The following is a 72,089-nucleotide window of genomic DNA, read 5'->3' on the forward strand; positions in this document are numbered from 1 at the left end:
TCCAAAAACCATATCTAACTGGTTTTTAAAACGGTATCATTTTAATTTCCATTTCCCAGCATTATTTTGAACTGTCCCGAAATCGCTTTCCTTTTTTTAAATGAGACTACAGCCCCATTTTATCCTTGTTCTATGGGGATATTCAAAGTGCGTGTCCTCCATGCAGACAAGGAGAAAGACCTCCTCAGTACCTTTATGGACAATACATCAACATAATGCGGTCATTGTTGCAATGTCAGGAATGCTATTATGACCTCTTATGTAATCCTCGCAATTGACAAAAATATTCCGTAAATGAAGGGAGGGTCGGTTTTTTTTCTTCAATTCATTAATTGATGCTGCAGGTGCAAGCTATTGAACACAGAATCGAATAGCCAAGCTTCCCTATTCATTGGTGCCCTGTTACAGAATTCGTAGCATATCCTAAATTGAATAGATCCGTGTTCTGTTCTTTATGCTATGTCAGGGCAGTGGCCTATTGTAATATCACTTGAAGTTTAAGTCAGCAGATTGCAAAATAAATGAAAATAACATAAAACCTCACTATTATATCAGAAATATCAGTAACTGAAAGAAAACATTTACGGGCAATCTTGACAACATCGGACTGCAAAAATATGAATAATTATGCATCCCGAAATCGTTAAATCAGTAAATCAACATATTAAAGTCGTTAAAATGCAGAAAGTGCTATAAGACCAAGAAGTGAACCAGTTAGTAGCAGTGAGGCAAAGTGGTCTTGTGGATAAGACTGATCGCTTCACAACGCAATGTATGTATGTACTCGGGTTCGACTCCCAGCTTCTTCTTTATTTTTTTAATTTTTTTTCTATACCCCATGATATTGACGTGTCCATCTCCTTGTTTTTAAAGGGAACACCCCCCCCCCACCTCCTCAACAAAGGAGAAAATAACATTTGATACTCTTTCTTTAACAAGCGACTCTCTGAATAAGTTAGAATACGTCTTTTGCTACATCTACAACAATAAGTATCAATATGAAAAAATACATGAAGATTACCAGTGGACACATTAGTCTAGTGGATAGGCAAACGCCTGGCAATTGGAAGGTATCGGGTTCGACTCCCAGCTAGTGCTTTTTTTATTTTTTTTATAAATCTTTGAAAAAGAAAAACTGATGTTAGAACCCATTTTCATCTCACTCAAAGTTTGGTGTGATAAAATAATTATTGTTGGTGTTGTTGATGTATGGGAAAGGGTTCCAAATGACAATATGTCAATGGATTCCTCAAAAAAAAACTTGAAAAAGGGCCTATGGTGAGGGGGAGCAGCTGAGTGTAGGAAAAACACTGTAATGTAGCCCCTTTGGGGGGGGTCTTTTTTTTTTTAGGGGGGGGGGGTCTTCTTTTTTTGGGGGGGTCTTCTTTTTTTTGGGGGGGGGTCTTTTTTTTGGGGGGGTCTTTTTGTGGGGGGGTTTATTTTTTTTTTTGGGGGGGGGTCTTTATTAGCTGGCGGTCGTCAGCTAGCTGGCGGTCGTCAGCGTAGCCGGTGGCCGGTAGCGTTAGCCCCAAAGCCATGTCCAATTTTTAAACTACATTCAAGAGTCCCTTATTGCCAGGTTAAACAAGTTTTTTACATTTTCAGTACTACTTACATCCATTTATTCAATCTGTACACTCCCATGCTATCCTTTTCCAGTCTGTAAACATTTTTACAACATGAATTCAATGATGGGCAAGGTTTTACTCCTCAAATGAAAGCGCCCAAACTTCGCGAGGTGAAACAAAGGGTCTTTCAATTCAAGTCTATTCAAGCCCAATATGGGCTAACAACTAGCCTGCATACCCGAGTAGAATCATTTTGTGCTCGACAAAGACACACAGCCTTGGGTAAAGAGGTCCATTATTATTATTTTTTTAGTTATATTTTTTCATTGACAGTATACTATTAAATATCAGGAATATTGGATGCTCTGTTTCAAATGCAGTCCAGATTGCCGAGCAATGAATTATCTCATGCTTCTCGTCCAAAAACCATATCTAACTGGTTTTTAAAACGGTATCATTTTAATTTCCATTTCCCAGCATTATTTTGAACTGTCCCGAAATCGCTTTCCTTTTTTTTAAATGAGACTACAGCCCCATTTATCCTTGTTCTATGGGGATATTCAAAGTGCGTGTCCTCCATGCAGACAAGGAGAAAGACCTCCTCAGTACCTTTATGGACAATACATCAACATAATGCGGTCATTGTTGCAATGTCAGGAATGCTATTATGACCTCTTATGTAATCCTCGCAATTGACAAAAATATTCCGTAAATGAAGGGAGGGTCGGTTTTTTCTTCAATTCATTAATTGATGCTGCAGGTGCAAGCTATTGAACACAGAATCGAATAGCCAAGCTTCCCTATTCATTGGTGCCTGTTACAGAATTCGTAGCATATCCTAAATTGAATAGATCCGTGTTCTGTTCTTTATGCTATGTCAGGGCAGTGGCCTATTGTAATATCACTTGAAGTTTAAGTCAGCAGATTGCAAAATAAATGAAAATAACATAAAACCTCACTATTATATCAGAAATATCAGTAACTGAAAGAAAACATTTACGGGCAATCTTGACAACATCGGACTGCAAAAATATGAATAATTATGCATCCCGAAATCGTTAAATCAGTAAATCAACATATTAAAGTCGTTAAAATGCAGAAAGTGCTATAAGACCAAGAAGTGAACCAGTTAGTAGCAGTGAGGCAAAGTGGTCTTGTGGATAAGACTGATCGCTTCACAACGCAATGTATGTATGTACTCGGGTTCGACTCCCAGCTTCTTCTTTATTTTTTTAATTTTTTTTCTTTATACCCCATGATATTGACGTGTCCATCTCCTTGTTTTTAAAGGGAACACCCCCCCCACCTCCTCAACAAAGGAGAAAATAACATTTGATACTCTTTCTTTAACAAGCGACTCTCTGAATAAGTTAGAATACGTCTTTGCTACATCTACAACAATAAGTATCAATATGAAAAAATACATGAAGATTACCAGTGAGACACATTAGTCTAGTGGATAGGCAAACGCCTGGCAATTGGAAGGTATCGGGTTCGACTCCCAGCTAGTGCTTTTTTTATTTTTTTTATAAATCTTTGAAAAAGAAAAACTGATGTTAGAACCCATTTTCATCTCACTCAAAGTTTGGTGTGATAAAATAATTATTGTTGGTGTTGTTGATGTATGGGAAAGGGTTCCAAATGACAATATGTCAATGGATTCCTCAAAAAAAAACTTGAAAAAGGGCCTATGGTGAGGGGGAGCAGCTGAGTGTAGGAAAAAACACTGTAATGTAGCCCTTTGGGGGGGTCTTTTTTTTTTAGGGGGGGGGGTGGGGGGGGGGGGTCTTTTTCTTGGGGGGGGGGTTTTTTTTTGGGGGGGTCTTCTTTTTTTTGGGGGGGGGGTCTTTTTTTTGGGGGGGGTTTTTTGTGGGGGGGTTTAATTTTTTTTTTGGGGGGGGGTCTTTATTAGCTGGCGGTCGTCAGCTAGCTGGCGGTCGTCAGCGTAGCCGGTGGCCGGTAGCGTTAGCCCCAAAGCCATGTCCAATTTTTAAACTACATTCAAGAGTCCCTTATTGCCAGGTTAAACAAGTTTTTTACATTTTCAGTACTACTTACATCCATTTATTCAATCTGTACACTCCCATGCTATCCTTTTCCAGTCTGTAAACATTTTTACAACATGAATTCAATGATGGGCAAGGTTTTACTCCTCAAATGAAAGCGCCCAAACTTCGCGAGGTGAAACAAAGGGTCTTTCAATTCAAGTCTATTCAAGCCCAATATGGGCTAACAACTAGCCTGCATACCCGAGTAGAATCATTTTGTGCTCGACAAAGACACACAGCCTTGGGTAAAGAGGTCCATTATTATTATTTTTTTTAGTTATATTTTTTCATTGACAGTATACTATTAAATATCAGGAATATTGGATGCTCTGTTTCAAATGCAGTCCAGATTGCCGAGCAATGAATTATCTCATGCTTCTCGTCCAAAAACCATATCTAACTGGTTTTTAAAACGGTATCATTTTAATTTCCATTCCCAGCATTATTTTGAACTGTCCCGAAATCGCTTTCCTTTTTTTAAATGAGACTACAGCCCCATTTTATCCTTGTTCTATGGGATATTCAAAGTGCGTGTCCTCCATGCAGACAAGGAGAAAGACCTCCTCAGTACCTTTATGGACAATACATCAACATAATGCGGTCATTGTTGCAATGTCAGGAATGCTATTATGACCTCTTATGTAATCCTCGCAATTGACAAAAATATTCCGTAATGAAGGGAGGGTCGGTTTTTTTTCTTCAATTCATTAATTGATGCTGCAGGTGCAAGCTATTGAACACAGAATCGAATAGCCAAGCTTCCCTATTCATTGGTGCCCTGTTACAGAATTCGTAGCATATCCTAAATTGAATAGATCCGTGTTCTGTTCTTTATGCTATGTCAGGGCAGTGGCCTATTGTAATATCACTTGAAGTTTAAGTCAGCAGATTGCAAAATAAATGAAAATAACATAAAACCTCACTATTATATCAGAAATATCAGTAACTGAAAGAAAACATTTACGGGCAATCTTGACAACATCGGACTGCAAAAATATGAATAATATGCATCCCGAAATCGTTTAAATCAGTAAATCAACATATTAAAGTCGGGGGGGGCAGAAAGTGCTATCCGAGCCCCACAAAAAACAATTGGGTGACATCTGAGCCCCACCAACATATGGGGGGGGGGCTTAAAGATATCTGAGCCCCACCAAAATATGGGGGGGCGCTCAATGATATCAGAGTCCCGCCAAAATATTTGGGGGTTTCAATGATATCCGAGATCCACCAAATATATTTTTGGGGGTCAATGATATGCGAGATCTGATGTCTGAGCCCCCCCCCCCCCCCCCCTCCTCCCCAAATAAATATTATAATTTTTTTATATTTGAATGGTAAGCCTGTAGATTATAGGTGTACATGAGTTTCATGCTTAGAATATAATGATTGGGGAGGAGGGGGGTTAATGATATCCGAGCCCCGCAATTAGTATCGGGGGCGGCTCAATGATATCTGAGCACCACTTAAATATTGGGGGCTCAATAGTATCTTAGCCCCTAAGGACTCAATGGTATCTAAGCCCCACCAACAAATTGGGGGGGGGGGGGCTTAATGATATCTATAAGCCCCGCAAAAAAAATATTGGGGGGCTCAATGATATCTGAGCCCCCAAGCCCCCCCCCCCCCGGTTCCTAAGCCTTTGTACAGGTCAATGAAGTCTACTTTTTGAAACTTAAAGGGATTGGGTAACTTTGTCTCAGGTTCTGAAACAAAATCCTGAAATGATAGTTGAGGGCTAGTTCTGACCGGAAAACGACCCAAATATCGGATTATGGCTAGCTGCCCCAGGGCTTTGTCCTTTTAGGGATCAGGGAAACAATAATTTTTTGGTCATGGGCGGCTTTTTTTTTTTGGGGGGGGTCTTTTTTTTGACCGGTAATTAAATAGAAAGAAATAGAAAAGAAAGTATGCTCATGGGACCGTTATTAGCTGCCCATCCCCTAGCTGGCGGGCAGGCGCGGAGCCAGGTGGCCGGGGAGGGGGCCCAACTTTTTTTCCAAAATTTTAAAATCGCATTCAAGAGTCCCTTAGTGGGGGGTTAAAGCAATTTTTTTCATTTTTTTTACTTTTTTTTTTTTTTCAATTTGAAAAACGCCCGGCCAAAAATTCGCCAGTGGGGGGGGTAGTGAGCACTTTTTACCTCAAAAAAATTTCAATTTGCACCCCCAAATTTTAGCTCCAGGGGGGGGGGGGCCCAACCCCCAAAAGGTAAAAAACGTGATTTTACATGATTTTTTTCTCAAGGGGGGGGCCCGGGCCCCCCCCCCTGGATCCGCCACTGCTTCATTTTGGCTCTGCCAAACCCCACCTTGGGCCCTAAGGCTGGCCCCTGGATTCATCTACCGTAATTTTAGTGCCTAAAACCCTTCATTGGGGGCTCCGCCCCTTAAACCATACGCCAATTAGTGCCCTGTGTCAAATGCAGGTCCAAATTGCTCACCTGAATTATCAAATGCTTCTCCCCTGAGCACCATATCTAACTCTACCTTTTTAAAATTCTAGCCTTTTCACTCCATTTCAACCACATTATTTGAATGTCCCCAATTCCCTTTAACTCCTTTTAAATGAGAACACCCCTTTATACTTGTTCTTGGGGATATTACTAAGTGAGTTCCTCGATCACAACGACAAAGGTATAATCATTACTTTGTGGCAATATTCATCAATAGTAAATAAAATCATTGTTGCAATTCTGGAATGCTATTAAAAAATTTATGTTATTTCTAATTTCTAGAAAAATATTCTAAATGAACCGAGTTGCTTCCTTTTATCAATTATACACGTAAACCAATATGAGGACAGACTGTGCGGAAAGCAAACCGCACGGATCTTCCCTCGGACGATCGGTGCGAGCAGAAAACCCGCATGCATGTCCGACGGACAAACGAAACTGGTAGGACAAATGGCGCGGTCACACCGGTCTAACATGAGATGCGTTAGATGTGGCGAAAGCCACAGATTGAGGAATGCGCCAAAAAGGACACCCCTAAATATGTAAACTGCGGAGGCGAGCATTCTGCTGCTTATAATGGTTGCACACAAGCAAAAAAAGCTAAACAAGTACAACACATCAAAATCACAGAAAAAATCACATATGCACAAGCATCACAAATATGGACAAATAAAAAAAATCCCTCTCAAACTAACATTGTCACACTAACCTCCCAAATGAGGAAAGAGGAACAAGAAAACACACAAATTAAACCAAGAGATGCGATACCTGGCTCATATGCCAACGCTGCAACCACACAAAACGTACCTCCCGCAACCACCAGCACCCCACAAACTCAAAATGTCTTACCACCTCGAACAACCTCAAAAAATCCTTCGAAAATCCCTCGAAAAATCCCACAAAATCCTTCAACAACATCAACAAACTCCACAACAATCACTTAAAAAAAAAAGACAATGAAAAGAAAGAAAATCCTTCTGTACCCTGAACTTTATAGCTACAGCAAATGATGATCAGATAATTGACTTTATATGTCAATTGATCCTCTCACTCACAGAGGGCAAAACTCTCAAAGAAATAAATAATTTAGTTCTGGTCGCAGCGAAAAGATTGCTGCAGCAATTAAGTAGTGCTAACAATGTTGATAACGATACTTAAAACATTGATGATACTGTTTTCCATACTACAATGGAATGCACAGGGATTACTAGGGAATGGAAAAGAACTTATAAAGTATTTGAATACACAAAAAAATTGCTATGATTTGATATGTATACAAGAAACATGGTTTCAGGAAAATAGAGTTCTTCTAATTCCTGAATACACATGTCTCCCAAGAAATAGGGAAAATCAGGCGAGGGGAGGATGTGCGATATACGTTCATAATAAAATCAAGTATGAAGGTCCAATGAATGATGTAAATTTAGAAATACAGCAAGTAAACATACACGCAGGAAATGTGAACTTTTATAATCCTTGTAAGAAATTAAATGAATATACTATAAATGTGCTATTAAAAAACTTGAATAAAAATGATAAAATTATTATAGAAGGCAATTTTAACGCTCTTGGTACCATGTGGGGAAGTGACAAAACAGACAAGAATGGACAAGTGATAGAAAAATTCGTGAATCATCATAATCTAATTGTTTTGAATGATGGCGAAGGAACCAGACTGGATCCACGAACAGGAAAACTGCCATGCTTAGATTTATGTATAACCACTCCTTCACTGGCATGTAGAAGTACTTGGAGAGTCATGGAAAGCCTTTTTGGAACTGATCACTTCCCAATAAATATCCAAACAACTTTAGACGGGAAAAGCTCTGAATATAAAGATGCTTCAATAAGAAGTGCAGATGATTTTATCTCCTTAAAACATATAAATTTGAAAAAAATTTGCTAAGAAATGTAAAGAGATGATTACAAATGATGTCATACTTTTAAATAATGATATACAGGAAATATATGACAATTTCAGGAAATATTTAAAATTGTGTATAAAAGAAACTGTACCGAAAAGGAGAAAATGTCTCTAAAAATCCGGTGCCTTGGTGGACCAAAGAATGCACAGAGAAAATCAAAGAGAGAAATAGAATGTGTAATAAGATCTGGGCTTGTATAAAACGGCTGAATGGTGTACTAATACAAAAAAAAATATATGTCAACATTGATTGTTAATAGTAAAGATATTGTCTCCGATCAGGAGAAAGCAAATGCCTTTGGAAATTACTTTCAAAAAATAGGAATAAAAGACAGGGATACTAATAAGGAATTACCGAAGGCACCAAACAATGACATTCATATTTTAAATGTAGATCATGTTGTAAATGAACCCTTTTTTTATAACAGAATTTGAAAAGGCAGTGCAATCGTGAAAAATGACTGCCCTAGGTAAAGATAATATACCATACGTTGTGTATGAAAATCTGCCAAAAGCAATCAAGGAAGTCATGCTGAATATCATTAACTTAATATGGAAAACCGGGAAAATTCCAATTCAACTAAAAAGCATTCTGTAATAATCCCCATTCTCAAACATGGAAAAGATCCCAGAAATACATCGTCTTATAGACCAATTTCTTTAACATCATGTTTTGCCAAGATAATTGAACGAATGATAAAAGAAAGACTGCAATGGTATGTTGAAAAGCATGAATTATTACCCAATTTTTTAAGTGGATTTAGGAAAAGTCGTAGTGTGACGGACAATATTGTACAATTAGAAAATGACATCCAAAAGACCATAAACTGTAACGAACATGTAATAGCAATTTTCTTGAATGTCGAGAAAGCGTTCGATACAGTTTGGATAAAGGGTCTGGTTTTTAAATTAGCAAAAAATGGAATAGAAGGGAACATCCTGAGGTATATAGAAAAGCTGGAATGCCGTTTTACCGCCTGATATAGAACTGAATGGAAATGTGCTAATGTACGAAAATTCTCATCGCTTTTTAGGGGTAGTATATTTGATAAAAGGTTAACTTGGCAACCACATATCGAAAATGTAATCACGAGAAGTAAAAGAAAATTAAATATCTTAAGATGTCTAACTGGAACAAACTGGGGAATTAGCTCCTCGAAATCATTTATTATGGTGTACAGAGCACTTATAAGGTCTCTTTTTGATTACGGATGTGAGGCGTATGACAGTGCAGCTGCTACCACCAAAAAAAGCCATTGACTCTGTCCAATACCAAGCACTGAGGATATGCGCGGGTGGGCTGCCCTTAACCTCCTTAGAATCACTACAGGTGGAAATGGGGGAAATGCCTTTGGATACAAAAAGACAAATGCTTTCAAGTAAATATAGACAAAACATCGAAAGATGGGCGAATCATCCGTTGTTGAAAAACATTGAACCGTGTTGGCATTTTGAAAACGTAAACGTAAACAAAAACAAACCTTTTGGATATAGAATATAAAGCAAGCTGGGAAAACGTATAGAAACGATAACATCCTTCCCATTTCCACCATGGTTATATTCTACCCTCCGGCAGTGTCAACGGCATGGGTGTCGATCTGTAATTGATACCTATTGTTCAGGGGGGGGGGGTGATCTATTCATTCATCCCCCTGAACAATAGCTATTACGTAAGGATCGACACCCATGGTCAACGGAATTAAGTACTCGAATAAAGAAAACAGATCATCCTACAGCAAAAACAAAGCAGCCTGGAAATCATACAATAAATGGGCGACTCAATTATACACCGATGGATCAAAAGTACCTGAAAGAGGGACCTCTGCAGCTGCTTTTTACGTCCCTTACTATTCTGTACATCGGAGCAAAAGGTTAGCAAATTTCACCTCTTCGTATACAGGGCTGAATTGGCTGCCATATCATTGAATTAGATTTTTATGTGGGGGTTGTTATTTTTAGTGATTCACTGAGTGCACTTATTTCATTACAACAACAGAAGGACGAATCTTTTATTCTGGAAATTCTCACCATGAATGCTCACTTAAAGAGTAAAGGAATTGATATAATTATACGTATAGAGTGGATACCTGGACATTGTGGAATAAAAGGGAACGAGATGGTGGATTTCCACGCAAAGGCCGCATTAGTAAAGAAAATAGAAGTCAATAATAATCTAAATATGTCAGAAATGAAAAGCTTAATTATTACAAGTTCCAAACTCCTTTGGCAAGAAAGGTGGAACAAAACCAACTCGTATTTGAAAATATTTCAAAAAGATGTTAAATAACAATATATATGTTCATTAGAGAGACAACATTCAACATTATTCATCGACTCCGCTTTGGAGTCCTTGGACAGGTAAAGACCAGTTATGGTCATGCGATTGCATTGTGAAAGAATTAACGTTGTGGAATCGATCAGAAAAGGTTGATCAGCATCTAGCATCTGCAAGGTTCTGGAATCATCAAAATGATAAGAAATTAGGCCCATTCTTCGTAAAGGTACAAGCGCTTGCCGACACAAAAAGATGTATATGGGACTACCCTATATCTCTCACAGACCATGAGAGAAACAAATTTACCAAATATATGAATTAGTAGGCGGTTTCCCGGCAATTTTTTTATCATCATGTTTGAAATTGGGGCGTTTCCAATATTGGTCTTTACCTTTAACCAAGATCTCCTTAGATTGAGAATCATGCTACTGGTTTCTGTAATAGATGCCCCAGTGAAATAGAGACTGTAAAACATTTTTTAGTACATTGCCCTAACTATATTATAGAAAGGGCTATGTTTTTAACAGAAATAAACGAATCCCAACCGGAAAAAATTATGGAAGACTTAAAAAAGAGTGAATCCAGTATACAAAAAGCTGTAGTACGGTTCGTTCACAGAACGAAACGGTTCCCTATCAGGAAGTATTACCTCCCTTGATGAACAGTAAAACACAATACTATAAATATGCTAAATTACACTAGTACATTAAAAATATAATAACATAATGTAATAAGAAAATAAAATAAGAACAGTAAAACATAATACAATATTATAATATGATATATTACACTGAAATAAGAACAGTAAAACAATGTTATGCTAAATTACACTCAGTACATTAAAAATATAATAACATAATGTGATAAGAAAATAAAATAAGAAAAAGTAACAACAATGATAAATGGTATGATAAGATTATTGAATATAGTCTAGAGGCTTATGTAGGTAATATCTTGTATACATATTTATGTATGGTGTGTATGTGATATAACAAATAATCTACACGTACTGTTAAGAAACACTAACAATTAAAGCCCGTGAATGTTTTGCTTACGATATTATTTTTCGATACTATCTTAAAAGATAGATAAATATAAAACGAAATAAATATATTTTTCAAAAATACAAAAATGAGAGATATAAGACGTACCGTAAAGTATTTTGGTGACAATAGTCAAATTACTGATTAATCGCCAATAAACCAAAACACAACAACAACAACATATTCACTGAAAACCCAAAATCCACACAACCTTTCAAAATGAAGTCCAGATTTACGACGATTGACCTCCGGGCAATACTTTACGAGATTGGATCCAAGTAAATATCAAACAGACCCTTCTGATATTATTTTGAAAAGTGGATCTGGCTTTTCGTGTATCTAGTCTAACAATTTAACAGTCGCGGTATTGCGCTTGCCACGCGTGGCTTCGGGTTCAGGTTCGCCCTCGGCCCTCCCCGCCGCCTGCCGGCGAGGACGAGGTGGAGCTGAGCTCCCAAAAATTGTGGTCCCGTATGCTATTATTTGTGTGATATTATTATTTGTTGTTGTTGTTATTGTTATTGTTATTTTTCCAGTCGAAGTTGAAGGTATTATCCACAAGTTTCATTATAATAACATTTTCACAAATAATGTCAATGCAAACAAACAAAAATTGAAAATTCATGCATGCAAACACTGCACTATGAGTATGATGACGCTTGTTCAGAAACGTATAAAAAATTTGACCCGTAACTTTGACCCGTAACTTTGACCCGTAACTTTGACCCGTAACTTTGACCCGTAACTTTGACCCGTAACTCCGGCGTGGAGATACCCTACTAAAAAATACCCAAAATGAAGTAAATATTCATTAAATGTCCAAATAAAGAGATCATGAGTTAAAATCTGAAATGTTTATTACCTGTTTCGCGTCAATTTTCTTGTTATTTTTGGAGTATTTTTCGGAAGAACATTGATGATTAGTATACACTTTTTCACAAGTTTCACTGCAAACCGCTGCACAATACAAGTGCATACCGATGATGGGTTGCGGGCGGGTGCGAGCCTGTGTGAAGTTATCTACTGTAATGAGGATCTGAGACATTACGGTAGATAACTTCAAAATGCGTAAAGTTCTACGTGTCATGACATGAGTCACAATTTTTGACATCAACATTCATGATTCATCATGTTCAGTTTTGAGATGGAGACTCGTTTAAGAGGTTCTACAAAGTGTTCTACGATGCAATGCTACCTTTAAATTTGAACCCTCTCTTGCCCTTGTCAGGTTAGATTCTGCCCCTATTTTATATCTTATCTGTTGCTCTAGGACTAGGACAGTGAGAATTTAGGCTCACATGTATGCAAAATTATTGAATTGGTTGCACTCTTCTATTTCTTTTTCATCATTCAGATTGCTTGGACTTCGTGTACTTAATGTCTATGATGTCAACAACAAAACCTACTTGATTCGACTTGGAGGGTAAGTGCGTCAACTAAATTGTAGATACTATAAAACAATCAAATATATACAATTTTTGGCAGACCAGCCAACACGTTCCAATTTTAAATTCTGTTGAATTGAATATTATTACAATTAGTTTCTTCCTCTTTGTATTAATTTAGTATGTTATGGATTTTTCCAGGACTGACCAGAAAGTTGTCCTGCTCTTCGAGTCTGGAACTCGCATGCACACCACTTCATTTGATTGGCCCAAGAGTCAGATGCCATCAAACTTTTCCATGAAGTTGAGGAAACACTTGAAGTCTAGACGTTTAACGGAGATCAAGCAGCTAGGTGTTGACAGAGTTGTAGACTTGCAGTTTGGCTCTGATGAGGCTGCTTATCATGTTATTGTTGAGCTCTATGACAGGGTATGCTAAAGCTACATTTTGTCTTGAGTTGAGGACATTATAATTTATAAGCCATACATTTTTTGGTCTTATTTATCATACCGGAGATAATATTTCTGTAAGATTTTTTTCTTCTAAACATGTTCCTGTAGGTTTCTTCAATCTGTAATAACAGTATTATAGTCTATAGATTATGTAATGGCTGATGCTTTCCAATTCTTCTAATCAGTGGTAAACCAGACATTCCTGAAAAAGGGTTATGAGTATTTGTAAATGTATTTGATAAAAAAAGTGAAGATTGCAGCTATTGAAAAGCAAGATCCAATGATCCATAAAATGTGCAGTGACAAGAATGAAGGCTTATGAAATGTTACAAGTACATACAACATGGAGAGGAGATTTGAGTAGGGTGAGGTAAAAGTGAAAGCCATGCAAGTCTACATGTACATGCTGACGCTGTGCTATAATGAATAGATAAAAAGATTTTTTTCTGGAGAAGGAGTTGATGTCATTTTACTTCTACTCATACAGGGAAACGTTGCGTTGACAGATCACGAGTACACTATCTTGACTCTTCTGAGGACACGTAAAGACAGTGAGGATGTCAGGTTTGCAGTCAGAGAGAGATATCCCGTAGACACAGCCAGACATCCAGACCCTATTCCATCATTAGAGAGGTAAGAGAACTAGAACAAGTACAAGGTTGTCCGACAGAGGATCATATTGGGATACATTCATTTGTGACAGGCGAAACATGGATCTCAGTTCACAGGTTGATTATTGTGGAAGAGAAATAGGCATGTATAAAGAGAAATTGTAGATATGAAGAGAGATCTTTACAGACACTAATGGTGATGAGGAGGAGCAGGAGTAGGATGGTGCAAGGTAGCTGTCGTTCGTATACATTGATTTTGCCATTGTTTGAAATAAAAAGACAGGCAATTGTTTAATCAATGTGAAAAGCAAGTTCCAATTACTTCACTCATCTGTATGTAGCAGAAGGAAAAAAAGAAAGAAAGAAAGAAAAATGTTTGTAGAACACTTTGGGAACTTTACCCTTAAACCCCCTAACAGTTACTTCTTGATTAATATGTTTGATTGTATTTCAATCTTTATTCTAATCATCTAGCTATTTCTTTCCTCCCTTCTCTCTTTATTTTTCCTTTCTCTCTCATTGGATGTTCTATCTCAGGATACAAGAGATCTTAGCTGCAGGAAAACCAGGAGATAACATCAGAAAACTACTCAATCCTCATTTTAGTAAGTCATGATATGGCCAGCAACTTTTAAGACAATCCATTTAATTTGAAGTAACAATTATTTTAGTTTGGCTAAGATTCTGCCTTGCTTATTAAGTTACATATTTTAGAGATAAATGTCCAACTTTGAAATTTTTTATTTTTTTTAATGCTGTAATATCAGCCATAGAAAAAAGGGGAATATGGAAACAAATGGTGACAGATTCAGAGCTTACAGACAATATTCTTGGGCAGATTGTTAATAAAACATAGTAGTACATCCCCAAAAAACATTCACTCCTAGGCCTTTGTTATTTAAATTGTACATAATGAAGTAGCCCTCAGATGTGTAGATGAATAATGATAATAATAATAAAAATAACAATCATATAAGAGATTTGTAAGGCATCAAACCCATTGAAAGCAAATGCTCGAAGCGCACGTGTGAAATAAAAATGTTATCGTTTGTTGTATATTACGTTCCATTAATGTTATTTTTTCTCCATTTCTACAGTCTATGGACCTGCCTTAATTGAGCATTGCCTTCTGAACCAAGGATTCCCTTCAAATGCAAAAGGAAACAATGGATTCGACATTCAGCAAGGTGAATCTAGGATATTTTATTTCAACTCTTGTTCACATCAAGGATATTTAAAATGTTAAACTCCAAAAATTAAAGCTTGTCCAAAAGGACAGAGCCAGAGACATTCCCCCAAAGTAAAAACTACAAGAAATTTATAAAAGAAAACAGAAAAGAAGAAGATCAACAAACAAAACAATATGATGCCAGAATGGTAGTAAAAAGTATAAATAACTAATGCATGTAAATTAACTAGGAGCAGTGATGGAGATCTTTTCTTGTATTTTGCAGTTCACAGTTTACGCAAGTATTGAGATCCAATGATTGCAATCAATTTTAACCCCCAAATAAGTGGCACATTTGTGGTAAAATTCTGATTGGGAAAAGATCTTTATTCTTGTTATTAATGCAGACATGTCCCGAGTGATGACATCATTGTCAGAAGGAGAGCAGTATGTGGAGAAATCAGGATCAGAATGCAAGGCAAGATGGATTTCCTTGTTCTGTTCACTTTTGTTTGATTTATGGCTTTTAAATGACTCTGTGGCCATATGGTACAGTTGAAACATTTATATCATTTAAAAGTTATATCATTTGTCTACTTTTAATTTCTTTTAAAGAGATATAAGGTATTTTGTCTATCAGCGCTACAATTTTTTTTATTTTGATTTGATTTATTGGTTTCTGCATCTTTTTTCTTTTTTTTTCATCATACATTTTCATGAACATAACGTGGCTTGATACAATATTTCAAGTGTATATAATTTTATACAGATAATAAACGATATTAAACAAATATATTGAATTTAAACAAATATATTGAATGCATAATTAACATACATTAGATGCAGGAGGGCTACAGAAATGAGCAAAGTAGCTTGACGTGCCAGCAGCCCTCAACTTAGATACAAAAATACAAATAAAAATGAAAAAGAGTGACTTGCAGAGAAGAAAAGGAAAGGGGAGAGAAGGAGCGTTGGTAATAATACAATACATCTCATACATCTGCTGATTGAATGCAGGTTCATTCATGAATGGAAAAACGATGCTAGGTCATGGACACAGCATTGTTGAATATACAGTCAATGTACACACAAACATGAATACAGTACAATTACACATGACATGATCAATACTTAGACAATAACATAGTTTTAACTGCCTTCTTAAAAGAATACAATGCCCTAGGGTTTCTTATTACAATGGGCAGAGAGTTCCAGATGTCTGGGCCGGCATGTCTAATGGAATTGAGAGCCAATGCGGTTTTTGGATTTCTTAAATGGAATTTTTCAGTTTGTCTTGCAGGGTAAGAGTGGATGGTTTTATTCAAATTAAACAGTGGGGGAAAGTATGAAGGTAGTAGACCATTTTGTAAGCAAAACATGAAAAGTGTTATTTGTAGAAAATTTATATCATCAGCTTTTAGAGTTTTTAGTTTTGAAAACATGGGATTGGTGTGGTCACAATAGGAAGAATCAGTACATATACGCATGGCTTTCTTTTGTAACAGTAAAATGGCATCAACATTGCTTTTCGAATTTGCCCATATAATGTTACAATATGAAATATAAGGCAGTATCAATGAATTATATAACATAAACAAGATATTTGAAGGAACATAATATTTCAATTTACAGAGAATACCAATATTACGTGTGTAGAGATAAAGTGTGTGAGGTAATGTGAATGGATATTTGAAAGCGTGTTCACTCGTCACACAACATAACTCTTATTTTTATTTAGCTACGAGGAAACAAGGTTGCACTGACAATAAAATACATGAAAGAAAGTATTCCCTTTTCGTTAGTTTATTGGGTACTGATGAGGCTGGCCGTACACTTGCAAAGTGTAGCCAAGCACAAGCCGAAGAATCGGAATGAAAATGCATAAATGGTAAATGTGAACATTGCACGGAGATTACATAATGATCAATGATGATAATGAACATGAATAAATGCGATGTACATAATGAACGTGAATAAATGCGATGTACATAATGAACGTGAATAAATGCGATGTACATAAATAGAGCTTACGACAATAGTAGAAATGAAGTCGAAAGTCCAAAGAAGATGAGATGAAGAGAGTTGAGAACGAAGGAAGGGGCTCACGCGATGAAATGTGCGGAGGCTTGATGGCGGAAACGCGACTTCGTTGACGTGGTTGAAGAACCGTGAAGAACGCGATGTCGTCGCCGACGCTCGTGATGATGATGAATGTAGATGGAGCTCTCGGGCGAGAAGAGAAGAGAAGAAAGTGACGCTCGACGATGAAACAGTGAGTCGTTTGATGTCGGAGGCCAAAGTGGAAAATGCAGACATCAAAGCCGGTAGTGGTGCTGAGCAGTGAGTCGCTCGATTGATGAGCCGAACTTTGATGATGAATGTTTAGATGAGCTGCGGTGAGTCGAGCTCATGTGAGTGAAAGACTACCGGTGAAGAAACTGGCAGCTCCCAGCGGATAACCAAGCACCATATATGTCGGAACTTGATTTAACTGTTCCACTGGAAGACTGCAGCCCGATGAACACGGCAGAGAAAGTGAAGATGTGCCGATAGAAGTGATAGGCACAGTAGAATCAAGCCCGGAGAGGAAATCATGCAGAGACGTGTTGACTCAACTGAGATGTAAGCAGGAGTTGTTGACTCGACCGAGGTGTAAGCGGGAGTGGAGAAAAAAACTCGTGACGTTGAAAATACGCGGGTGAGCGATGCGCGGAACCACGATGCTCGATTGGAGGAATGAACACACGTGGTCCGAATAATGAATATAAATAAGTACCGTGATGGGAAAATACTGGAGACATGAATGTACGGTGAAAGTAGGGCGAATGTAAGTAGGGCGAATGTAAGAGCCGCTACACGTGAAATAGTATTAGAAATATATTGCACATGATCATTCCATCTCAGATTTTCATTGATCAAAACACCAAGGAATTTTGTGCTATCCTTTTTTTCCAATAATTCACCATCCAAAGTAATTTCAATGTCAGGAATATAGTTTTTTTTTTCTGTTCTGTAAGTATATATAGTTTGTTTTCTTTAAATTAAGAGACAGTTTATTACTTCTAAACCATTTTGATAACTTTGGTAATTCAGCGTTAATATTTCTTAAAAGGATCTGAAAATCCGAATTGGAACAAAATGCATTGGTGTCATCAGCGAATAAAAATATACTGTAGTGCATTTGATGAATTATAAATATCATTTACATATATATCAGAAATAACAAAGGGCCGAGGATTGACCCTTGTGGCACTCCACACGTTATAGATACTAATTCTGATTCATTTGAATCATAACATACATATTGTTTTCTATTTGTTAAATCATTTTTAAACCATTGTATAGCAACACCCCTCAATCCATAGTATTCCAATTTACGTATAAGTATCATATGGTCAAGAGTGTCAAATGCCTTGCTCAGATCCATGAATACTCCAATAACATGCTTAAGATCAGCTAAGGCATTTGACACTCTATCAGATAATTGTGACAAAGCTAACTCCATTGAATGAAATTTTCTAAAACCATATTGATTTTCATACAACAGTTCATTTTTTGTTAGAAAATCATACAGTCTATTATAAGTCAGTCTTTCTAAGACTTAAGAAATACTTGGTAAGATAGAAACAGGTCGGTAATTTGAAACTAGAGAAGAGTCGTCTTTTTTGTATATTGGAATTACATTTGCTATTTTCAGTGAGTCCGGAAATACTCCCATTGTAAGTGATAAATTACAAATGTGTACTAGAGGCGTTACAATACTTCCTGCTATTTGTTTTAAAAAGTGCGTACTCATCTCATCATGACTACAAGAATAACTAATTTTCAATGAATTGACAATATTCAAAATTTCAACACAGTTTGTAGGCATAAAGAAAAACGATTTATCACATGGATTTGAAAGGAATTGTATATAATCTGAACCATTGGAATTTATTTTTGATGCCTGAATAGGGCCTACATTTACGAAATACATATTAAAACAATCTGCTATATCTTTAGAGTCTGAAATTGTCTGACCATCATTGTTAATATTAATTTTTGACTTGGCCTTTTGCTTTCGAAGAGTTTCTTTTATGACTTTCCAGGTAGATGCCATATTGCCGTTAGCATTTTCAAATTCTTTTACATAGTACATTTTACGAGATACTCTAATTATTGTTGTTAATTTATTCCTATAACATTTATATTCATATTTATTCTCGTTACTTGGATCACGGAGACTACGTTTGTACAATATATTTCGTTTCTTAATTGAACGAAAAATTCCCTTCGTTATCCATGGATTTTGTGGTTTTCTTTTATTTTTATTTTACCTAAATATTGTACAATCACACTCTGACATTTTATCTCCTGGCTTTTTTCATTTTTTTTCCTGAAAAATATTTTTTTTAGACCAATAAAGTTACCATTGTCCTTCATAAATTGCAATAAACCTTATATTAGTGTCTTTTACTTCAAAAATTGACAATCTCATGAATTAGTATGTTTTGTTACTTTTTATGATGTTTCATTGGCATTTAGAGCATGCTCTCTCTCTCTCTCTCTCTCTCTCTCTTAGCTTAAATACGACCTTCATATCTCTGTAGAGAATATTAACCTTTGTGATTATGTCTATTTCTAACTTAATATCCCCAGGGTTATATCATTCAGAAGAGAGAAAAGAAGCCAGCAGCATCGCAAGATGGTGAAGATGCGGAGCTATTGACGTAAGTGTTCCATTCATCACAGAAACAAACAAAGTGATCAGCTCTGAAGTAAAACAAACAAATATCAAAGACATGAATTCAGTGATTCATTTTGTACATTCACGTCATAGACGTTAACTAGCATCTGCAACAAAATTAAGCACAGAGCAAATCTGGGATCTTAAGATTGTCAAATTGTAAGACAAGAGCTTGTGCGCTAGCAAAAAGGCATTTTATTCCCAACATTTTTACCTATCAATGTAACTCTCATACCAATATTCATATATCTAACAGCATGCATTCTTCTCAAGTTATATAGTAACCAATTGTTAGGAAATGAAAAGTTTAAGCTGAAATTCATGTTGAGATACGAAAACTTTTTTATTCTTTCAGGTACACTGAGTTTCACCCATTTCTCTTCAAACAACATGAGTCCCAACCTTACCTTGAATTCGACACTTTTGATCAGGTGAGACAGTGACTGTTTTGTAGAAGGCCATATTCCTAATGGTTTTACAAAGCAATAGCTATTATGACTTTGTGTAGAATGCTGAAAACTGAAGTAATAGATATATGCGCTCTTGACCCCTCCCTAGGAGGTTATATACAAGTAGCTGTAATGTTTATACATAAAAATTTGATTATGCTGGTTAGCTTACTGTCTATTTGGTGAGCTTGTAGATGTAAATTATCTCAGTTACCAATAAAAATGTGTTTGTACAACAGTGTCTATTCTGACGATGATGTTTCCCATAACAATGAATTTGATTTTGTTTCACCCCCCCCCCCCCCTTTCCTCCGGAATAAAAGAGCTAGATAGTGTATTTAAAGGGAGTTAGACCTTGCATGTTTTGGCAGGGTTTTTTTTAAATCAGATTTAGAGCACCCTTGTTATTGTGCCAGTAAAGTAGGAAATAAGAGAGGAAGTTGTTAGGTTGGCAAGTTGCCAATCCTTTGGTATTTGCCATGTATTTTTTTTTAAATGAACCAGTGGAAAAGGTTGAGGTGGACAACACAGAATTTATCCAGTCAGCTTAGTCATTTCCTCATCATTTGGTGAGTTGCACCGTTGCACCATCATGTGTAAAATAAAAATTGTTTGATCAAACCCAGTAACATGCATTAAATTATTCTACTTTAACTAAATTTTTCCTTTGTTTTGAATGACCATCACTTTCATGAGGTTTGCCATTCATTAATATCAGGGCCATCTTTCATAAAACCAGATATCAATAAAATATGTTTTATTGTGGCAGGTTTGATTCATAAGAAGTTTTATGAAAACAGGGCCCTGGTTCACTATTGTTCCAAGACTGTATATGCATATACATGTATATCAACAGCAACGGCAGCATGCACTTTCAAAAAGTGCAGCTTGGAAAACAATATTACTGAAGAAGTTTAAATGATGTTTATTTGGAAACCTCTGTTCTAGGCTGCGGATGAATTCTTCTCAAAAATGGAAAGTCAGAAGTTGGACATGAAGGTTATTCAACAGGTAAATATGACAGTTAACATAGTTTTATTCAAGTGCATACTTCTGTTTTTGAACCTTTATTTTGTTGGTATGGATAGTTTATATTGATGAAATAAGTTTGTTATTGTGTCTCTGTGCCATCCTTTGGTCTATGCGTGGCAGCAGCCTGTATCAATAATAATATACCGTGTATAGTGCATATAATGTCCCCATGTGCTTTCAAAGGACTTTGGATATGTATACATATTTATGTGTGTGTAAGGTGGGGGGGGGGGCACCATAGAGATTGCATAATGAATGACCTTGCCCTCATCAACAATCAATCAAACGTGTGGCTACAACAACTAGATGAAATTGCTTGATTTTTTTACTCCCATGTGTGAAGAAAGGGACCATCTATCTGTCTTTGAAAAACATTGAAAATAGTGAAAACATACTGATGTATTGTTTTCTGCAATTTGCTGATTATGAATTCCTGATAAACAAGAATTGTTTTCTTTTTTCCCCTTTTAAAGGAAAGAGGTGCACTAAAGAAGCTGGACAATGTGAAGAAGGATCATGAAAAGAGGATAAGTTCACTTCAACAAAATCAGGTAAAGATTTGTATTTATATATGTTTTGGATTTGAAATATTTAAAACTGCATGTAGAGTCATAAGCGTGATCATTTTTTATTTCCCTTTATGACGTATTTATCAATATTACATGCTGAGACCATCTTGCATTTTCTTGCATTTTTCTTGGATTATTCTTATATTTCTAAGTGGAAAACAAATCTTAACTGTATATAGGCGTAGAATGTACACCTATTTGTACAATTCATGTGATCATGAATATATCAATTGTGAATATGAGATTTCTTACAAAGTAAGTGATCTCATGAATTAAAAGATCATACAAAATATTGTGGATAATATGTATATACCCTAAACAAAATATTGTAAAATGGATGCTGTAAAATGAATGTCTTTGATGATGGTGGCAGTCTCACCTGTAGTAAAATAACCTCTACATAAAGACCACCTGCTTATAAAGACCACATTTCTTGTTTCCCTTGACTATTTTACTTTGTTGGTTCCAAATCTTTAATAATTATGGTAAAAAGTTGTTTTCAGGGTTTAAAGATGAAGTTGAGTTCTGGTCATGCGATTGCATTGTGAAAGAAACGGTGTGGAATCGACCAGAAAAGGTTGATCATCTAGCATATAAGAATTTGTGTGTATTGCAAGGTTCTGGAATCATCAAAATTATAAGAAATTGGCCAAGTCTTGGTAAAGTTACAAACACTGTACACAGAAAAATGTATACGGGACTACACGAACACGTGGCGTAAAAAACCTACCCCCCGAGTTTTACAATGTACATGACATATTTAGAATATGAATGCATTTGAAGAGCCATGCTTTTCAGGGAACATGTCTTATCTGATGTTCTTCCACACTTGCATAATAAGAATGATAACGCTCACAAATTATTTTTCACCTCTTCCCAGAACTCAACCTTCTCTTTAAGTCGATTAAAGATGAATTGGAACTAGGGAATCATACTGTAAGTGGGAGGGAGGATATGATATACCGGTAATGAAATGTTCAATCTCTAGAAACTAAAAATGATTATTTTTTATGTCTTTGACAGGAACTGAATGAAAAGAAAGGGGCTCTGATTGAAATCAATCTCCCACTGGTAAGTATAGTGAAAACAATTATTTGCATGTGATAACAATTCTGTTAGTACGAATATACAGATTTTGATACAGATCTTGGGTAAATGTTGCCTTAAAATATAGCCTCAAAATAGGGTTTGTTAGCAAATTGTTTTGTACACTGATAAACACAAATGATTTTCCAGTTAATGGACAGTGAATTTATATAAAACTTTTGAGACAAATTAACGATTGCATTACTGGATCCAATTTTCATTACCTTTACTATTGTATATCGTGGATCAGGAGTGATCAGCTACATATTCTGTAACTTCAATTCCATATAATCAATAGACACTTTTTTGTAATATAATGTTTGATTTTTCTAAAAACTCCCTGAATTTTTTTAAATAACTTGTTTAGACTGATTAAAATGTAATCATTGGTAAATTATTTCTTGGAGTCTTTCTCTAAGCCTTTCATCATCATCATGTATACAGGAGTGTAGGATATCTTGTAGTTCCTCGGTCAGATCACTTGGTACATTAGTACATTCTCTTTATTGATCGATCGCTTCATTTGTAAAGAATTGTGAAATATAGGTGATATTTTGTTGGAGAGATTTATAAGCAAGCTTTTGTCTGTCTATTTATGAACAGGTAGAGCAGGCTCTTCGAGTGGTTCGTAGTGCTGTAGCCAACCAGATAGACTGGAAGGAGATTGATAGTATCATCAAGGAGGCTCAAACACAGGGTGACCCTGTAGCATTAGCCATCAGAAGCTTGAGACTGGACACCAACCATTTCCAGATGCTTCTCAGGTCAGTCACTCAACCAGTCATGCAGCGTTTGCTCTGGGCTTTGATTAATCATAGGGGTAGAGTGAGAGTTGGAACTTGTGGTTTTAGATTAAGGTTATTGTTTGGGTTAGAGTTGGTAACAATGTCTACTCCAGGGTTACGTTAGGTATTTGGATGATAGTGGTAAATGACCGTGTACGATTGTCACTGTAGCATGTGTTGTAGAACCCACAGACAGACCTTTAGAGATGTAAATTTTAACAAAACTTTCCTCTAGTTCCCAGACTTGAAAAATTAAGAAGGAATAAATCATTGCAAATCCAGAATTTAAAATTGCGAAAAGCGTCATCGACAAGAATGTGTAATACCTAGAAGTTAGTGATGATTAGTGATGTTTTGTTTGGGAACTTGATTTTTAATAAGATTTACATTTACAAAGAATGTGAAACACTTAACATGAACGTTGAATTTTGTGAAACATTGTAGAGCAAGTGCTATGAGTGACCATCAGAGGCGGAAACCGGCACTATAAAAGAAACCAATATCATTATCTTTGTCATTAACTTGCAATAGCTGCTCAAAGGTTGTGATGACTGTCAATGTATTGAACTGATTTTCACCTCTGATATCATCATATGCCCACACACATGTGATTTATGTATGAATGCAATATATTTTGTATGTTTGATATAAACAGAGATCCTTACAAACAGTATGATGATGCTGATGAAGGGGAGGAGGATGGAGCTCGACCAATGTTAGTAGACATTGATATCGCCCAGTCAGCATATGCCAATGCTAGAAAGTAAGTTGATATGTGATCCTCAGAAGTGAGTTCACCCTTCTCAAACTGTGTCAGGGATTCAGTATGATTTGTATTTACCCAATATATAACCCTAAAGGTTATAAAAGAGTAAATGTCCCGGCCCCCCACTCCGTGAATGGAGGGATACCATGCGTGTTCCCAAAATGTCTGGTAAAGGGGTACTTTTCACGCACCAAAGTCCAGCTCGTAGTACACAAAAATCTGGCCCGTATTGACTTTACACACCGGACCTAGAGGGGTGTTTTCAAAAGGAGGGAACATGCATATGCATACCCTAAATAACACTGAGTGGGGGGGGGGGGCCGGGGTAAATGTTCTGGGATATGTAAACAGGCACTAATAACTCTTTCACTGAAATACATTTTTGTGAACAAAATATTGTGTGAATCAACTTCTGTGAAGGATGTAGTCACTATCTTATGAAGAAAATTGATTTCTTGTACATGTATAAACATAACTCAGTCCTTATTCATACAAGTATGAAGGCTAGCAGTTCGGAAGTGACACTTACGGACAGGCTGCCTTCCTGAATATTAGTAGGAACATTTAGATTATTTTAAAATTATTGAGTGGTGGGCTTAGTAAGGTTTGGAACACTAACGCATTTCATGTGGGAACCTGATGGATCCTGTATTAAGCTCAGGGAAATGAGGAAATTCAATAGTCAATGGGTTGTTCAATGGCACTTTGTAAACAAATTATTATAGTCATCATTTATCTGGTAGTTACAATCATACCAAACTACATGAATAATAGTTTTGAATTTCAGGTTCTTCTTTTGTAGTAAAGCTGTAGGTATTCACTGCATTGATCAGATTGCACTCATTAAGGAATAGCCTAGGTCTCGACACTAACTCGATTTGGCCACAAATTTTACTCTGGAAATTCAAAATGTAAAAAAAAATGCAACCAGTTCCTTGTTGTATACAATTCCTAAATCTTGTGTTTGGCATCCTATGAGGATTCAAGGTCAATGTGGAGACATGGATGACATGTTTTTGATGATGATCTTTATTGTTTCATTGTATCTAGGTACTTTGTTCAGAAGAAGACATCTCAGAAGAAAGAACAGAAGACAATGGAATCATCATCTAAGGTGCAAACATTTCTCTCCTAAGATGATTCGTTTGCACTGAATCCATGTGGGGGTAGTCTTTAGAAGAACTTTTGGTTATTCTCTCATGGAAGGGAACCAGTTCTGGACTTTTTGGGTCTTCTTTCAAAGCTCTATCCAAAAGCCCCAAAATGGTCATCAGTTTAAACTATGACAAATAAACTTTAAATTGTTGAATGAATTTTGTTGATGGTTTTTATGAAATCAATCTTATTTTGTAATTTGATCTTGCAGACGAAATTGCAATAATATTTTTTTGGGGAAATTGGATATGTATTAAATAAAACATGTATTATATTTTCAAAGTAATATGCAGCTTTGATAGGTACATGAAACCAGAATGGATGCCCATTTTTCCACTGTTAGAAGTACATTCTACTCCAAAGCTCACCATATGTGAGTACCATGTTGTAAGCATATGTAAATATTGAGAATAAACTTTATATATGATAATAAACTATATATCTCTGAGAAGTTTTGTTTATATTTTCTCTTGACAGGCTATCAAGTCTGCAGAGAAAAAGACAATGCAAGCTTTGAAGGATGTAGCTACAGTAGCAAGTATCAACAAATCTCGGAAGACATATTGGTAAGATATCATTCAATGCTGATTTAAGGATGTGTAGTATTTTGTCCATGCTGTGCTTATCTTTAAAAAGAATGCTAAAAGAGATCAATACTGTATGTAGATTGCAATGATTAGTCAATGAGATGAAAATGTTAGATTACCCTAATTTTTGTTACACTCGTATGATTCCGTTATATGAATTCCAGTGTGTTATTTTTTATACATCGTCCTGTATGTTTGCTTATTTCATGTATAAATCATTATCATTGATAATTGTTTTCAATCCAATGAAATTTGATGATTTTGTCATTTATTTCAAGCAGTCACGTCATAAATTGAGTGTAATTAGTATTGCAAATGAAATGTTTTTGTTTTAACTGTCTGCCATTTAGTCTTTGAGGTACTATGTTTGTTGTGATAAATAAAAGGTAAATTCATTCACTTGTGATTTCCATTCTTTGTTTCCTGAGCAGGTTTGAGAAGTACTACTGGTGCATCAGCTCAGAGAATTACATCATCATTGCTGGACGAGACCAACAGCAGAATGAGATAGTTGTCAAGAAATATCTCTCTCCAGGTAAAGAACTGCTTCATCTGCAAATATTTAACCTTATATTTTGCCTTGATTGTTTATTTATGTATTTATACTTTTGATTCACTTGAATTTCTTACCATCAAGACAATTGAAGATCCCTTGAAATATGAAGGGAATTGTTGGAATGAAGATGAATGGTATGACAAGTTGTAATGCATGTCTGTCTGTGGTTAAATCTTTGGCATTCTATCTATCTTTGTCTCTTGCTCACTGTGTATCTTCTCTCTCTTTCTCTCCCTCTCTCTCTCTCTGTGCAGGTGACATCTATGTTCATGCTGACATTCATGGAGCTAGTAGTGTGATCATCAAAAATCCTAAAGGTGAGATTGTATACCAATTCAATCTATTACTGGCCGTATTTAGTATCGAGAACCTTACTAAATTATCATGAACCATACACTAAATGTAGGACAATGAATAGACACTTTATTGATACAAAATAGTTAATCTCATCACATGTGTTAATTTGTCAGGGTTAGAAAAGATCCCTCTGTATTTCTTATGATATATGTATATAAATTGATATATCAACTAGTAAATAGCTGTGCATATAATTAACTGTATATAAATAATCTAGTGTCCAATGTTTGTACATGCAAGAAGTATGTATCAAAGCAAATCTGATTGCCAGTCCAGTGGCAGCCAATGCTTACTGTATTTCAACTTCATAATTCTTTTCACAAAATGTTGTAATACAGAAAACCTCAAAGAAAAGATTATTTCATCTCGTGTTTATTTCGTCACAATACCTTCAATGATATTTCTTTAATCAAATTTTGTTTTGATGTTACTAGGAGGTCCTGTTCCTCCTAAGACCCTGCAAGAAGCAGGTACCATGGCCGTTTGTTACAGCGTTGCTTGGGATGCTAAGGTCATTACCAGTGCATGGTGGGTACGTCATGACCAGGTCTCTAAGACTGCACCCACTGGCGAGTTCCTTACCACTGGGAGCTTCATGGTCAGAGGTATGATGATGAGGTTTGCCTTCTTTTGCATAACTGAAAATTGCCACTCATGTACAACGGATAGAGAAGAAGCTCACTGCAGTGATTTGGGGACCGCTCATTTGTTCATTGAACCCACGCCATAATATTTGGATGTTCATGCTCTCAGCAACAGTGAACAATATATCAAAGCAAAATGCGATTGTGATTGCATCACTAGATATTTATTGAAAATGATCCTAGATATTTCAAACCCATGCATATTAATCTGACAATTGGATGGTATGTTGCTCTACACTTTTTGCAAGCTCTGTTTGATCCACTGCAAATGCTAGGGAGTGGGAGGTTTTAAGTGAACGTGATCAGGGATTTCATTCATAAACTTTGGCCTCTGATAGGAGGTTGATGATGTTATTTAATGAGAGGTCCTCTTGCCATGCCCTGTAGGTTAGCCCTCTTGACAATTTTCCATACTGTTGTGATTGCTCAATGTTAGTTGTTCCTTACTCCTACTAGATCATAACGCCTTTGTTAATGAACAGATTGTTCAAGAAAGTGATTTAAAGCTTTACCATGTTTTAAATGTGTGTTTTACTGCAATCAATACCTTCGAAGACCACTTCATGTTTTTTCCTTCTCTATTGCAGGTAAAAAGAACTTCCTTCCACCTACTCAACTTGTGATGGGTTTTGGATTCTTAATGAAGGTATGTCCAGATGCTCAGTAAGTTTGCAAACAGTGATGGCTTGTTTAAAATTGATTTGAATGATAATGTGACTGCTGGGAAAGTATTATATGCTTGCAGATAAACATAATGGGATCTCAATTCTGTAAGTCCTATCCAAGGGGCATGGTACTTGATGATTTAGTGCCTTGCTAAGGACTCACTGTTTGGATTATGCAAATTGGACATCCTTATTACAAGGCCGCACTGCTCTAGGCCACCATACATTTGTTTATCATAGGCAGGAGTTTCATTCCACATATGAACTAATAACATGTCTATTCCAATAAAAATAATAATCTCTATGATAATAGTCTCTTTAAAATCTGCTATTTTTAGCAAACATACTTAGTATTGGTATTGTTAGTGAGTGTATCAAGCTTTCTACACTTTCTGTCTTTTCTTGTCATTTGCTATGCATATCCTTTTGTCTGTCATGGCACATTTCAATAATGCTTATTTGGTTCCATGACACATGCTCCGCCGACGATTGCTCCGCCGACAAATGCTCCGCAAAAAGCGACAATTGCTCCGCGACATTTGCTCCGACGTCAAATGCTCCGACGTCAAATGCTCCGCCGACAGTTGCTCCGCCGACAATTGCTCCGCCGACATTTGCTCCGCCGACATTTGCTCCGCCGACAATTGCTCCGCCGACAATTGCTCCGCCGACATTTGCTCCGCCGATTTTTGCTCTGCCCCCAAAGTACCCCATTGAAGACAAATGCTCCCTTTTGCAGGGAAAAAAAAGATAGGAAGAAAGAAAAAGAAAAGAAAAGAAAAGGACAAGAAAACATGGAAAAGAAAAGGTCAAGAAAAGAGACAAGAAAAGGCTGAAGACAAGGGAAAAGGGACACAAAATAGAATATAGGAAGATTAATTACGGTAAATCTTGCCGGCGCTGCGTCGGGACACGTCGGAGAAAAACTAGAAATAAAATGGAGTATGAAATACACTACATGCTCGTGAAATAATCATAAGTGATTAAGGCAGATGGTTTTCAGTTATTATATGAAAAGGATGAAAATTCGCTTGCTCGCTACGCTTTATATGTTCGTAAATCGTAATACATTTTGTACATCAGTGATTAACAAGCGATGCTGGTCACGCAGATGCTTTTTAATATAAAATCGCAAGCCAAAGAATTTCGACCATTCGTTAACTAGCTCGCTCGCCAACAAGGAATAAACAATAAATCCTGGAATAATACTTGCCCATTTGATTCAAATTAAGGGGCGTAATGTAGACAAATTCTATTTAAGATAATAACCTATGATTTTCACCTTCCTTGTTCGCCAAATTAACAAATAATTATTTTTTTTTAAAACACACACCCTTAAAGCTACTATTTCCCTTTTGCAGCCAACATCAAATTATGTAGAAATTTGCAGGAATTATAAATATGTCATGTATGTCCTATCTGTGAAAGTTAAACGTTAGCAGTGTCCTAATATTCAAATTATGAAGGAAACCTGTTTATTTGCTAAGCTTTACTGATTAGACGCTATTGAGTGACAAACTGGCTCTTTTTCTTCTTTGGTAATAACATACATAAAATGAGCTGTAAAGGGTACATGAGCATTTTGTCAACATCAATAACCCACTTCTTGTAAGGGCCAAAATTAAAATGATTGAATCTTTGCGCAGCATAAAACATACGACCATTCGGTACAATGGTCTGAAAATCAGACTATTACTTACTGGCTCTATAGCCCTTAAGTCGATTCGACAACGAATAGTCGTTATTTCCCACTTAAAGACATTTTCAAGCCCCCCCCCCCCTTTTTTTTTTATTTTACGGAAGTTCTAAATTAGTATTTAATTTCAAATGCAGTTGGAATTTAACCTTTTCATTTTTTTTGGCCTGCAAATGGGACATAGTACCTTTAAATGTGTTTGTGCCCTCTCTTCCAAGGGTCAAGACGACACAGTTACTTATATCAAAAATATGCCTATAATTATTATCAAAAGAGAAGTGCAAAAGAACTCGCTCACATGCTACGCTAACTCGCGATTATAATTTGTAACATATTCATTTGACGAGTGTGCAGCTCCTAAACGTCAGACGAAGAATGGCGGAAGGCAGGTAGATGCTATTCAATATAAAATAAGCTTAAAACCGCCCGCTCGCTAAAAATAAAATTGACATCGACTTAACTATGAATGTACCCGACCCGTCCTGCAGCAAGAAAACACTGTTGGATACTCATTATTGTTGACAATAATTCATGGGTTAAACGTTCGCTGTTCAGTTTATGGTATAAACGTGCCCATTTAATCAAGGAGGGAAATTTAGCAGGAAGATGCTATTCAATATTATTGATAAGTCTACATTTTTAGCTCTCTCTCTCTCTCTCTCTCTCGCTATATACCATCGTTTACCAAAAGGGAATAAATATAACCTTAAATGATATAGTGCCCAAGAAAAATCACTATTTGTTGAAAGAAGGTCTACTAAAGGTTGAACACAGTTTATCTGTTACTTAAAAGTTTCTGCACCTGCTCCCCACCCCCTCCCCCCTCAAAAAGGGATTGCCTCTTTCGCAGAGGTTTATCACTTTTTTCCCATCGGTGTCATCTGATCGGGAAATTAAAACGCATCCCCCTTCTCAGAACGCTGGCTACGGCCCTGAATAACAGCAACAAAACAAATCACACAAAACAAAAAAATAACCCATAAAAGAAATATTTTCGGCGGAGCAAATGTCGGCGGAGCAAATGTCGGCGGAGCAATTGTCGGCGGAGCAAATGTCGGCGGAGCAATTGTCGGCGGAGCAAATGTCGGCGGAGCAAATGTCGGCGGAGCAATTGTCAGCGGAGCAAATGTCGGCGGAGCAAATGTCGGCGGAGCATTTGACGTCGGAGCAAATGTCGCGGAGCAAATGTCGCGGAGCAATTGTCGCTTATTGCGAAGCATTTGTCACCGGAGTAATCGTCGCCGGAGCATGTGTCGGGTTACCGCTTATTTCATGTTCATGTTTTATCTCCTATTTTCAAACTTTAGATTGATGAAAGCTGTGCATGGAGACACAAAGATGAGAGGAGAATACGAGGTACAGATGATGAGGATCTTTCTTCTGTAGCTGACACAGTAGAGGTAAGGTACAATAGTCCTCAATTATAACGAGTTTCACTAGTTAAGCCTGTCGTGAGGGATACCTGTAGATTCACTTTGAAAATTGTCTTAAGTATTTCTGTAATTTCTATATTTTGAATTTAATTGGTTTCGTATCTATCACAAAACAAAGCCTTTTGTCTAGCTACCATCTGAGTAAAATGAGCATAAACCCGATATCGAAAAAATTGCTGATACTCAAAATGAGTTCAAGATGAAGAGCTTTAATATGATCGCATTTAAAGGTATTCTTTTGAAGTGTTAATAACTTCTTCAATGAATGGAATGTATGGAATTTCCTGAATGTTTCTACAATGTAAGTTCTGGATATTTTCTTTGTGTCATTTGTTTTTATTTTACTTCTAATCTTTGTATCCCAGACTGATATAGTTGTTGAGGACATTGAGGAGGATGATGATGAGGATGGAAGCACTGAGGCAGACATACAAGAGGATGCTGAAACAGGTGTGTTCATGATGCTCTAAAGAATCTTGAAACAACAACATCATCATCGACAACACAACATGTTTCCAAAATTGCTTTAACCTAAAAGAGAAGATTATAATGTTGATGGATAATAATGAGATATGCAGGCCTTGTTACATGAAATATCTTGAGATTTTGTGGTTTTGTGGATAGACGTAAAAAGTTGTGTCAAAATGTTTTATGTATATATATATATATAGCATTTGTTGATGGATAAAACACATGAAAAGCTTGTTACACTTATTTTATAACTCGTGGTTGACATCATCTCTCTGTCTCTGTGTCTCTCTCTCTCTATGTCCCTCCCTCTCTATGTCCCTCCCTCCAACCCTCCATCCCACTCTTAAAGTGCATGATACATTTGTTTATTTAACTTTAAATCTTAGAGATCACACAAATTTCCCCCCTTAATTTTGAATGCATTTTAGATGAAACAGAAATCAAAGAGGAACAAGAAGATGAAGATGAAGAGGTTGGGAATAAGGAGGAGGAGGAGGTTGAGGAGGAGGTTGAGGAGCAGTCATCAGAGGTAAAGCAGGAGGTAGACGATGACAAGGAGAACTTCTACCCAGATACCACTATACAGCTGCATCATGTGCAGGGTGAAAGGTAAGGTTATATTGTGTATAGGTAAGAACAATGGAATCAAACAAAAATTGTTATTTTCAGTATCACCCTCGTCAAAATGTCACCAAGCTTTACTTTCCAGTGAAGCTTCTTCCTCAAATATTGATCTGGACATTTGTGTAGGAAAATACTTTGTGTATGATCATTTTTAATTGTTGAAACGGAACATTGTAATAAATCCTCTCTACATTCTTATTTGCAGAAGCATTTAGTAGGGATGAGCAAGTTTAATGAATTATGGTTATTATTAAAAGCATAATGGTACAATCAAGTAATCATTGCCTTCTGAACAAAAGTAAGAGCAGGAGTAAAACTACATCATTAATCTTTCAATTTATTGACATTTGAGCACTAGTTAACAAATCAGTTTGAATGGATGAATGGTATCACTATTTTCAGATATGAGAGCCAGCGTACCTGTGGATCTAGTGTGATGAGTGCTGGTAGTTACCAGTCTGGTGATGGGGATATAGATGAAGATGGAAAAGCTATCATCTATCTAGGGGATGATGTACCTATTGTTCTTGGAGGACCAAAGATTAAGCCTCAGGTATATCAAGTATACTCTCTCTCTCTCTCTCTCTCTCTCATTCTCTCTCTCTCTCATTCTCTCTCTCTCTCTCATTCTCTCTCTCTCATTCTCTCTCATTCTCTCTTCCCTCTGTATGTCTGTCTGTCTCTCTCCGTCTCTCTTTCGCACTCTATTTGACAAAAGCAACACAAAAGTAATAAAACATCATTATAAATATTTTAATTAAATATGTATTTACCCACATTTTTACAACAGTATTGAGCCTGGCTGAAAAAAAAGAATTTCTAGGCTTCTTTGGCCTAAGAAAAGGTATAATTGTGAATTTTATATGAGACTAAATGAAATACTCTTTTAGTAAAATATAATCACCATAATTGAAGAATATTTTTGATAACTATACACTTTTTTTTCAAATGAATGATGAGAGTTGTGAAAAAAAATAAAAATAATTGATAATTTTTCAAATGCAAAACCTTTTATCAAGATGATATGATGATGATGGTAATTTCTAATAAAATAATGCCAAAGTGTTTCTTACTTTCTATATTTACAGCATAAAGCAAATCCCAAATTGACTGCCAAGCAAAAGAGGTATGTACTTTCTTACTTGGACTACCACTCTTTTCCATTCTTTATATTCACCTGTTCACTATTTGTATATGACTATATTTAACATTTTATATTGTAATCAGTTTTTTTGTTTTGTAACACTTGAATAAAAACCAGCAACTGTATACGTGTATGTTTAACTCTTGACTGCTTAGTCAATTTTTGTTATGCGTACAGTGTATATTTACCATAATAATAATAATAGACCATTCATTAACCGGAGTGTTGGCTCAGTCAGTAGAGCGTCCGCCTCACAACCGGGAGGTCGTGGGTTCGAACCCCGGCCGCGTCATACCAAAAGATGTTAAAAGATGGGAGTTGTTGCTACCTTGTTTGGCGTTCAACAATAAGGGATAGAGCAACGTCGATCTGGCGCTGCTCAGTGGCTGCCGGGCTCACGATCAATTGGGCAAAAAGAATTTCCGTTTCGGTTTAATAAAATTTGGAGTGGACTATTAGGCTATTATTATTATTATTATTATTATCTATAGTGCAAATCACAAAAATAAATTTAAGTCCCTATGCGCTCAGAAAAATGAAAAGAAGGGATAATAGACATGAGGGAAGAGAAAAGAAAGAATAACTGTTTTGTCATAACATTGTACTAATTTAACAAACAAACAAATATGTGTATACTTCAAACGATGTGGCAGCCTGAGGTGTTGATAAATGGCAAGAAAGTAGTATGTGGTGATAATTAAAAGTAGTATTTGGTGTAAAATGGTGCAAATTGGAAACATTGCAGCTTGAAATCATTACAAGCACATGGCATATAAGATACTATGTGATCCCTTTTATTTCTGTCCTTAAATATTTAAAGAGACCTCAAGAAACAGAAGAAAAGAGAAGAGGGGCCTGCCCCCGACAGACCAGATGAAAGCACACCTGACACTGGTACGAGAGATGAGGAAGAGAATAGCCAGGAGGAAGGAGAGGAGAAGAATGAGAGGGTAGCAGAAGTGGAGGATGATGAAGAGGAAGAGGGAAAGACAGAAGAACAGAATACAGGAGCACCTTCCGTCTCGAGAAGTGTCTCACAATCCAGTAGTGTAAGTATTGACCTTTCCCCCCTCCAAACAAATTCATTTTTCTCCGGTCAGTTTTCGTAACATCCAACTGACTGATTTGGTAAGTTTGTTGTCGCACATACAAAATCTATAGGAGGTGATACTGGAAATAATGTAGCAGTCTAGGGGTATTGTTTCTGGTGAATAGAGAAAGAAGAGTTTTTAAAAAATTGCAACGTGTTAGTTAGGCCTGCTTCTCTTGTAAAGACTGATCAGATATGGTGCTAAATGAGCACATTTGCCTTTTTACTGGCTCTTAACTTTGGGGCTGTGACCTCCATTCATATGTTTGGGGGAGGGGGTGAGAGGGGGTAATGAATTGATCATATATGTATATGAAAAATATTCTATTTGAATTCATGTATTGCTGAATTACCTAGCATTAAAACACTAAATGTGGATTGTCAGATGGGACCTAAATAAATAAATAGAATCAATGCTTCAGCATGTGATATAGGTTTGGCTGTCTCTTTCGTAATATTTCACATGTAAATTATAATTATCTACTTTACTTTGCGCTTTAGAATACAACTACCGTGATTGTGTTACATTAATTGATGTTAGACATGTTTTATCCTGATTTTGTGTCTCATACTGATAGGAAAGTTTGTACCATGAGATTATCTTTTAATAAACATAATTGCTCTTTGTCTCCTTTGTAAAATACAGAATACAAACCTACCACCGGCCAAAAGAGGACAAAAGGTAATGGATTCAATTTAGTTACCTAATTATAGCGGATGTTTTTATGGTTGTGTTGAAATATGTCTAGTCACAATGGTCCTCGTAGTATATATGTTGTCCAGTATCCTTCAATTTACGTCCTTCCTTTCTCCAGTCCCTCTCTCTTTTACTCTCTCTCACACAGTCTGTCATTACCCCTTTCTCCCTCACTCTGACTCATGCCTATACACTGATAACTCATATTTACACTAATAGAAACAGTTTGTTATGTACATTGTCAGTCCACTACTTTAATTTCCTTTTCTCACTTCTTGTCTGTCATACACTTCCTAACGAACTTGTATGGAAGATTATAGCCTTGAACATTCGGTATAAGTTTTTTTCTTTTATTTGGAAAAAAATGTTTTTTTTATCCTTAACAGCAGCCTAACTAGAACTGAGGAATACTTGATTAGAAATCTTCATGTTATAATCTCTCTGTTTTAATTTCAGCACAAACAGAAGAAGATCAAACAGAAGTATAAAGATCAGGACGAGGAGGAGAGGAGGCTAAAGATGGAAATCTTGGCAGTAAGTACAATCAATCATACACTTTCTAATGGATGCTATGAATGGACCTGAATGTTATCCTGTGCTTATCATTGTAGATTGAAGATGGTGTATCTAATGTTAAGTGTTAGACTACAGAACATCTAAGAAGACGAAGGGTTATTACTCTGTCTGTGTGTATATCTCCGTCTTCTTATTTCTCTTAATTTGTTTGAATAAATACATCTCCCCTCTATCTCTATGTCTCTCTTTCTGTTTCCTACCCTCCCTCTCTTCTCCTTTCACCCCCCCCCCCTCTCTCTCTCTTTCTCTCTATTACTCGCCCTTCCTCTCCACCCCTGTCTTCACCACTTTCCACCTCTGCTCTGTCTATATATCTCTTTTTTTTCTATATCTCTATGTCTCTTTCCACATCTCTGTCTCTTTCTATGTCTCTGTCTCTCTTATTTTTCTCTACCACTCTCTCACCCTCTCTCACTCTCTCAGTCTGCAGGTAATTCTAAAGAGATCAAGGGGAAGAAAGGTAGGAAGGCCAAGCGACAAGAGGAACAACTCCAACAAGCGCATCAAAAACATTTACAAGCACAAAAAAAGAACTCAAAACAAAATGAACAACCAAAGCAACAAAGCAATAAAGACGGCCAGCAGAATCCACAAAAAAAGCGACAAGGCATGTCAGTTTTATCACAAGGAAGAACAGATGGTCAAGAGCAGGGTCAGAGGTTAGAGGTCACTGAAGAGGTTGAAGGAGATGGTACTGGGGTAGAAGCAGAGGAGGTCGTGGGAGGAGATGAACAAAAGGAGAATGCAGAACAGTCAGGTAAGAGACAGCTGTGGGTTGAAAGTATGATGTCATTGTGAAAAATGAAGTAATCAACAAAAGTGCAAAGCTGGTTGATGAGCAAATTATCATCTTCCATCAATATTAGTGAAACTTTTTGTGACATTTTGAGGGAGAATCATTGAAATGTGTGTATCAGACGGTCGGTCTTCAATATCTGATTAAGACTGTACAGTCAATTACACTGCACTAATATTAATGCAATTTCACAGTTGATTTTAGAAACCTTGTTTACAAAGCTGTTTATGCCATTGTCCCCAGTTTTTTTTAACAATAGTGGGAACTTAAGTTCCAGATAGTGAGATTATAAAATAATTTATGGGTATACAACTTCAGTGAACAGAAAAGGGGGAAATACAGCTAATTTGTTCTTTGTCAGCTTAATACTACGAATTTGCTTAAAATGCATCATTGCATCATTGTTTACTACCACACATAATTTTCCAGATTATAGGAAGGAAAACTGGCTACCAGTGCCCATCAAAATTTAAATATTTTCATAACCGGGGTGAAAATGTCAACAGTACAGTATGTGTGAGAGATCAGATATCTCAATCAAGTTATTCTGTGTTATAAAGTATGATTGTTTATTTTGATTTTCTGAAACAGAAGAATCATCTATCAAGCCTGTAATAAAGACACACACCTGGCAAGCTAAGAAAAAGAAAGAAACAACAGATGAACAAAACCAGGTATTTTCTTTATTTTTCCTTATCTTTTTCTCCTCCTCCTTTTTCTTCTCCTATTCCTCCTCCTTCTACTTATTCTTCTTCTTCTTTTTCTTCTTTCTCCTCCTTTCCTCTTCTTCTTCTTCTTCTCTCTCTTCTTCTTCTTCTTCTTCTTTCTCTTCTTTTTCTTCCTTCTTCTGCTTCTTCTTCTTCTTCTTTTTCTTTTTCTTCTTCTTCATCTTTGTCTTCTTCTTTTTATGTCCTTCATTCATTTAACCCCTCAATTACCACTAAATGTACACATAAGTAGCAAATAAAGAATGTCATGAGACAAGTTTTCAATCATATTGCTTTTCTTCATTATTCATCTTGATACAAACACTTTGATATTCATCTGTATTTACAATTTCTGAACCATGTTTGACATATTTTTGAACAAAGGCAAGCTTTTCTTTGTTCAAAATATTAGATACACTACCAGATCTTGGTCATATTTAAGTCCCCAAATGACAATGAAAGTATTGTAAACAGTCATTAGATAGAACGTAAGAAAAATGCAGAGAGAAAGGCAAAGGCAAACAGACAGACAGAGACAGACGGACAGCCAGAGAGCATAAGGATAGGAGTTTTAGAGTCAGGATGATAAAAAGTTTTGCAAAGAAAACACAACAGCAAACTCAACCAATGTTTTACTTATTTAACTCATGTAAATCAAGGTGATCTTCTTTGATTTGACTGGATCTGCTTAATGCTTATATTGTCATCCTATTATAAAGATTGATACAGTATTGACATTGTCTGTGTGTTTTCATTGGTATCCTCATTATCCAGCCCACAAATTAACAATTTGTTCATATATTTTGTTTTAATAGGAGGAGTCTGATGATGAGGTAGATGCAGCTGAAGCCAATTCAAAATTGATGGAGGTTAGATTTACAATCCTTTATTTGTTGATTTTTGTGTGTATTTCCCTTAGTAAAAGTTTTTGTCTAGGAAAATTCCTGACTTTTCCTTACCCTACTCCTAGCCCAATAGCAATGCCAGGTCTAACCTTATATCTTTAAGGAATTGAAGCCCTGAACAAAAGTTGATCTTAAAATTAATAAGATCTACATCTCAAATAGTCTTAAGTACCTTTGTAAAAGTTGACTGTTATATTCAGAGAACAAATGAAGAAGAAGAAAAAGTGGGCTAATAATGGCACATTAAAATAGAAATGATGACATAGTAGAAAATACAGAGGTTTAATTGATCAAGTTGTATTATTAATAATGATAAATGTTCTACCGTACTTATATTTTTTAGGAGAGTGTATCTGTTTTAGACACTTTGACTGGCTGTCCTGATCCTGAAGACCTCCTACTGTTTGCAATACCAGTGTGTGCCCCTTACAATGTCATGAACAGCTACAAGTAAGTTAATGAAAATCTTCTTCTACATAATCCCAGTATCTAAGTACCTCTGTGTTCACAGCTTTTCAAGCAGAACATTTGTGTATTTAGTGAAATTAGCTGAAATTAGGATAGGTTTTTTTCCTTCTCATCTGCTTCAAACCCTGAATCTACTTTTTATATGCACAATTGGAATAAATTGTTTCAGAGAAAGTCATTTGGGATTGGTATTTCCGTGTATATTTCACTGTTTCTAATGAATGAAATATGACATGTGTTCTACAAATGTTTGCTGCAATTGTTGAATTTGAAATGTGAAAGAGTTTAGCTCTTGTAGAGACATAATATTGTTTGTGTTTTGTGATCCATTTCACACAGATTCAAAGTCAAGCTTACTCCTGGAACAGGCAAGAAAGGAAAAGGTACTTAAATTATGAAATTAATCCTTAAACTTTACTATATTGATGTAAAAACTAGTGTTATATCATTATGGTTTTATATCACAGAAACGAATCAGTGCTATTTAAGATATTTAATGGTCAAAATTGTTCATAAACACAATGGAAGATCCTGAAATTATTCTGTTTGAGAGGGAGGGTTTAAAAATCCTTAAACTTTACTTTATTGATGTAAAAACCTGTGTTATATAATAATAATAATGATAATATTAGATATTTATATAGCGCACATATCCACAATGCATGGTGCTCAAAGCGCTCCAACTATCACCCCAGCTCTGCTAGGCAGCCGATTTCGTTATGGTTATAGTACAGAAATGAATCAGTGCTGATTAAGATTGCTATTTAATGGTCAAAATCGTTCATAAACACAATAGAAGATCCTGAAATTATTTGTTTGGTAGGGAGGGGATAAAAAATGCTTGGGCAAAGGTTTAAGAACGATCACATTCCCAACGAAAATCATGATAGAAGCATTTCTACATTCTATTTTATATGGCAGAGTCATTCAAGGATGATCAATTTATTTACTATTCAGCTGCATGTATCATGGAACGTTTGTCATACTTAATATGTGGCTGTTTCTTATACTCCTCAACAGCTGCTAAGACTACCCTCAATATGTTTCAACACTCCAAGGAAACAACTCCAAGGGAGAAAGACCTTTTCAAAGGAGTCAAGGTTTGTATTCCTAATTAAACATTCCACATTCACTTGTCAAGTTTTAAGAATGTTAAAATGTACACATCATATCATGGATGTAATATACATTGGATGAAATGTAAAAAATTTGTCTACAAGATATCCCAGTCATTTACAGGACATAGTGTGTATATCATATCATTTGTAGATCTCACATTGTAATCAAGTTGTAATCAATATGTATAACTTCAGTTTGCTATATATTCAATTTGGTTTTATGTTTTTGTTTTTCTCTTTCTTTTTCTATTTTTACAGGATGCAGATCTATCAAGGAATATACCAGGAAAGGTCAAGCTGTCAGCACCGAATCGCAATCAAAAGAAGAAGAAGAAATGATGAGGAATAATGCATAGATAAACTGTACATGGTCTTCCTTGTATTTTAATGATGTCAACCCTATGTTCAGAACTAATTGATACCAGATATGCGTATGTTTATATTACAGTGCATTGGATATGGTTGCAACCCAAGACTGTTAATATCGTAATTTATACTCCTCAGGGAGTGGCGCATGTTCACTATTATGTGCGTATTAGCAATTGAATCCAATGACGGGGGTAATAATATTTACAAGGTTTAAGCACTTTAAAACATTGTATTAAGTGCTATACAAATGTGACTATCATTATTATTATTATTATACTGATCTCACTATTACTGATGCGCATGTGTTCATCACCTCACTAAGTTTGCTTTAGTCAACCAAACTGACCCTAAACCTTCTTAAAAACAAGGGATTTGTACCGTAAGGGTAATGTCATTCTGTGTCAGGTCTATTGAGGGTCTGGTGTTGATCTTGTCATCATGACTGGGATGTTGGGATGTAGTAGTTCAAGTTGTAAATCCAATCATTTTGTTGTTAGCTGATCTGCTTTGATCAATGAAGCATTCTGTGGAAAAGGTTCAAACAATAAAGTTGGATATCATTGTCCTTACAAAAGTACTGCTGGTACCACTCACCCACTTTTACCATGTTCAAAGACAATGATAGTAAGTTTTGAAGCATCAGTGTGTTTCTTGGTGGAGTGGGTTTTCATTGATGTCAATTGGTATGTGTTGGACTGATCTGGAGAGACAGTCTGCCTACTCAAAATTCACTAAACAATTATATGAAATGGGATGGAGTACAAATCACAAGAAGGCAGTTAAAAACCTACTCCATCTCAAAGTAGGCTAGAGTTTCAGTACTTATTCTCTATTATCTTGTAACTTTCTAAAAGTGGGCAAGTGGTGTCAGTTTAATTCAGATGTAGATCACTTAGAGTTTAAAAACACAACAGACACTTTGTGAGAAAGATGTGATTTTTTTAAAGACCTCAATCACTGGTGAATTTACTGAATAAGCAGCATTGCATGGTCAGATAAGCATTCTATACAATAAACCTGAAATTGTACTACCGGTACTTAAGAATTTTAAAAGATCTTGGAATAATTTTTGTTTTGCATTATAATGTTAATTCAAATGCGTGATATATCAATAATGTTGGCCGCTCAATGCATATGTCTTTAAAAGCTATATTTCCGTTACCTTTGTTTATAACATGACAAGTGGCCACATATGGCATACTATAGTTGCCAATTTGATATGCCATGATTAGTGGGTACTTAAACTGTAACTGCATTATCATTTATCCAAACAGGATTGAATACTAAAAGCAATCACTGGAGCACTGTTTAGCATTATAAGCAATGGTCAATAAATATATTTATTTTAAGAATGAAAGTTTAAAGAATATAAACATTTTGTATTTTGATGATTGAAACTGAACTTGATCGACAGGAAAGTACCATATCAATTATTGTCATTAAGATTTTGGCATAATCATGGATGCAACTCATAGTTACCCATGTACCTTGTTCAATTTTTATTATACAGACATACTTTAAATGTGTATTAAATGAATAGATGTTATTATGTGTACAGTATGAAATGTAATGTTATCTATGAGATATTTACATTTCAATAAAAGTCATTTTTCATTTTCGGTTTGTGGGGACCCATGATTCTTTAAACTTATTTCAGTTGCAATACCTTTGTCACTCTAAGCTTTGATTTCCCTGAAAAGCTTTAACATTTAGACCAGGATACCAGTATTTTGTGGATTATAACTGGCCAAGTTTGAATTCAAAACCAAGTGTATTCAACTTGACATAGTAAAACAAAGGGGTAAACCAGACAATGTTTATAGTGCTATGTAAAATTGTCAAATAAATCATGCTATTATTAAAAATTAATCATTATATTTTGTAATTTTTCTTTTTACTTTGTTTCATTTGTAATGATAAGTCTTTTTTATACATTTTTAATGTAAATTTCTATGGGAAAACTGTCATTTTTATACTCCCCCAAAAAGGAAAGAATAATGGAATAAACTTGTGCAAAAAGTCTCCCTTTTCATAAAAAAAGGGAATATATGATAGAATAATCCAAATTCGTTCAAAAAATGATTTTAGGATGGTACTTCTAAACCTTCAGATTTATTCAAGAATACAATTAAAACACATCAAGTACAAATACATGTATATAGACATTTACAATGTATGATTTTAAAAAATATGAATGAGCAGAAATTGAATTATTGGAGAATTGGAACATAAAGGCAAGTAGGCAACGATCCTATTATTATACAATGGGACACAATGTATGGGCCTATGTAACCCATCTATACTGAGTTGAATCTTTTACAGTGATCGACTCGATTGAATAGGATGATGGGTGTGTCAGGGTGTGTGAATGTGTATTTGTGTCTATGTGGAAGGGGGGTATATTGTATTTGTAAAAATAATTATTGAACAAAGAGATATAGTCAATTCATCTACTTGCAAGGAGAAATAAGTTTAAGGACGTGGTATTGGAAAATGAATTGATCGAGAAGAGAGTGAGCTATAGATTGTGAGGTTTTAGGAATATACTAAAGTAATAGAGATGACAATCTAAAAACGACCCAAAAACATAACTACTGAAAGACCTACATATCAGTTGTACACTGATTCCAATAACATTTGAATTGAAAATATGCACAACCTTTTTTCTGTTTGATTTTCTTTCTTTTCATCTTTTTTTTGCTCATGGCTTCTTCCCCTAACCCCTATGCATATCACAAAGTGAAAATGTATAGTTAGCCTTTTGTCATGCCTGTCAAATATTTACGAGTTCTTCCTGACATAGCCAAATAATAGTCTACACAATATTTTCTAGTTTTGTTTCATGGAGATAATTGAATATCACGAACTAGATTGTTTCTACAATTTTAAATATAAACTACTTGATTATATTTATATGATACTTTCATACATGTTCAATAAAGGTGTAATGAGGCTGAATTGTAAGACAACACTAATTGTCAATATGGCCGCCTCCAGCTCCATGGAAAAGTCGACGATAGACCAAAACGAAGTGGTGTCGTCGAGTAGCGATGATGTGGAAACAAATCGATGTCTAAATGCAGGTGAAGTATCATCAAGCGATACTGGTGGGCTTTCCAGAATGGCTGATGACACATCGATTGAAGTTTTAGCATCAAGTACTGCAGAAAGATCAAGCACTGCAGCCACCGAATCTTCCCAGAACTTTGTGCCGAAAGGAGCGGGTTGCGTGTCCAGCACGGATGCCCCCATACCTGCTGAAACCTGCGACCGCTACCACAGTGAAGATTCCACAAAGAGTGAGAAAGATGATGCAAGTAAAAGGAAAGGTGGACAAGGAGCAGATTCATCAAGTTCTTGTGATCAAGCAATGACAAAAAACGAACCAAGGTTTAAATTGCCAGGTATAAACTTGAGTTCCACAAAACAAGGACAAAAAAGTTCCAGCAATCATGAAACTGCATCAACAAGCTCAGGTTTTGCAGTTCCATCATCAGTTGAAAGACCTAAAAAGGGTACAATTGCATTTGCCTTGCCCAAGACTCTTCCAAAATCAAAACACGGTTCTTTCCAAGGAAGTGAAGCAGCTCAGTCGAAACAGGAAGAGAAAGATAAAAGTTCTGATGTTTCAAAGAGGCTTGATAAGAAATCAGAAGAAAACGAAAAGGCAGCTGCGAATGCGCCTCCTCTTCCATATAAAGAACCATCATGGAGTGGTGTTCCTAGCCAAGAGTATCACCTTGAAGTACTGAAGAATGGATCCATTCTCTCCAAAGTTGCATTGAATGACAAACCCTACCATGTGTTTGGACGATTAGCATCTTGTGATTTTCAGATGGACCACCCTTCCTTATCACGTTACCACATGGTCCTTCAATATAGACCTACAGGAGATGGCGAGCATGATCCAGGCTTTTATGTCTTTGATCTTGGAAGCACCCATGGGTCTTTCCTCAACAAACAGCAGTTAAAGGCTAAAGCCTTTTACAGAATGAATGTGGGACATATGTTCAAACTTGGAGGAAGTACAAGACTCTTTATCCTACAGGTAGATTGAAAATCATCTCATCTCGTGCAGTAGAAGCCAAGCTCTTTTCATTCAATTTTGTTTATTTATTTATTTGTATTTATTCATAATTGTTGTTATTTGTGATTATTATTTATTGTTATTTATATTTTTTAGGGGAAGGGGGTTATGTACCTTCTGAGTAAATGTCCATTTGTAGTTTGATACATCACTCTTAAACATCCTCATCTACAAGTAAAACTGACCTCAAAGTTTTGTTGTATTGACTTGGCCTCAAAAGTAAAATATTGCTGTAGACTATTCCCAAGTTGGCCAAGTGGAGATTTACTTTAAATGGGTAATTTTATGCGATGTGCCTTGTACAGCATACAACTTTTTTTCTATCGAATGTACTGTGTTAAAATATATAAGCGGAATACCATGTAGTGTAATCTAAACCCCACAATTATTATACCCCAGATTTAGGGAAATGTATTTATATTTTGTTTCATAGAATCTGAACTTGCAGCCTAGGGCTTAGAAGTAATGGATTCTAGTCTTGTTATTTTTGTGTGATTTAATCATCACCTCTTATGATGTTTATTCAAATGTAATGGCAGGGACCGTCTGGTGAACAAGAGGAAGAATCTGACATGACCATTACAGAGCTGAAGGAACTCAGACAAAAACAGATGATGCAGATGGAAGAGAAGAAGAAGAGAAAAGCAGAGAAAGAGATGGCAGCTATGAAAGCTCAAGAAAAGAAATCAGAAGGCATCGATTGGGGTGAGATTTATAAACAAACATAAAACCATGCAGAGTTGCAGACAGCAGAACAAGTTTGAAATAAGTGATTTTACAAGGATGTATACTAAATAAATTGATGCTATTCAGCTATTGAATATAAATGAGGTACACAGACGCAACAATTCATTTGAATATCATTTACTACATTGCTTGTTTTGAATGAAGATTTTCTAGCATTTGACTAGAGCTGCATATGAGCAACGAATCATGACTTGACATGTTTAATTTTTCAATACTATTCTATGTAGGTATTTTCATCTACAAATGCTCCTTTGAGTTTTGACTGTGACAAAAGTATAAGTATGGTTATAATGTATAATCTTATTGGTTTTTATCTTGAAAGATCTATATCATAGATTCACATGAAGCAGTAAGAAGCAAGTTGGAGATGTAGTGAAGGGCACTTGTATTGATTTGATAGTTTTCAACCACCCTTTCTATCCACACATTTTGATTGTTAATACTAGGTATGGGTGGTGATGAAGAGGAGGAAGAGTCTGATGAAGAGAATCCCTTTGCTTCGATGGAAACCCAGGAAGACAGAGAGGCTGCTTACATCAAGGATCCCAAGAAAACACTCAGAGGATTCTTTGAGAGAGAAGGTTTGTTTGCTTGTTTTAATTCAACATGGTGATTAATAATCCTGCTTTTAGCCACAAGCCCGTTTTTCAGCAAGTTTGTATACAAAAGAAGACAACATTCCCCAAAATATCAGCAATAGTAATTACAATTTATTTACATAGAATAAATGCAAATTACAAAAATACAAATTATACAATTTAAAGAAAAAAACAGATAGTAGAGATAATAGAGATAGTAGGGAAAATAGAAGAATCAGACAAACAGGGTTAATGAGCGAAAAGTATCGTGGTCGAAATCTCTGTAATTATTTTTGTGCTTGTTTTACAGAATTAGATAGATTAAAAGAATATTATCAAAGATGTAATCTGTCCGTTGTTAAATAATTCAAATTTCAGCTACATGTATTTCCATTTTACCTGTCAATGTTTGAAAGAACCATTTATACCAACCATTTTTAATTTCTTCTTTTGTTTTCCTTTTTGTCTGTATAGATGTTGAGTTAGAATATGAAGTGGATGAGAAAGGGAGTGGTTTCGACCATCAGTATGTTTGCAGAGTACAGTAAGTCACCTGATATTACAGTTCATTGTCTCTTCTTATTTTTGACGTCTGGTTGTGACTTATAGATAATGTACCCCAAAAACCTCTAAATTCCTTGCAGTTTGTTTCAAATATAATCAATCAACTATCGCGGTTCAAGAACCTTGTGAAAAGTTGCAATTTATCTTGTCCCATTAGTGAATGATTCAATGGAAGAGCTCTACCTACATATCCAGATATTAATAATAATGTCATTCCATTTATATGTAGCGCATATCAAAAATCAATTGTCTCTATGTGCTTCCGAAGTGATTTTAAAATGATCATTCCAACTGATAAATGTTGAACATGTTACCTTCTCGGTTGTCTGTGTTTCAAGCATTGCCTAAAAAGAAAAGTTTTCTTCTTGTACTTGACGCTTCCCAAGATGTTGTAATTCTCAACTCTGTTTTAGTATATAATTCATGTCAAAAATCACATCAAAGTCTCTATGCTTCCCAAATTCTTTTTGAGATTCCATTCCCAACTGATAAATTTGAACGTTTTGATCATAGGCTGCCTCTGGATGATCAAGTAGGGCTTCCCATCTACGCAGAAGCATCGGTCTCAGGCAAGAAGAAGGAGGCAGTCATAGCCTGTGCCTTGGAAGCTTGTCGTATTCTGGATGCTCATGGGGTTCTTAGACAGGCAACCCATGGTAGGATATCACATCTACAAGAAATTTTTGTTTTGTTAATTTCTAATCATTAAAACTTACCGGCATCTGAGCTGATGGTAAATGAGATGGCACTTCAAGTAAAACTGTCTTAAATAAATACTGATTTGTTAATCATGCAGTAAATATGTTTTTCGAACCAACAAACTAGGCTTTGTGAATAAATATTTTCTGTCTTTCATTTTAGTTTCTGTATGATAGGTACATGTCAACGTATAAATTGTGTATGTATGATGAAACGTCCTGAATGTATTTCTTCATAAATTTGAGAGCATAGAACTGTTTGCATTGAAAAACTACAGAAAGTAAGAAGAGGAAAGCCAAAGACTGGGCTCAGGATGACTACTATGACAGTGATGATGATACGTTCCTGGACAGAACTGGAGCCATTGAGCAGAAGAGGAAACAACGCATGAAGAAAGCTGGACTCCTTCAAGAGAAGGCTCAGACATATGACTCTTTGGTAGGTGGTGGCATGATGATGGATACATATGTCAGATATTACAAATCTTACAGATGCTCTTTTCTTTTCAAATGGAAGTTGTAAATCTATTTAATAACTTTTAAAGTCTTAAAAGGCTCTTGATGTGGAAACTGTTGTGCACTAGTGAAACCCAATGCCTTTGTAACTGCAAGTGCCAAAGCCTGATCCTATTTATGACATGTGTCTAAAATTTCTAAAATTTATCAACAATTATATTATGAAACATCTAGAATTATAACTTGTGTTTTGCATAAATTTGCTGTAATTTTAATATATGACCGTGGGTAGGCTCTTTCCATTGATGGCTAAGTAGCATTTTTTCAATTTCACAGTTCAGGCAGAGTATGATTAATTACAGAAATGTTGATGTTATGATCAAACCTGCATTGAGATCTAAATACCTACTATCATACATCAAATTTTACTCCTTCTGTGGTACGGTATATTTATTATTAAGAATGAAAATAATTTCACAGTTTTGTATATTCTATCATCTAGCTTGCAAAGCTTGCAGAAGTTGATGCTGAGCTTGCAGAAACAGAAAAGAAACTTGAAGAAGCCAAGAAAGGTAATATGGTGATAAAGGAATTGCAACGTTTTGTTGTAACATTGGATCCATGTTGAGAAACCACTCGGGACTCAATGAACAAAAAAAGACATTTTGTACATACAGTGTCTGGATTCTAGCACTGTATTGTTGTTAAATTTATCAACAATATTGCTCTCTATACCACATTGTATTTGTTTTCTTACAGCATCAGCTGTACCGTAAATGATATTGATATTCGGTCCTTGTATAGCGCATATCATGTTATTCCATCTCTTAGTGATTCCACAGAGCTTTAGAAATTAGTCTGAAGAAGAAAAAAAATCATGAATCTGATTGATAAAAAAAACAACCCAGGAATACCATAGGAAGGTTAAAACAAATGTGTTAACAAATTTATTTAGATTTCATGTCCAAAGGTTGACCTTTCAACATGGGTCTTTCAAAGCTTCTGCTACTTTTGGCCATACTTAAAGAAACATTGACAGTTGAAATGCTTTACCGCCTATATCAGAAGACAGGGTTCTGAAACACTATTTTATCTGATTTGTTGTTTAATTTTAGATTTTGGCATTGATTACTTCCAGATTCTGTGGAATTATTCTGAATTTTCCTTTTATTTTCTCTGCAGTTCAACCAAAGTCCGGAGAATCAGACAGCCTGGATGATTTCATTGCTAGTCTGAAAGCTGGGGGCAGTTCACATGACAGGGCTCAGAGGGCCAAACTTAAGTTCAAGGTGGTGGACCTTAGGAAGGAACAGTTCAGACTACAGAAGCTAGTCCAGGTGGCCAGACCTACGCATATTCCAGAGCCTCCCAGGTATGTGTAGGGTTTAGAGGTCATGTTTCTTGAAATTCTATTTTGACATCTTGAATTTTCCTTAGTACTGTACCGTGTGAGTCAAAAAAAAGTTTACACCTAGAAAATTGCTAATTATTTTAAAATTCATCTAGGAACAGTAAATTATTATACATCTTATGAAAGTGTGTTTTATTCCAAATCATTTGGTATCATTTTTGTGTTGTATGTGTTCACGCTTGGATGAACATGAGGCATTGTTTGCGAGAGTGCAAAAATCGACTTGCGCCAAAGTGATGCGTACAGTATGTATTGTGTTGGGATTAATGGAGTGAGAGAATGAATTAAATGCATCAAATGAAATGCATTGCATATGCTTTGTGCAAAGGGCAAAGTCACACCACCCACACACACGCGCACAAATGTTCGTTGATATTTGATATTCGATATTTGATATGTGTTGCATGATTAATTTTGTTAAGGATGTTATTTGGAACTGCAAAGACCGAATTAATACCCAAATCCAAATTGTTTCATTCAAACATCACATAAGCAACTTTGGCGCAAGTCGATTTTGGCACTCTCGCAAACAATGCCTTGTGTTCATCCAAGCGTGAACACATACCACACAAACATGGTACCAAATGATTTGGGATAAAACACTCTTTCATAAGATGTATAATAATTTACTGTTCACAGATGATTTTTAAAATAATAAGCAATTGTCTAGGTGTAAACATTTTTTTGACTCACTCTGTATATCATCAAGCATCAGGAACACTGTAAAAACTTGAATGAAAGTAAAGTGTTTTTTTCAAGGTAAAAACTAACTTGGTAGATACCGGTACATATTTTCCTCTATGATTGTACTGATCAAACACAATGATTATTGTAATCGAAAACCTCTCTTTCTGCCAAATAGTATTTGAACTCTACATTCAGTCACACTGACATGTTCTGGTCAAATAAAATGTCTGTCCTCTAAAATGCACAATGCTTTCTCCAATCATCCCTCTAGTATCCTCGGTTTACAATTCTTTCGTCACCGACTATTTTCCAGGACTGCGATTGGTCAAATTTAGTCAGCGCTGACTAAATTGTTGGTGAACATGATATTAGTCGTGAAAACCACCGACTAATTGTTTCATGAAACGCCCCCCAGCTAGTGTTTTACAAGCTTCAACAATACTGAGGGATCCATTTATAAAATCATGTAGCATTATTACTCCTCTCAATGGCCAAGGAAAACAGTTTTTGATGAAAGACATCTTTCAAATGTCAATAATCAAGATGTACTCTTGGTTTTAGATAAGCATAACTTGAATTTATGCATGTTCATCTCTTGAATGCATGAGATGCTTTAGAAATATTTTTTTCTTCTAGAACTTACTTCTTTATCAGTTCACATTGTTATCCCTTCATCTGTGCTTTTATTTTCAGGTTGAAATCCCTTCCTAAAGGCAAGGCTCTACCCATGACTGGTTCCATGAAATCCAAATCAAACTTCAAAGATAGATTCCAACCAAAGGTAGGTACAGATCATTGGATCTTATGCTAGTGGTAGTCCATCTTTGCTGTAAGTCCTCTGGTTGCATATCTCCAAGCAGAAAATTCCTTCCCTATCATTAGAATATAGAACATTGTCAAATGTATTATTTGTTGTATTTTTAGGTTATTCAGTTTGTGAATTTATGGTAAATTGAGAAAAAAGATGTATTGAACTGTGATTCTTTGTTGCCAAGTAACCCAGAATAAAAGATGATCAATGAAATTCCTGCTGGGCTCTTGTAAGTATGTTCATTTTAAATTTTAAATGCGTTGAAGATATGGTTTCTCTACATCCCTATTGAATTGCATGCAGAATATGAATTTTTGTTTTTCTTTAAGAAAATTAACAAAGTCATATTGAGTGTCATACTCTGGAGTACCATGGTGAAGAAATCAGTATTGAAAGTCAAGCATTATCATCCCCAGTGAAGACATTTATCCAGATTATTGTGAAATGGGGTTAGTTATTTGGTATTCCTATTTGATCTGAAATCAACAATGCCCGATCACTTATATTTCAGCTAGAGTCCCTCCTTGTCTATATGATTTGTATGTAATTTGTAATATTTGTTATATTCATAAACATTGCACATATTGTTTATCCCTCTTTCTCTCTCTCTCCCTCTCTCTCCCTCTCTCTCCCTCTCTCTCTCTTTCTCTATCTCTTTCTCTATCTCAAAGATTCAAATAAACGCTTTCAAGTTAAAGAAGGAAACAGAAGAAGAGGTGGAAGAAGAAGAGGAGGAGGATGAAAATGAAGGTAAATAGCACATAATACGTAGTAAAATGGTAGATGTAAACCACATCAAGAAAAGAAAAACAAAATACCCAATGGAAAAAACCCAACCTATTTCATTATTACAGAGTCTATTGCATGATAATACATTTCTGTTTTTCATGTTTGCATAACTAAATCAACAGATAATTTATGTGTGTTATTAGAGGAAAGAGTGATTCTCCAACGTAACACATGGTTTCAAAACATTACAACTGTTACCAATCATTCATTGTTTTAGAGTTGAATATTGATATCTCTACCTGGGATAAGTGAATATTCATATATCCCTACCTGCATCATTTTTCATTAATAGACAAGAGTGTATTGGATTAGCAGGTACTTTTTGATAAACTTGTTCTGTGATGTAACATGATAGAATGTAAAAATATATGCTCATTAAACTTTGCTCTTTTTTTCTTCCTTTTTTGATTTCTTGTTAGATGCTGGTGATAATGAAGATACAGAAATCAGGAGTCAGAGTACACATGCAAAACAGGTGGGTTTTCTCTTCAAGAATTGACTTTGCCAATATCTATTATAACCTCAAAGTTTCTAAACTGGTAGTCTTTGTACCTCTTCACTGTTAATACCTATTATAATGTATATCAGCCATAGCTTTTTCAAACTGACAATTTGAATATGACACCAGTTGTGGGTTCACCAGTGAGGGGGCATGGAGGTCCAGCTACAGCACACTGATATAGAACATGCTCAACAGTCTGAATTTAACAACAGTCTGAAATTGGCCCGCACCTGACCGAAAACCGTTCAGTTGAGCCCAGGGCTTCCTGTGAAGGCTGATGCCAGGATGGTGAGAGGACCAAGCTTGAAGACACGGTTTCAGCATCTCAAGGACAGTTGGTTCTGTAGCACCATCTACCTCAAGGTTCTTAACATATAGGTGTAGAGGCCTCCTTGAGGACAGTCTGCACAAAGAGGAGTTAATGCAGGTGGTCCAACCGAGCAGCTTTGTGATAAAGCCATCTGCAGATGTTATCCTGATACACATGTGGAGATATTTGCTTGTATTGTCCTGCAAAGTTCTGTGTCTTTAATTTCTATTCTCTTTGTTTTATCAGGTTCTTCATGCAGGAGAGTGTGGGAGTCGTGAGATTGAAGCATTGAAGAGGATAGAGGGTGAAGCTCCACCACCTCAGCACCAGAGAGTATATGGAGTAGCAATGCCTCCTCCTCCATCATCATCCAAGAAGATGGATACATCACCGATTGCCATGGAGAAGGAAGATGCTTCCCTCCCTCCATCTTCCTCCCCACCCAAACGAGTGTATGGTGTAGCCATGCCCCCTGCCATTCCTAAGGAGCAGTCCATAGATGCTATGGAGGAGGAAGAGGAGGGTGTGGTTCCAGTGAAATCTAAGAAGATGTACGGTCCGGCTATGCCCCCACCAAGTATGCAGAATACAACAGGTATTGATAAAGGATCTGTTGGGGATTCCCCCTCTGCTTTCAACAGTTTCCATTTGACATGGTATTGTAGTGAATGTCCATGGATAAGGGGAAAATTTCTTGCAAAGTGTAATCATCATTCAGAAGCATATTAGTGCCCTGAATTATTTGATGAATAGCAGGAAATGTTTAAAGTTTAAAAGCTTTTTGTAATATATTACTGCACATGAAAGTACTTTGCCAAAACAGAAATTATGAACTTGGTTAGAAAAAAGTATAAATTCATTGATTACATTTGATTGATTAATATAGTTTTCCTATGTAAAGCTTCATCTGTTCATGAAATAAATATGTCAGATCTAGGCCAACCAGCCATATGCATTCTTGTAATGTGTGTTTATGATTTATGTACTGTTTCTGACTTCTCATTATTATTCTTGTGTACGCATAGCCCACGCAAAGTGTTAAATAAAGATTGAACAATTGCCATTCCCATTTGTAGGAAAAAGACTGGTAAAAGGTCCCTCTCGCGGTCCCTCTCAAGGGCCAAGCAAGGCAGGGTTCAAAGGAGATGGGTCAAGTCACCAGTCTGTAGGAGGTATGCTGGCATCATTAAGGGATAATGAAGGAGAGAAGATGGAAGAGAGTGAGGATTACACGGATTGGCAGCCTCCTACAGGTACGTAGATTAAGATCATCCTACCTCGGATTCAACTTTTTAAAAAATCTGAACATGTTTCCTTGTTGATGAAAATGGAAGCAATATCATCCAATTGAAAATATAAATAATTTTAAGACAGCATTGAAGTGTTTCATTCTGATCTGTCAAAAAGTTGATTATGATTTAATTAGGGTGAAGGGTTGAATAAAGTGTTGGGAGCTTGAAAAATTTGATGGCAAAATTTCACTTAAATTGCATCATGATGCGAAAGAGAATGTCATTTGAGGCACATTTCTGCAATTTGTCTTTTGTAGAAACATAATCATCAAGTAGGGTACTTTACACAAACATTTAGGCTTACTAGAAATGAATGGTTTATAGCCGTTTAGTCTGAAACCGATTCGTCTACTTCCCAGTTGGTCTATTCCCAAGTGGTCTACACCAGGTTGTCTACTATCCACATGGTTAAAACATATCGAATTTGGACCAAATGACTACCGGTATTAGCCTAAATGGTCATTAGACCACATGGTAAGTAGACAAAAATATTATTAGACCATGTGAATAGTAGGTGGGCTGGGGGTAGACCATATGGGAATAGACTACTTGGGTAGTAGACAAACTGGTTGTAGCCCAAACGGAAATTCACCAAATGAACAACCTGCTTTGAGAATGTATAATTGGACTTTCTTTTTATTTGAGTGAATGTAGTAGACCATCACTAGGCAGTCAAGTATAAAGCTTCTTTAATTTGTTATTATGTTTTACAATGGGATTATTGCTAGACAAAATTCTTTAGATATGTATGTGTTTAAGGAATAAATTGATAGTCTTTTGGTTTGATGTATGTGATTATGAACATTTGTATATACCTCTGCTTTCTTTTCTTTATCCCCATCTTTCCCCCCAGATCAAAAAGGAGATGGACGCACCTCGCTGAATGAAAAACTAGGGTATTGAGCATCAAGAATATAGAAAGAACATTGTAACTTGACATGAAGGAGTTAATGAATAATAGTGATTCATCCTCTAGAAGTATTGTAGTTGAGTGTTATATACTCTTGAATGGATTTGCAAAGTTCATGGGTCATAAACCCTGGCATGGCACTTAGTAAGACATTTAATCACTTTTGTTGCTCTCCACCCAGGTTTAGTATTTGGGTACCTGTTAAGGAGAAAGTATTTGGGTACCTGTTAGGGAGAAAGTATTTGAATGCTTTGAACTCCAATATTGGCAGCCTTGCTGAAGCTGAAGCCAGGGTAACATTTTGGAGTGCCTTAAAGTACCAAGCATGGACTTATACAAGTACATAATATCATGATTTTAAAATTGATTAATATAGATGACAGAAAAGTCAATGTGTGTTTTAAATCTATACACTAAAATGTTAAAACCTGATTTAGAAGCAATTTTTATTGGTTAAATTCAGGGTTTCTATTTACCATTTAGTTTGATGCACAGAAACTATGAATTTACCTTTTTTTTTAAAGGTTACAGCGGTGAACATTTTGAGATGTAAATTCGAAAAGAATAACATAATTTCAGGAATTTGACAAGCATACGGTTTCTCTCATTCTCTTTGGAGTAACATAGAAAGAAGATTGTATGACTACTTTGACTAGTATTTAAAAAAAAGGAACAAAGATTCACATTGATTGAAAATATACCTCACTCTGAATTTATCAATGTTCGTTTAAAATTTGGTATTTTGGCTAGCATTTTTTCCCCTTCCAGTTTCATTTCTATTTGAGAACTTAACATCACCTGAAGGAGTTCACAGGACTTTACGCAATTATTCCTTGTACATGTGATGTGTGACATCAGTTCAGCAAAATATACATCATATAAGGATCGCAATTCATTTCTAAACTGCTCATGCACCATGTAATCCTGCACGTATGGCACCTAGTACTGCCATCCTCCCAATGTTTGCTTTGAGATAAGATAGTGTCTTTCCACCTGCTCCTCCGTCTCAGACTGGTAAAATACCCTAACCTTTATACACATATCATCTTCATCATTTTCTAGCAGTATGCTGCTTTTGAAAAATGTCCACCTCAATTTTCATTGGTCACTAATAAATCAAACTAATGAAAGTTTACTGGAAATTCATTTAAACTTTCACGGTCGGTGATGTATTTTTGTGATGTACAAAGGGGCATGATCATATGATATAGGGAGAGAATGGAAGCAATCATGTGAAATTACATGCCTTTCCTTTTTGTGTGTGGGTAAATTTAAGAAACAATCTGTTATGTGATTTATTCTCTGCAGTCAATTTCAAGCAGTGTATTTGAGATGCTTTTGGTTACCCTCCATTGTGGGTGATTTTTTACATACATGATTGTATAGTTTCATATAAAACACTGTTGCATATTGTTATAATAAATTCATTTATTGTATATATGTATTTGTAGCATATTTATTGAATTTGCTCTAAATGATTACTATCAAATGGAATTGCAAAATTTGGATGATTTAGGACTGAATTGATTTCAATGGTAGTGTTGTAATAGTTGAAGAGCCAAAGTGAAGAAAGGGGGGTGAATATCTGAAGTGAAAGAGAAGGTTATTAATTTTGAACGCCTGGTAAGAACAAGAGAGAGAGAGAGAGAGAGAGAGAAGGGGGGGGGAATAAGAATTAAAGTGATTGAACTTCAAACAGATTATTTAAATTAAGTAGAATGTTAGGTGTTGGACAGAGAAGTGCATGTATTGATTGCAAAGAAACTCTAGTATTTTCCTCATTTCATCTTTCTTCATTTCCCAATTTCATTTGTTACTTTGCAAACCCAGTTTGGGAGGACATTGCCCTCTGACATTATGCCAGGCACTGCCACCCTATATGTGTCAACAAGTGTCGGCTTGTGATGGCCCTAGACACTGCAGTTATCACCAGTGACTAGCCCTAACTTCCCAAAATTTGGTATAGAACTCTCTTTGTTTTATCCTGCCTCCCAAGAAGGATGAAAACAACATCTTCTCTCTAACTCTCTAACTCTCTTCACTACTACACTTTTCAAAGTTCTTCATCGAAGCAACACGTCATTTTTGAGAATGTCACCTCTACCACCACAATTTGCTTCGTGCATACACCAGGAGCAAATCCTTTTTCAATTCTAACCTCCTTCATTTCATTTGGAGAATTCTCTTCCGTGCCTATCACCTCTTGTATGGCACATCAACTCTTTCTCTGCCGTCTTCAAAGGATGGGCAGTTTTGCAGTGGAACGTTTAAATCAGGACCCGACATGGCACCTGATTCTCCGCTGGGAGCTGCCAGTTTCTTCGTTCCGGTAGCTCTTTTCACACACGAGCTCGATTCACTGTAGCTCGTCTGAACTTCCATCAACGAGTCCGTCTCACTGCAACTCTGATGATTTCACTTCAAAGTCCGGCTCATCGATCCAGCATCGAGCGACTCCTGCTCTTCACGATCACCACCACCGGCTTTGATGTCTACATTTCAACCTGGGCCTCCGACATCGAGCGACTCACTGCCTCGTCGTCGAGCGCCACATTTCGTATCTTCTCTTCTTGCCCGAGCGCTACATTCATCATCATCACGAGTGTCGGCATCAACATCGCGTTCTTCTCGGCTCTTCAGCCACGTCAACAAAGTCGCGTTTCCATCATCAAGCCTCCGCACAATCATCGCGTGAGCCCCTTTCTTCGTTTCATCCGTCATCATCTTCATGCATGGACTTTCGATGTCATTTTTACCATTGTCGTAAGCTCTATTCATTCATCGCATTCAATTTATTAATGTTCGTTCTCATTCATTACATGACCATTTAAACTCCGTGCAATATCCACGATCCTCATTTAAATGATTCTCATTCAGAATCATTTATTCACTTGCATGACTACACTTTGTAAGTGTTTTGTCTGCAACATCAGCGCAAAAGTAGCAATCTACATCAGACAATTATTCTGGACAATGTAAACATAGATGAACTCTGTGACGAATTCGTGATTAGATCGGAGACAAGGAGAAAGATTTAGTATGACTTATAAGAAAGTTCACTAGTTGCTATGTTGTTTCCGTTCACCCTCTTTAAAATTCACGGCATTGTATCTTTATTTTTATTTTTTTCAATTTCCTGATATTTCATAAAACATTTTTTATTTTGAAAAAAAAATTACAATGTCACATCTTATTTTTTGTTTTATTGAAAAGCTGATGTAGGCCTATGTCACTGGTGTACTGGTGGGGGGGGGGGGCTTGGGGGCGCTAGCCCCCCAAATATATCACATGATTTTCAACAAAATTCGCGTTTCTCCATTTCTGTTGCAAACTGACACATTCCCAAACAGCCAGGAAGAGCATATATTTTGTATAGTCGCTAATGGGCCTAATTAGTGGCCGATAACACTAACAGTAGTATACAATTCCTTTCCAGAAGCTATTGCGACAAGCTCTGCCGGGAGATAACATGATACCCACCACTCGGGCTGTGCATGCAAACATTTGCGAACGAACGTTCCATACGTGCATCAAGTGGGGAAACTGAATTCAGACAAGGATTAATATAGAGAACAGTACAACGGATCGTCCTCTTTCTCTAATTTAGTGAAACTGCAAAGCTAGGATTAAGAGTTATAATTAATTAAAACGTCAAAGTACACGATACAACGAATTGTCTTCTTTTTCTAATAATTTAAGGAAACATGAAAGATTCCGCGCTACGCGCGGGATGGGCGAAAATGATTTCAGACGTGGATTAAGAGTAATAATTAAATGAAACGTCAAAGCTTCCGAGCGGGTTGAACTGAAATCAGACAAGGACACGATACATTGAATCGTCTTCCTTCTCTAATAATTTAATGAAACGGTAAAGCTTCGCGCGGGATGGGCGAAAATGAATACAGACAAGGATTAAGAGTAATAATGTATTAAACCGTCAAAGCTTTCGCGCTTCGCGTGGTAGGGGGGAAACTGAATTTTGACAAGGATTAAGAGTAATAATTTATTGAAATGCAAAGCTTCCGCGCGGGGAAACTGAATTCAGACAAGGACACGTGACAACGAATCGTCTTTTTTCTCTATTAATTAAATGAAACGTGAAAGCTTCCACGCGCGGTGGGGGGGGGGGGGGTGGGGACTGAATTCAGACGAGGATTAAGAGTCGAGAATGGTACATCGAATCGTCTTCTTTCTTTAATAATCTAATGAAACGTCAGAGCTTTCGCGCTACGCGCGGAGGAAGGGGAACTTGACTCAAACAAGGATTAAAAGTCGAGAACGGTCCAACGAATCGTCTCTTCTTTCTCTAATAATTTAATAAAACGTCAAAGCTTCCGCGCTTCTCGGGGGAGGGGGGAAACTGCCCCCTCCCTGCACCCAACCTCCTAGGGAGCGCCCCGTCTATAAGCTATTCGCGAGCTCACTACCGCCCCCCCCCCCCTTAAAATGAAATCCTGGCTACGCGCTTAGGGAGGGGTGCAACCTGCCACACGCTTCTACCTCTTGGTTGCTTTGATCCATTGCCGAAAATATTTTGGCACCAATCATCCCCCCCCCCCCAACCACGGATACAAATCGACACCCTTGTCAGTACCCAATAAAATAACGAAAAGGGAATACTTTTTATCATGTATTTTATTGCCAGTGCAATCTTGTTTCCTCGTAGTTAAATTAAACAGAGAGTTATGTTGTGTGATCAGTGAACACGCCTTTACAATATTCATTCACATTACCCACACACACTCATATCTCCACAAAACTGATGGCACAATGAACGTAAATAAAAGTAATAATTTACAAGTTATGAAGAGATATATTTAAAAAGCACTCGTCTCAGTCGCACAGGAAAGTTCGGGCTAGGGGAAACATGTTCTTCTTGGGTCACCGTTGGCTTGGATGCCCCCTCCCCCAGCCAAGGTCTAGATATGCACTGTCATGCAGTCTCCGAACTTTCCAATCTTATCAATAAGTTCATGTGAAAAGCTTCAGCTGGAGGCCTGTATCTAACTATCGATGTTGTTGCTTGTTTAAAGAATATGAAAATAAATAGTGAAACTAGATTAAGCCGCACGTGATAAGATAAGCTTTAATTGCATATGGTGTACAAAAACGTATCAAAAAAACTCTTGATATTAAATTCATATGGTAATCTGAATTTTCTCTGAACAGGCTGCAAACTTCTTGTCTCATTTAATTATCTGACACAGTTGCAAGAAGTTCGTCTGCTTTGATAATTTGTGAATTTCGCCATCTCTCGCGTAAGTTATCGTTACCCGAATAGCATATGAAATCGATGATTTAAGCTATACAAAATAATCAGAAGTAAATATGAGGAAAGGCTTTGAAAAGGTTTAAATTCAATAATTTAATAGAAGGAAGCGATGTATGATGTTATTTTAACGTGGAGAATGTTAGCCTCAATTCTTCCATTATTGAACATTATAAGGAGTTGAAATTAACATTAACTTTTCCAATACTTGAGTGCACAAATTAATATTACAAACATTACAAAAAGAAAGAAGAAAAAAACTCTGTAACCTAAATTGATTTTCAGTCTGTAAAGCATGCAAAATGGTTTTCGACACCCATTTTTTTTCTTCAGCCCAAGCTTGGAACAAACGAATTGTTTCAAGACTTTTGGAAAAGTTAGTTGGTAAAACACCTGTGGAAACAAAGTAATGAATAAGGTGTCATTAGAGAGAATAAAGGTACTCTTTACCATGAAAACAATTTTCAAGGGCACATAGTTTATCAACATTTCATAATGCTAGGTTTACGTTGTGTTCCCGGTGGCCACGACACCGGACCACGACCCGAAACGTAGTGCGCCTTGGGATTTTTGCCATTTTTCTATGTAGTCAAATTTTGTTACGTCTTGCCAAGTTTTTTCATTACGTACTGTCACGTTCTGTTGCGTTCACTTTGTTTTAATATGACCTACTAGGTTTCTCATCCGCACCGTGACTGCCGTGGTCCTTTTTGTTGACAGTTTAAAAATCTGGCCCGGCATCCACGGCAATCACGGCTTGTCATGTTTGCCTATTCCGTCCCCCGCGTTGTCTCACGTCCATCCCGTTTTGTCCACGGTGGCAGGAAACGTGATTGCCGTGGCCGCCGGAACAAAACGTAAACCTATCATTATAGGAGCTATTAAAATAAATGTGCATATACTCTTTGTTGTTGATACACACTGTATGTATAAAGAAAGTGAAAATGATAATGATACTGAGTTATCAGGATATAGGCCGCGGTTTACGTGACAACATCGTCTGCTAAGAGCTAGAAAGCCATTATTATCTGTGACTCAGGATCAACGAACTTCTGGATGTCAACAGACTCTGCCATATCCTCCTCCTCAGTGGGGTAAAAGCTATAATCATTCATTGATTGGTTGGTACAGTAATTGGTGGAGGTGTCGCGGTCTAGTTCATTCACTTGACTCTCATCCTTTATTAGGGTTGAGGGTTCAGATCTTAGTCCAGCACTGATGCTAATGAGGTCTCCCCAGGTAAACAAAATTATTAGTAATAGTAATAGTATTATTATTATTGTTATCATAGGTTTATTATAGTAGTATTGGTTGTATTATAATCATTGGGATTATTTGTCTTAATTTCACAATTATTACACATTCTACATTATGTGTGTTTTCTTTTGTTTATTGTTTTAAAGTTTGATTATTTAATATTTAACATGAATACATAATATGTTTTTAACTTATTTATAATCTTGTTAAACTTCTTTTTGTTTTTACTTTATATATATATATAAATATGCAAACAGATTATGATGATCATATATGTAACTTATTTAATTGTTTATCTTTTGGGTCTACCAATATAGTTCTAATTAAGTAAAGTGTTTTTAGCTTATTTCCTATTATTGTCGTGTTATGGTTGTGAATCTGTCAGTGTTATATTACTTTTGTTTATATGTCATGATTATGTTGTTTTTTTTATCTACACGGCCCTGATTGAAACCAGTCTGCGAACTGTTTCGGGCTTTTACCGTGTATAAATAAAATAAACTCAACTCATTATATATAATTATTATTATTATTATTATCATTATTAATTCTCTAAGGCCATCTCAGTCATTGGTCGAAGGATGTGACTTCTCCCAGCCCCCCCCCCCCCTCCTCCCCCTCCTTCTCCTCCTCCTCATGGATGTGAGGGTTTAACTATTCATTGATAGCTCAGTCATTGGTCAGAGCGGATGTGACCTATCCCAGGCCCCTCCCCCTCATCCTCCTTCTCCTCCTCCTCATGTATGTGATGACTATTCATTGATTAGCTCAGTCATTGGTCAGAGGATGTGACCTATCCCAGGCCCCTCCCCCTCATCCTCCTTCTCCTCCTCCTCATGTATGTGATGACTATTCATTGATTAGTTCAGTCACTGGTTGAAGGATGAGACCTCTCCTAGGCCCCTCCTCCTCCTCATCATGGATGTAAGGCTTCACTGACCCTTATACGTACATTTCACAGAAAAAACAACAAGAAACAAGAGAAACCTTTTGTTATATGTGTATGGGACAGTGTAGAAACAAAAACAGATATCAAGAGACATGCGTCATCCCAATTTTTATATCATAATAGTTCTACTATCAGATCAAAAATCTATTTTAAAATTCATCTTATTTGTTTTCTCGATATTGAATCATCTGGTGGGTTCCCAACGTTTAAAATGAACTTGATGGGACCCTTTATTAATTGGATGAAAGGAAGAGTCATCATTCTCATCATCGCTTGGCTGTTTGGAAGGAAGGTAAGTCCTAGACGACGCTTTTCATCTTACTTTGTCATTCTTCGATTGAATAATGTTCAGTGAATTAGATCACTTTAGACAATTATCAGAGCAGCTTTAAAGTGCGCATCATAAGAAAAACACCCTCAGCTTTGGTAGCTCCTCACGAAAGAATGTCGTATGTTACCTTGAGTGGGGTTTTCATGATAAAGAATAATTATCTTCTATATCAAAATCCGCTTGTACAAAGTTTGGGCTGCAGGAAGCGTAATGTGTGTCAAAAGCCAATTATGTTTGTGTTAATTCTTCTGACAACAATAACCTAGCTTTAATTTTTTTTTAAATCTGTTTTGTGCATTAGATAAGCTATCTTATTCATGTTACCCCAAGCTCAAATATTTCTAAATAAAATTATATTGACGCAATCCTGGCTTCCTCCTCATTCAGTGTACATTGATTCAGTTTCAATGGATGGAGCTCATTTTGGACGCCCTATGTCAGAACAATGTCATAGGATAAACGATTTGCAGGCTTATCAAAGAAGAATTAAGACTAAAATATTACTTAAATTCCCCCCCCCCCCCCGGGGGGGGGGGGGGACTTAGATTTGGTTAGGACGGGTGTGCAGAATACATCATAATAAATATGTACATGTATCATTGGAGAGAATACGAGTTACACTTTAGTATACAAATAATACGTTTTTGCGAGTGCATTGGTAAATATGCAATGCACGCAGGTTAAATATAAAAGTAGGATAATGAGTGAGACTTGTCGAGTTCATTGTCTGTCTCATTGTGACTTTACCCAATGCAGTGCATATCACTAATGCACGAGCTAAACACATGTATTATTTGTTTTATAAGATGGGTCTACAATATGAGTATAAAGTCGAGAAATTGACGGTTATCACCAACATTTTTTTTTATTTATTTATTATTTTTTTTTGGGGGGGGGGGTACTCGGCACTTCTGTCTAGACACCCCTGTCTCTTTACAGATAAATACCATCATTTCTTTTTCAAAACTATACACTCTTCAAAACCTGTGTGATGCGCGTGAAGGCTTGGGAAGCGAGAGTGTGTGTCTCAGAGAGAAAAAAAAAACATTCGGACAAACATCACTGGCAGTGCGTTGGCCTCTTTTTAGTTTGGATTCTTATTTAGTAGAACAAGGACGATAGCTATATGAAAAAGACATGGATAGAAAATCCACCAACAGTGGATGTCAATGATATGCATTATCACAGTGTAGAAACTAAAAGTTGATATAATTATGTGCAAGAGACGTGAACCCCTTTCTCCCCAGAGTGCCCGCAATATGCTGCTCACAAACGGTTTCAACCTCGATTTAAAATAGTAATCCTCTTCTTTATTCCTCTAAACGCTTCATTGGTTCCTGTTGACGGAATAATAATATACCACAGGCTCACCCCCTCCAAAAAAGAAGATAATACTAACACGAATGATAATAATATGATTTATCAAAAACGTTCAATTGTTGATACAAAAACACCGTGTAAAACCTTTAGATATGACAGAGAACATCTAAAAAATATTCTACTCAAAATTGTAATAATTATTATATAGTCAATAATGATGATTATAAACGATTCAACAATTTGACAATTAAATATCCGTTCAGATTTGCGGGGCGGATCCAGGATTCTGCATGAAAGGTGGCACATTTTGGGGGTACCAGACTTTTTGGTTTGCCAGACTTAGTCTTAAAGAGGCACGTGCCCCCATGCAGTCCCTTGATCCGCCACTTCCGTTGGCTTGTTCATTCCTTGTCATTAATTAATTATAGACTGACCATACAAGATGAAATTCCTATTGCTGCTTACCCTGGCCGTGGCCGCTTACGCTGCTCAAGCCCCGTTCTACGACGCTGGTGAAAACGGCGTAAAGGGACGTTACATCGTCGTTCTGCAGGTAACAATATTATCTACATTCTTCACAATTTTGATGTCAAGTTTTCAAGCGGTTGTGGTGTGTTGAATTTTAAAAGATGCAGTAGAAAATAAAAGAAGCTACTTTTAATAAGTCAGTAGAATTTAGAGTTAAATATCTTATCTCAAAGTTTAAATCTCAAACACATTATTACAGAGTAAGTAAAAAGGGATTCCAAATATGCTTAAGCGATGGGAATACAAATTCGTTAGACACAGTTGCAGAACATTACTGTCATACGCCTATATAAGGAACCTCAAAGTAAACAACAAAGTAAAAGTTTCCAAAGGATTCCAACATATAGATGGCACAAATGCTGCTATGTATATGGCAGCTCATATTCAATTGCTAGTTATTATTGCTGATAATAATTGTCTTTCCCCTCCCATCGTGCATTTATTCTTGAGCAAGCTTTTCGTGTAACGTAATTCTTCCTCTTACTGAAAAAATGAATATTTTTATCATAACTATTAAGTTAGACTGCAACTGAATATATAGCATTTCTTTATCTGTGAATGGTGAAAACATTTTTTGTTTTTGTTTTGTGAAACAGATTGTATCGGTTTCCATTGTCATTTAGTTACTCTACTCAATTTATTTAACGACAGCGTTTTGACATATTTCTGATCAATGTATGTGCAAATATTTATATGGATAACACTTATTTATCCTTTTTATTTATGAAAATTCCATTCATTTCACAGGATGGTGTAGATATCGACGCAACTTTAGAGCGTTTAATGACCCGTGTAGCTACATCTGGTCTCTTCGCTTCTATCAAATCGAAAATATCTCTCATCAATGCCTTCGTATCCGTTGTTCCCGAAGGAGGCCTTGATATTGTAAGAATTACCTTTGGTTTTTGTTTTTGTTTTTTACTACTTCTCTTCTTCATCATCTTCGTTATTATTTATGTCTTTATCTATTTCTTTTCCGCCTCTACCCCCTCCTTTCCTTTTTACTTTCTTCTTAGTTTTCCCTTTCTTCTACTATTTGTTATGGTTCTCTCTTTCTTCTCGTTCTTATTCCCCTCCTTGTTCTTCTCCTCCCCTCCTCCTCCTCCTCCTCCTCCTCCTCCTCCTTATCCTTCTTCCTGTTTGTTGTTCCTCTTTTTCTCCTTTTCTTCTTTTCCTTCCTTTTCTTTTGATTAAGATAATCACAGCGTTAATATTTTAGCTAGTTTCCATAAAAGTGTGCTTATGTTGCATCGATTGCACTTTAACAGGTTTTTTGTTGCCAAATGCCAAAATGTAATATTCTAGTTCCTCTGACTGTATCATGATGATAAAGTTTTATTCATTTAATGAAAATAGGAACATCAGAACCAAGTACAGTCTACACTGGCCACCATTTCTGTCTCCATTGGGTGGCCTTAATAGACAGGATTGACTGTTCATGATTTTGAGGAACAATATTATGGTCACCTTTCAGTTGCGTTCCCTGCCTGGTGTTGCCTATGTAGAGGAAGATGAGATCATCAAAGCTGACGCTGTCGAATGGGGTCTTGATCGCATCGACCAGAGAAATCTCCCTCTCGACGGGAAAATGGACATCGGTGGTTAGTCAAATATATACATATAATATATATATATTCATCTTCTTCCTCCTCCGCCCTCTACCAAATGCAATTTATTTGCATAAAAATCATGTTCATAAATGAATATGTAAAACAATGTGAATACAAAGTATTATTTTATCCATCTTTGTTATATTCTGCATGGTAATGAATTCATATATTGTGTATAATCCATTGTAACGTATATTGATATCTTTCATTCTGCTTCATTCATAGGGTTTTGTTTTTAGCTTATTTATGATTTTCTTATATTCATGCCCCCAAAATATCTTATCATGATAACTGACTATTTCAGGGACAATGTTAATTTGATAAAAAAAATATAATTTGTTAACCTTGTTTGCAGGCACTGGTGCTGGAGCTCATGTTTACGTAATCGACTCTGGTATCTATACAGACCATAACGACTTTGGTGGCCGTGCTAGTGTTGCTGCAGACTTCATAGGTGGAGATGTTAGTAGACGACGGTTATTTATTTCATTCATTTCTTTCATTTTACTGTTTTGTTGTGGGCCTATATCTGTTTCTTTTTAATCTTAACCTAATGCTGTTCACAGTAGTATTTGTTTTAATTGTATAGGAATAGAAGGAGTAGACATAGTAGTAGTATTCGTCGTCATCGTCGTAGTGGCAGTAGTAGTCTTATGTAGTCAGGGCCATAGTCAGGGCTCGAGCTATTTTGCACAAAGAGTAATGATTTGATTACGGTCAGATGAGCATCCAGTGGTCCGCTTTAGGGTCCTTGGTGGTGTACAGGGGGCGGAGCCCCCGTAAGCTCAAGGGTTTTAAGCATTAAATAACGTCAGAGAAGCATATTCTGATACCTCAATTCTTTCTCTCTTTCTTTCTTTTTCTCTTTAACATACTTTTTCAAAAAATGAGGGGGCTCGAGCCCCCAAGCCCCGCCGTTCTACAGGCCCTGACATGATTAAGGCTTCTTAAAAAGCATATTTTTGCCTGACTGTAAATTTGGGAATTTGTAATTTTCCAACGAACGCATAACAAATAATATTTTACAAAAGAAATTGAGAAAACATACCGGAAAATCATGTCATTTCAGTAACATTTGTAAATCACCGATACCGAATTAGAATTAAACCACGTTTGAAATTTATTTGGAGGGCAACTGCCCCCCCCCCCCCCATCAGTACGCCAGTGTTCAGGGGCTCATGTATTCTCACCCCTATAATTAAAAAAACACACACGCTTTCCCATCCTCTCACAATATATCCACGATATGCGCGTATCGCATAAAATCCTCCATTGATAAATATAGGGGCATGATGAATGTTTTAATACCTGTTTACTTTCCTTTTCTTTGAATGGAATTAATTTTTATGTGATTCAATTCATGCTTTATTATTTGTTATTTTTTTTGGGTTAAAAAATACAAACCTTTTTTTACTCCTTTTCTCCTGATTTTTTCCGAAGGGTGGGGGCGTGGTTGTTTTTTTTGCGCCCCTCGCTTCCGGCGCCTATGCCTCGATTGCTTATTAGATAATCTAATAAATTGAGATAAACATATCACCACCATGATTCTTCTATTCTAGGGGCAAGATTGCAATGGACATGGAACCCACTGTGCCGGTACTGCTGTAGGTAATACATATGGTGTTGCTAAAAAGGCCTCCGTCTACGCACTCCGTACCCTCTCTTGCAGTGGCTCTGGCTATAAATCTGACAGCATCTCAGGTAAAAACACCTTGCCAAAAAGTTCGGAAAGTCCCGCTTATTGGATTTCATTCAGGGGGGGGGGGGGTCTCCAACGCCGGAAAATCCCGCGGAAGGGGGTTCAGAAATGTTGGCAGCCCTGAGATAGGGGGTGCCTACAACGGGAGGGAACAGGCATGCTCGTACCCTAAATAAGTGGGGGGTGGGGGTAAAATATGGGAGATTGAGACCACTTTTCCTATGTTTATTTTCTTGTGTCATTGCGCTGAGTGGCGGAAGCCCCCTCCAAATCCCCCCCACAAACAAACAGAAAAGAGAGAGAGAGAGAGAGATAGAGAGAGAGAAAGAGAGTTAACGTTAATTCTGAAGAAGAAAGAGGTGAAAATGAATTGGAAAGGGGAGGACAGTGGGAAGGGGAAGAAAAGAACAAAAGGAAGGAAACAGAGACTAAAATAATTTCCCTTACTGCATTTTAATGAATGGTCGCTCCTTATGGAGACAAGAGTTTAAATTGTAAAAAGAATTGTTCATGTTTATAAGCCTATCTTTTTCTGTGATTAAGTGACTCCCATTACCCTAAGAGCCAGACTCTTTTTAATGAAAAACTTAAAATAATGATGCAAGCATGAACAATTGTTTTTATACTGTCCTGATCAAAACTCTTCCGAATCCAATCCAATCCATAGATATTTGATATAGCGCCTTTTCCTTGCAGTTACAAAGCGCTGGTTATATTATAATGTGGTATGTTATTGATTTACATTATGTTTGTAATGTTCGCATATTCAAACGTTCGTCAAAAAGTACTTCTAGATTTCTAGCACCGAGTGATGGCTTTATGACAAGACTTCTGACAGATACCCCATCTATTTAGTTTGGAATCTGTTTTGAAGATTCCATCCACGAGTATAATCAACACCTGCTTTTATGGTTGAGATGATTTTATATTGAGCAAGTACATGCAGGCCTGAAAGAAAAAGAAATCCGTTTGTCATCTGCGTATAGTCGTTCCAGGGAATTCTTTTGGATAATAGTACAGAATAAATAACGGAGGTCCGAGCCGAGACCTTGAGCTTCCTGGACCCCAAAGAGTATTAAAAGAGCATTGAAGACAGTATCGTCAATTTTGATCCTTTGAATTCATGCGAGATATCATTATCATTGTTATTATTATTGTAATAATTATAATAATAATAATAATTTGGTTGTTATTATTATCATTATTATTATTATTATTATAACTGTAATTGATATTTTTATTATAATTATTATCATTATTACTATTATAATCATTATAATTTCTACTATCATTATGGTTGTTGTTGTTGATATAATTATGATGATTTTCATAAAATTTATCTTATTTTTTTTAGCCCTTAATTGGGTACGCGATAATGGGCAAAAGCCTGGTGTTGTTTCGATGTCCCTCGGTGGCTCCGTGTCGACTTCACAAAATACAGCTGTCAAGAATTGTCGAAATGCCGGCTATGTTGTAGTTGTTTCAGCCGGCAATGACGATGGTGATGCTTGCGACAAGTCACCCGCTTCTGCACCAGAGGTAAATGACTTGATTATTCAGGGGTTGGGAATCCAATTCAGGTGTGACAGGGGGAGAGGGGGAAATGGGGGGGGGGGGTGGGGGTGAGATAATGACATTGAATTTCCCAAGAGGTCATAGTAATGAGAATTTCGTCGCCCCTTTCTAGGCTCTCTCAGAATGGGGGGGGGGGGAGGGGGAGATGGGGGATTCTCGAAATCTTTCCCGCGAGTATTACAATGGGGGGGGGGGGGGCGGGGGCATAGCCTCCCTTGTATTCCTACACGATAATAATGCAGACATTAATAATACGCAACATATCCATCCCGAGGGTGCTCAAGGTTTTCATGTTTTTTTCCACCCTCTATAATTATATAGTAGGGGGCATCAGATCTGCCCTTATTTTCAAACAAAACAGATCTGTTCTATTATACCTCCTCCCTCTCTCACTCTCTCTTCCATCTCTTCTTATTTAGTACATTGTGATTCAGTATTATTCTCATATATTTTTTCGTTTGATATCAGAGGCGGAAGTGAGCTGATAGGAGAATAGAATGGAAAAAAGGCAGGACATACTATGTCGTTTTTAAACAGACTCCTGTTTAGCGGTATATGATACTCTGTACAAGGATGCGAAATGAATAAATAAATATCTGCATTATTATCTTGATAATACCTGATATAAACGTTTGTAATCCAAACAGTTGAATGATCCAACTGAGAAAACCAGAATATCCAATTCCCTTCCTACGCCCCCCCCCCCCCCCTGAAGAACAAACGTGTAAAACACGTGATTTTTAGCTTCTTTTTTTTTTTGGGGGGGGGGGGGGGTACAAATTTTCAAATTTTCGTGGCCCAAAAAAAAAATAATGTGCTCACTACCCCCCCCCCCCCCCCCCCCCCCCCCCCCCCCACTGAGCGACTTTTCGGCCGGCGCGATTTTCAAATTTTCCGGAGCAAAAAAAAAAAAATTGGGCCCCTCCCCTGAGAAATCCTGGATCCGCGCCTGAGGACAACTACCTCCAAGGGAAAACACCCTCTTTGACGACTACCCCCCGGACAACTGCCCCCTATGACAACCATCCTCTAGGACAACTACTCCCCGGACAACTATCCTGGGGGTAGTTGTCTCGGGGTAGTTGTCCGGGGGTAGTTGTCCTAGGGGGTATAGTTGTCCTACGGGGTAGTTGTCCTAGGGATAGTTTTCCGGGGTAGTTGTCCCTGGGGGTAGTCGTCCTAGAGGGTAGTTGTCCCTGGGGGTAGTCCTCTTAGAGGGTGGTTGCCCTATAGGGGGTAGTAATGTTGTTCTAGGGGTAGTTGACTGGGGTGGTTATCCGCCGGGTGGATGTCCAGGGGTATGTGTCTGGATACGGGTTTTCTTCTCTATATTATTTGGTGTAAAATGTTTGACGTGCTTTATACAGTTATAATGTTCCACGCCTTTGCATGTCTTGTATTCTGTTGTATTTACAGTGTACCATATGGACCTTGGTTTTAAAGGTTTACTTCTGCATGTTCATGTGTATGAGTTTGAATAATGATTATGACTTGTGTGTATGTAGGCTATCACCGTGGGTGCCACTGACAGTTCTGACAAAAGATCTTACTTCTCGAACTGGGGCACATGTGTTGATATCTTTGCTCCTGGTTCATCCATCAAAAGTTGCGGTATTAGCTCCAAATATTCCACAAGCACAAAGAGCGGAACCAGCATGTCATGCCCTCATGTTGCAGGTAACGATAAATTATGTAATATTCATAAACATTGTTTCATTGAGGCTACTCCGCGATGAAAAAGCAGAGAGTGGTATATTAGAAAATAGCAATGAGAGCATTATAGTAAGAATTACCCACACGAGGTAACTTTGGACCGTTTCGAAGGTACTGAGTGTATGTGGGTAATTTTAGTAATGCCCGAACAAAATGATGTATATTATTTGTTTTATAAGAGGATATATTATTTGTTTCATAAAATGATGTTTTATAACAGGATTTTACTAACGACCGGTCATTGGTAAAATTACGTGTTAGGCAAAATAAATGCTTGGTCACGTGTACGCTCTCAACCAATCATTTGAATAGGATCCGCTTCATCATTTTATGATATAGATATATTGACTGCTATGATCGCTGTTTCTATAGGCCCCGGCGCGCCTCGGGTCAAATCACGATGTAACGTCCCCGAGAGCCAGTATAAATATATACTTCGAATATTAAAGCAGTCCATCATCTTGTATATACCGAATTCACACAAAAAATCTACAAAAAATTCTTACCTTATTCTTACTTGAGTTACTTGACTTGTTAAAACATCACAACAAATCTGAGACACTGTCTGTAAATCTTCGCTGGAAAGTTGCCTGAATGTTACAATCGTTCAGGAATCGCACCCGCACTGCACTCTTTGTATCCGCGCTCACACAAAGGAACTTTTACACGTGAACCAATGGGGATCTCACCAAAATTTATTTATGCGGCCCGTTAACCGGGGCATGCGGGCATCTCTTAAAAGACTATTGACCGGTAGGCGGGCATGGCTTAACTCACGACTCAAATTTTGACCAATCAGATGGCTAGATTTCTAAAGAGAGGTATATAATATACAGATATTGACTGCTGGTTAGGTGCGTAATATGACATTCTCTTTCACTCTCTCCCTTCCAACTGTCTTTTCAAAACATGGAGCTTGCAAAGCTTGCGGTCTTCGCTCACATTACACTATACTACTTTGAACCTCCACCTATACAGCTAAAAATGTACTACTCGCTTCATGGTAGCCTCACATGCGCTCCTTGGTATTACACTTATGAATAATTTACAATTGCATATTGTTTACTTGTATCGTTATGATTCTACACTGTCGCTCATAAAGGTGGAATATTTTAGTTTTACCCCAATTTATGGAATTATTAAAAAAATTATTTAAAAATAATAGATATAGATAATAGTATAATAAAAATAAAAAAACAGAAAATGCAATAAATTTTCAATAATTTATTGCATTTTACCCCGGTCCCCAACATAAAAAAATCCTCTGGACGGCTTTGCATTATGGCTCAAGGCAAAGGCACACATAATTTTGTTTAATGTTAGGCACCGGGTTAAATGCAATAAATTATTAAAAATTTATTGAATTTTCTGTTGTTTTTTTTAATTTATGGAAACAGCCCCCTACCCCAGCCCCCGCTGCGTACAGTCATGGTTCAGTGACAAAGCAATGGCCCCGTAACTGTGAGGCCCCAGGATCAAAACCGTGTCGATGTGCTATATTAGTGCCCTTTTGTGGGGCATTAATCCTCATTACTGTCATTTATGACTTAAGGGCATAGGTCCCCTAGTTGATAAGCATAGTAGCATACACATGC

General features: G+C 36.6%; 3 protein-coding genes across 3 annotated transcripts in view; all 3 read left to right on the forward strand.

Moving 5' to 3' along the window:
- The first annotated feature begins 11,516 nt into the window (after positions 1–11,516).
- Positions 11,517–42,270, forward strand: LOC764237 (nuclear export mediator factor NEMF). Its single transcript, XM_030978719.1, has 35 exons — positions 11,517–11,591; positions 12,668–12,736; positions 12,900–13,128; positions 13,639–13,784; positions 14,300–14,367; positions 14,860–14,949; positions 15,338–15,408; positions 19,569–19,639; positions 20,012–20,087; positions 21,054–21,116; positions 21,611–21,688; positions 22,730–22,777; positions 23,396–23,556; positions 24,233–24,340; positions 25,394–25,457; positions 25,976–26,064; positions 26,517–26,620; positions 26,896–26,958; positions 27,433–27,603; positions 28,230–28,288; positions 31,311–31,403; positions 31,802–31,886; positions 32,336–32,516; positions 32,934–33,084; positions 33,620–33,657; positions 34,496–34,724; positions 35,412–35,447; positions 35,919–35,996; positions 36,462–36,795; positions 37,426–37,508; positions 38,357–38,410; positions 38,790–38,896; positions 39,254–39,297; positions 39,935–40,014; positions 40,291–42,270. Exons 1-35 carry the CDS (start codon positions 11,533–11,535, stop codon positions 40,369–40,371), a joined length of 3,561 nt encoding a protein of 1,186 aa, XP_030834579.1. The 5' UTR covers positions 11,517–11,532; the 3' UTR covers positions 40,372–42,270.
- Positions 42,271–43,347: 1,077 nt separating this feature from the next.
- LOC582372 (kanadaptin) lies at positions 43,348–55,679 on the forward strand. The gene is made up of 14 exons (XM_030978729.1): positions 43,348–44,449; positions 45,028–45,193; positions 45,682–45,816; positions 46,288–46,357; positions 46,891–47,033; positions 47,354–47,514; positions 48,034–48,103; positions 48,714–48,903; positions 50,323–50,410; positions 51,112–51,190; positions 51,649–51,704; positions 52,288–52,636; positions 53,118–53,294; positions 54,187–55,679. The coding sequence occupies exons 1-14, from the start codon at positions 43,349–43,351 to the stop codon at positions 54,234–54,236; spliced, it is 2,835 nt and encodes a 944-aa protein (XP_030834589.1). The 5' UTR covers position 43,348; the 3' UTR covers positions 54,237–55,679.
- A 6,292-nt stretch (positions 55,680–61,971) lies between these two features.
- The window catches only part of LOC586490 (aqualysin-1), an 11,979-nt gene continuing 1,861 nt past the window's right edge, over positions 61,972–72,089 (forward strand). The window contains exons 1-8 of the mRNA XM_030978740.1: positions 61,972–62,010; positions 63,798–63,922; positions 64,645–64,782; positions 65,372–65,498; positions 65,863–65,969; positions 67,067–67,208; positions 68,561–68,745; positions 70,287–70,458. Of these exons, the coding sequence (XP_030834600.1) occupies positions 63,812–63,922; positions 64,645–64,782; positions 65,372–65,498; positions 65,863–65,969; positions 67,067–67,208; positions 68,561–68,745; positions 70,287–70,458 (982 nt within the window). The 5' untranslated portion in view covers positions 61,972–62,010; positions 63,798–63,811. The remainder of the gene's footprint in view (positions 62,011–63,797; positions 63,923–64,644; positions 64,783–65,371; positions 65,499–65,862; positions 65,970–67,066; positions 67,209–68,560; positions 68,746–70,286; positions 70,459–72,089) is intronic.

The sequence above is a fragment of the Strongylocentrotus purpuratus genome, unplaced genomic scaffold (genome assembly GCF_000002235.5).
Source record: "Strongylocentrotus purpuratus isolate Spur 01 unplaced genomic scaffold, Spur_5.0 spur5_contig_814, whole genome shotgun sequence".
In the NCBI taxonomy this organism is placed as follows: Eukaryota; Metazoa; Echinodermata; class Echinoidea; order Camarodonta; family Strongylocentrotidae; genus Strongylocentrotus; species Strongylocentrotus purpuratus.

Excerpts from the sequence above, each read along its gene's own strand:
- LOC764237 (XM_030978719.1), top strand. The coding sequence starts at position 11,533 with ATGAAGTCCAGATTTACGACGATTGACCTCCGGGCAATACTTTACGAG. Across the intron at positions 13,785-14,299 it reads CCTATTCCATCATTAGAGAG|GATACAAGAGATCTTAGCTG; the intron begins GTAAGAGAACTA and ends GTTCTATCTCAG. Across the intron at positions 21,689-22,729 it reads GTTCACTTCAACAAAATCAG|GAACTGAATGAAAAGAAAGG; the intron begins GTAAAGATTTGT and ends TGTCTTTGACAG.
- LOC582372 (XM_030978729.1), top strand. The coding sequence starts at position 43,349 with ATGAGGCTGAATTGTAAGACAACACTAATTGTCAATATGGCCGCCTCC. Across the intron at positions 48,104-48,713 it reads ACTTGAAGAAGCCAAGAAAG|TTCAACCAAAGTCCGGAGAA; the intron begins GTAATATGGTGA and ends TTTTCTCTGCAG. Across the intron at positions 52,637-53,117 it reads AAGTATGCAGAATACAACAG|GAAAAAGACTGGTAAAAGGT; the intron begins GTATTGATAAAG and ends TCCCATTTGTAG.